Consider the following 72089-nt stretch of genomic DNA (forward strand, 5'->3'; position numbering starts at 1 on the left):
TTCATTGAACAGATCCAGGAGATCCACCAGGCAGTATAGGAACAGCTGGAAAAGAGCCAGGCCAAGTACAAGGCTAGGCATGATAAGCATCAGATGGAGCATAGTTTTCAAGTTGGAGACCAAGTCTGGCTGTATATCAGCAAGGACAGGATGCAAGGTGAAGGTAAGAAGATAAAACCTATCAGGTATGGACCCTTTAGGATACTTGAGAAGATTGGTGAAAATGCTTTTCGCCTTGATCTGCCAGCTTACATGCACATCTACTCAGTCGTGAATGCAGATTGCTTGAGATTGTTTGAACCTTCAATGATTGAGGACCCTGAAGAGCAGAGTCAATTGCCTTCTGTTGATGATCTACTACCGGAATATCTTAATGAGTTGCAGGAAGATACAGTGCTGGACAGAAAGGTAAGGACGACGCGTAGTGGATAGGTGGAATACCTCAGAATTGGGCTTAAAGGTTCGAAGCCGAGCAATGCGAAGTGGATTGAGATTGGACAAGTGAGACATCAATTTCCTCACTTAGTCGATGCTTAAAAGAAAACCAACTTTTGGTGGTCCAAAAGCTTTTCAGTTGGGAGGCCGTGATCCGAATTGGATCCATAAACGACTGTCATAGAACCGTGACTAAAACAGGTCGAACAAATCCTTGAAGAATCCAAAACAGCAATCGAAAACACCCTGAACCAGTGGCCATGGCAGCCGGCGTGGAACGACGAGGACCTCGGTCAAAGCGCGCTGACCGAGGCCCATGGAGACTGCGCAGGAGGTCAAAATAGCCCCTGGGAGCCCCGGAATGGGAAAAGGAGCTGGTTTTCAATGCTGGGCAAACAGGGCCAAAATGGTAGGGCTTAAGCACTCTGTCACATCGGGGAGCCAGAGGACCGCGGGTGGAAAAAGGAAAAAGCGCCAGTATATGATGGTGGGACCCACGGCCTGGAAACCGACGGTTTGATCGAGACGCCCTTGAACTGTAAGAGGTTTTGGAGGAAGCGAAGCGATCACAATCAGCGATCGACGTGTGGCAGCGGAGGAGAGAGAAAAACTGCCGCGATTGCGCGTTATCGGTCGAGCAAGTCAACCGTGCTCGACGTGTGAATGAAATTGGATCTAGAGGAGCCCAGATCGAACGGCTGAGATTGCACCCGATAGACAGAGTGGAATTGACAAGGGATAAAGCCGCGATTTAAGAGGATTTGGAATCCGTTGACCGCCACGGTGGAGAAACCAATGAATCGACAAGCGGGCTACCGTAGTTCCGATGGAGACATGTGGCTACTTCCTGAGTGTTATGCTGACGTCGAACAGGGAATTCCAAGCATACAGGCGACAAGCGAATCGACGCAGGAAGAAGAGGAAATGAACAGGCCGAGGATAGAATGACTAAAGCCATGAACGGAGGCAGTCGAATGGAGGGGGATTGGAGATCAGAAGGGAGATTCAGATCGAAGAGTCTAAGCGACCAAGAGTGAACAATGAACCCTGAGAGGAGGACTGATCACAGAGAGCAGTAAAGCCAAGCAGAGGAGACAAAGGGCCGAGCTGACCACAGGCAGCATCGAGCACCAGAGAGCTTGAAGAATCAAGCCTTCCCACAGACAAATCTGTCCAAATTGAGCATCACAGTTGGCTCTTTCCACTGTAGACCGAGGGTCACAAAGCGGGTAGGAAGAACAAGAGTATGTGTACTCTAATTGGCTTGGGGAATCCAAGAACCACCCTGCCAAGCAAAATCTGCTTCAGGAGAACTCACATTGAGTCCCTGTATTGTAATTTCTCTACTCAAAGACATAATAAAACAAGGCCACCACTGAAGCTGGAGTGGAGACGTAGCCCTGGAGAATAGGGTGAACTCCTTATTAAAAATTGCTTGTGTCTTTGTGTCTGCTTACTACATTTCTCTGCTGTCTTTCCATTTAAAATGTCTGTGTATTGGCAATCTGATCGATCCGTTGTTTCAATAACACAGAACACACACACCAACACATGAGTCTGTAATACCTTCTGTTAAATAAATCTTTATTGAGGTCACTCATAGGGTGATTATCAAATCAGTAGGACTTAGCTGCAGGAAAGGGTGGAACAGTTCGTTGTTACACCCTGAATGTTGTTACATATCGCTGCTACATACTAGGTGCTGTTACAGGTGGCTGTTGTTACAAGTTGATGCTACACATCGGTGTTGCTACAGGTTGCTACTACACATCGGTGTTGTTACAGGTTGCTGCTACACATCGGTGCTATTACAGGTTTCTGTTACACATCGGGTGCTGTTACACCTCACGTGGGTCCGCCGTTACACCAACAATGTTGTCTTCAGTTATGCCGCATCAGCCTGAACCATCATTTTCTCAATACTGTTGCACCGAAGCTGGAAATGTGGGTACTATTCCACATAACAGCTGTCGGCAGTAGATTGTTTATTTTTGAGGCAACAAGACTCAAGCAGTTGTAACTAATGTATATTTATTTAGCAGTAGGTTGTAACTTCTTTATTTTTGGGATCAGCATGAGAATCTTCGATTCTCATGGCTGATCTATTTCCTAATTTTCGGGATGTAATAGTTATAAAAGACTTAGCTTTTTATGTAGCAGATACATACATATAGAAGAGTACTATTACTCTGTTCCTGTAACTCCTGAACTTATTTTAATATCAATTGGCACAGTGATGCTGTTATTGCTTCTCAACTGATCCGTTAATCACTTTTTGTGTCTTCTTGTGCCTTGTTGAGGAGGAAGGGCCCTCCTCTTTGGCAGGGATTACAACGATTAGGTAGTGTACATTTTAGTTCAGTTTATTGATTTATAGTTTCTTGTTGTTACTGCACATATTGTGGATTGCATTTGCTGTTGTTTCTATTTATCTTATGTTGTTACACAGAGTTAAACAACAAAGGAATAGTAACCAGCTGGAATAGATGTTAGCTCTAGGTGTGGCGCGCCTTTATTTCAATAGTTGCGAAGTGTGATTTGATTCTGTAGATGGTTTTTTATATATCTGCATACATGATTGATTCAGTAAATTAGATCAGCGACACCTTTTACAATTTTTCTGCAATTTCTTATGCTTGGCTGAAGTGTATCGGCACAGATAGTGCGAACTCCATTGAAACAACAAGACCTACCCTGGGTTGACAATTAATGTTGCAGTCTGAGTCAATTAAGGTTGATAAAACAACACTAAAAAGTTCATTTAAATTTTTTTAGAGACTCATGTTTCAATGTCTTTAAATAACACAATGATTTGTCACTAGGTGAATAAAACTATGGTAGAGGCAGAATACACACAAAAATACAAGTGAAATCACATTGTAGGAAAACCTTGTAACCCCTTATGGTAACCCTTCGAGTAATATTGCATCATAGTACTTGTATATGGAATCTTACTTCCATGTACCATTGGATAGATAGGAATTCCCCTAGATATACTTGAAACCAACTTTAAATAAACTAATTCTCTGTATTTTGCTAGTACACTAAGAGCACCACTTTAGGAGATCACTCTCCAGTACCTGGGTATTTGAGTAGTATAGCTAAGGGTATAGTTGAGCCGCCTTATTTATTTCCCTGAGATATCGGGCTAAGTCCTATTGTTTTACCTTGTACATATATTAGAGGGTTGTAGTACTTAACACTCCCTTATCCTCAAGAGTCAATCACCTTTGCTAGCAAACTCACAATATGTCAACACACATTATTTTAAGAAATTCCACCAACTATAACTTCACATTTTTTGGTGAAAGGTATCATCAAGTCAAAATCAACATCTTCACTAAAAATATCAATAACCTAGATTGTAGTTTGAGAGATATTAATGATTTACTTTGGTTGTAGGAAGTGGCCCTATGGTTACAAGGATGAGTAGTTCTTGTAACAACACAATTTTTGCTTGTGCTCCAAATCCATACAATAAAATTCAAGTACCATTTCAACCATTAAAAATTTCCTATATATTTTAAAATATCATTCAAATATTTTGGATATAGAAGAAGCTTGGAGCTCTTGAGAATATTTGCTAGTAAAGGTCTTGAGAATATTTGTTGTAACCACATGAGAAATTTGTGGATTTGAATTTATTCTTTGTTATTTCAGTTTCAAGTCAAGTAAATGTATAAAAGAGAGTGCCTTCTCCATTCTATGGAGAAGGACTCTTAGAAAAACGCCCAAATTACGATGGAATAAAATTCGTTTTCCCAAAAAATCTTCATTTAATGTAGATTATAGTTTTTCATTTTTTGTAGTTTTCAATTACATTAATTTAGCTATATTGTATATTAATATTAGAGCTCTATTATATAGATTATGGGCTTACTTTGGAAGGATACAAAGCTAATTAGTGTTAAGAATTGGAAAGAGTGATACAAGACAAGCAAGTGGTGGAAAAGGCCTTAAGCTTTGTATTTCATGGCATTGATCTCGGGATACGAATTTATAATATATCAATTGACCTCTAGATCATCTAGATCTATATCTAAATCTAAATATCACTGACAACTCGTAAGTGGATCATGACAACACCTCATCAAGATAAGGATTACAATCCATAATAATTATTTTCTTAGACTTTGTGATTATCTAGGGACTCATAGTCTAACATCCCCCCCTCAATCATAAGTTTGAATAATTGTACAACACTTGTACCAATAACTTTTCCCATCTTCAATCTAAAACCATTGAATTGAGCTTCGATGAAGGTTTTCTTAAAAACCACCAATATCTGAATATTTGGAAGTGAACAACTGTTACATTTGAACGTTTCCTTTAAAATGATTGTAGATTTTATGTTGAAGAGATAAGTTGCTATGCCAAAATTCCTAATTGTTGATTGAAATTTGACTGATAAGACTTCAAAACTTGAAGCCTAATATCTAATGTTACCCCCTGTTAGTTGCAAGGGTGAGAATTTTTTCAATAGTTCATCATAGAAAGGATCTGGGCATGGGCTTTAGATTCTTTAGGTGGTGGTTTTGTTGGTTGACCACTAACCTTCTTCCATGGAAACTGGTGGTTTATGGTTTACCACTTACCAATCTACTTTGAATAATGCAGTGGTTTCTAGATTACCACTAACCAATATGATTTGAATAATGTGATGGTTTTTGGATGACCAATAATCATCTTCAATTGAATAATATGGTGGTTTTCGATGACCACTAACCAATTTGGCTTCATCAATTTAATTCCCCCCTAATAGGTGTAGGAGAGTTTCTTTTATCACTATGCTCCCCACCTTTAGGTGTGTAGAGTGTTGTCTTTTTTCTAGAACAACTTTTTGAAATCTTTTGCTCTGTTCATTTCTTCATACAACTTTGTATTTACCTCTATTTTGACCAAACTATAGGATTCCGCAACTTCTTTTCTTCTTGATTCTATCTCCAAGGATTTATCCATCTATAATGGATTGTTTTCATAGATTTCTTCTTCTTTCAACATCAAAACAATGACTCTCCATATGACCATTTCTTTGACAATGTAGACATTTTTTATCAATACTCTTAACTTCATCAAGAATCATGTACTCAAAATTTGAATTGGTTTGGAATAATCTGGAATACGAAAGTTATTATCATTTATGTATCAAAATGCATGTTGATTTCTATTGAATGATATTTATTTCCAAGGTCTAACAACCATCTTGGAAATCTCTTGATGTTGTTTTTCTTTTGCAACTTCAAATACATTGTTGATGTTGTTTCTACTGTCCTTTTGTCCTAGAGACATATGTAATTATTAGGTATTTTCTATCACAAGAAGCATCGATCATCTGCATTATTTCATCTATGTTACGTATTCCATCACACATTTGAATAAGATCTTCCATACAACATGTTGCATCTGTCTACTATATTAGTACCTCTCTGCCACAACTTGCACCAATTGTCTAGGCAAATTCATTTGTATCACAAGATGTAATAGCTTTTTGTGTTAGATCTTATGTATCACAAATTGTACCGACCTTCACTGTAGATGTTGCATCAATCATATCATCAATATGATCTTGATTTTCTCTTAATTTAGTCTGATGCAGCAAGTAATTGATCCTTCATATCTACTTCTCTTTGAAGATCTTTTATAGATGCTAGTACGATAGTCATTTGATCAATGATGGTTTTATTTTGTTGCAATTTCCACTCAAGTACTTTAATTTTTGTGTGTAATTCATGGTTACACTCTTGCAAATTTAATTTCATAAGAGACATTTAGTATGTACTTTCCTCATTTACCCATATGTACTTGACACACTTGCTTGATTGTCATGGTTGCTTGTACTCACTCGCTTGATTTTATGCCACCTTAGGGTGTCAAGTACTACCGATCATGCACCATAAAGTGTGATTTTTACAAGGATTTAATTTGATAACTCTCTTGAACTCCTTATTCAATTTTAGGTAGGTCACTTACAAAAGTTCTGCTTGTAATTCCTTTTCTTTGAATAAATTAATGGTTCAAAAGAAATGAATTCTCCTTTAGAACTAATAAGTTAAATACATTGATAAAGGCATCCAATATTTATACCTCGAAAACTTGGCTGGTTTTCTACATAAGCCAAATAAATACAACCTCACTTACAATGACCAATCATTAGCTCCTTCTCTACAGTTAAACTTTGTACACAATTTTGAAAAAAGGGAGATTTATATATGCCAAAAATAAGTTTGTTGAAGTCACTACCTTGTATTGAGATGAGGAATATGTCGACATTTTCCTTTTTTCATTGACACTCGTGTTTGGATGGAAATGACCAATGTTTGGTGACATATATGGCATTAATATTAATATTGCATATCGGTCTTGAATTCAACATGAACATATATCACACATTTTTGGAATGGATTCGACCTTCTACCACTTGATTATTAAATCTATCTACTTTGTGCATTGAAACTACACCACTTGTAAGAATATACTCCTCTAATTGGTTTGAACATTTGCGTTGTTTCTTATCTCAATGCAGGGATTGTGTATACAAGTTTATGAAGTATTGCAAACACAATTTCATTGCTTCCATTGGCTTGTTCTTGGCTACATAACATGTAGTGAGAATTGGTCAAAAGAGAAAACAAGGTCCTACACACATCAATTGCCACATGATTTTTAGCTCTGAAATATGATATTCCTCCACTGAGTTGGTGGTAACTATGAAAAGTATGCTTAAATGCATCGTCAACCACACATGAGATAGATTGTTGCAGGCTAGCCATACTGTTAATCATACATTGATTTTTCTGGAACATGGTTAGGCACATTTTTTGTTGTTGTTGGTTCATTGTATTAATATGGTACTAACTACGTCCATAAACAACATCTACCTACTATTTTGAGGAATTAAGGTAGATAATCACATTGCATAGTCAAACACGTCATAACATGAGATTCGAACTTGGGTGGAGAGGAAGACAACAATTTTCCCCACCACATGACCTAAACCTACTTGACTAATCATAGTTCTATTTGTTGGCAAGGTATCTCCATACTATGACCACATGACATTGTGTCATAGTGAAAATTGGGACATCATTGTTCTTTCAATCATTAAAATGTCATTTGCAAATAAAAAAAAAATATGGTTGTTGAACTGAGCTCTCGTTAGGGAGCTAGAGGGAAGGTCATTGCAGAATCCACATCCAAAGAGCATGTTGGTGAAATCGTAAGGAGAAGTGGTGTATATTGTGTTGGTTCTTTGTCAGATACATTTGAGGCAAAGAAGTCCATTTCAACCCCTCAATATAGCCTTCGACAATATTTGTTACTTTTTCGACGTAAGAAGAGGGAAATAAGATTTGGGAGAATGTTGCAAGAGACTAGAGATACAACTCTAGTTAAAATAGATCTTGAAACGAAAAATTCATGCTATGTTACCCATGCTACAAATACTATTTTTTTTAGTCTAAGACCTTTTGGCAACACAAATTTGATTTTGGCATGAGTTAAGCAACCCATTTGGGAACTCGAGTTCTAATTCCTTTGGAGCACCTCCAGCATTGGGCCAACCAATGTCGATAACACCAATTCACTGAAAGCATCTATGATGTGACTGCCCTTGGTTTGAGTTTCCAACTACAAACAAACCAAATCAAATCGAAAACATGGTCCAAATTGTGAAGTTAATATATGCAAGGAAATTGGAGCCATGAATTCACAACTTTAGAAAATCGTAACAACCCCTAACGCAATGCAACTCGATCTTACAAACACCAACCAATACAACAAGTATAACTACACATTAGTTTATTTGAAGAATACCCAACTTTTAGGTATCAAGCCAAAAAAAACATAATATAAATACAATGAATGGGAAAACCCAAAATGAAGAGTCAAGTCGGTGACACAACCATCAACGTAGACCAACATGCTAGATATTTGTTAATTCCAAGAATGGTTCTTGTGGAAATGTGATTATGCTCTAGATCTGCGAAAGGAGGAATGGACCAAATCCCCAATTCTAGAATGGGGCTATTCCACAGGTCCTTTAACATGTGGTGTTCAATCATTTAACAACACCTTCACCTTTATTCACACTCGGATTTGACTAATAACCAATTCTTTCATGAACACGATGGTCTCTAGCCATCCTCAGAGCCTCAAGTATGCACCACTACTTGATGTATAGGTGAATCAGCTTTTATTACATATACTTTGCATCACATTTTGTTGAAAAAGCACATTGAAGCAATTGTTGTATTAGGTTGAGATTGACATATCTATGTTGTAGTAGATCTAGAATTTCTAATGTGGAGAACACAAATGTTGGGCATTAGGAGATCATGTTGTAGGTTAAATCCATTGGGCGTAGTACTCATGAATGGATGGTTGTTTCTATTTTATATGCTGAAAAAACACATGGATACAAAGAAAATAGTCAACACACATCACTTTATTTAAATTCCTTATATGGCTAGAGATCACTGTCATGCAATGTTGCATTGTTAGTGCAAATAAGATCTGCATGACAAGATTCATATTTGATTTATTAAGATTATTTAGATAACAAAATGAACAATAATCTTCAGAAAACAATAATTCCCCCCTGCAAAAGCAAATTTCTAAAGAATGCAAAAGGTTAAATGTCATTCTATTACAGGTAATGGGCAGAGAAATTATGCATATCTAGAGCTCCCATGGAAAAATTTCGCCAAAGTTGTATTTTCTTACACTTGGATGGATGTTTGCATTAAGCTGGAGGGTTGACTTATTTGGAATTCATAGGAGAAGAAAGGAGTGCATGCTTCTATGAATCCAAGTGTTTCGGGCTAGGGAGTAATACACCTGGGCGAATGAAGCGGACGAGGAAACTAAAAGATAATGAGATCAATCAATACGTGAACTAGAGTTTCATTGACCTAGATGCAAAAAAATCCTAGTTGACAAAGAATATCTCAATGAAAATACTAGTACCTATATCTGGAAAAACATGAACAAGAAACTTCATTAGTGAATCTTCAATAACTTCCATAGAGCACTACCATAGATTTACCAAGCCCCTTAGGACTCAAGGGAATTTGATGAACCTCACTTCGATTTAGAACAAATATTTCACCTTGAAGACTTCTTCATTAGCCATGGCTTCAATACCATGTTAAGAACTGGCAAGAGTAAGGCAAGGCATGTGAGTGGCAGAAAAGTCCTTAAGCCCTTATATTTCACTGTATTGATCCTAGGATGTGAATTTACAATACATCGATTGACCTTCTAGATGTTTTAGATATAAATCTAGATCTATCTAACAACTCATCAATGAATCATGACAACACCTCATCAAGATAAGGATTACAATTCATAATAATTGTCTTCTTAGACTGTAACACCCTCCTCCCACATCTACCCAAGCAACTGGTCAGCCAGGGTAAACATGCGATGAGAGGCCACTATGATAAGATTCAACCTCCTTGGTGACTTTAAGGAAATGGAATCTACGGAACATCACACACAGTCATCCAACATCATCCACATAACCTTCAGAAGACAAGTCAGCCACTCAAACTACTTGTCCCTGGGTCCTACTGCTGTTTGAGAAAACTTAGGGCAGGGTAACACTCCCTAGACATTGCCTAGGCGAGTTAGTTTCAACACTAACGCTCCCTAGAAACTACCTAGGTGCTTTATAATGCTTCCCAAACACTGCCCAGGCGAGTTAGTCTCAGCACTAATGTTAGCATTTTGGGATTTGAGCCACCTTTTTCAGCCTAGAGCCCGGGACACTACCCAGAATGGAATGATCACTTAGAATTGGTAAGGATACAAGGAAATAATGATGTAAAAGAAATAATATGAACAAGGTCATTGATCGATCTGACTTCCGGAGCACCTCTACCTAATGGGCTGATATATCACCACTCCATTCTAGAAAATGAAGAAATCAAGCGGAAAATCTAGGAGTTGTTGTAAAAAGGGCAGATCCAACCAAGTTCCTTGCCTTGTGTTAGCTCGATTGTACTTGTACAGAAGAAGGATGGGAACTGGAGGCTCTACATTGATTATTGAGCACTAAACAAAATCACTATCAGGAATAGGTATCCAATCCCACAGATTGATGAGCTTTTGGACCAACTCAAGGGGGCCAAGTATTTTAGCAAGATCAATCTGAAGTCTGGCTATCACTAAGTTCTAATAGAGCCCATAGATGTAGGGAAGACCACCTTCAAAACCAAGGAAGACCTTTTTGAATGGTTGGTTATTCCCTTCGAGTTGAAAAATTTCCTTGCTACTTTTATGAGGCTAATGGATGATATCTTGTGGCCCTTCACCAATTCATTCATGGTTGTTTATTTGGACGACATCCTCATCTTCAACAATAGTTTGGATGAACAATTGCAACACATTCGACAGGTCCTTCAAACCCTTCGGTAACACAAACTGTGTGCCAAATTGGAGAAATGCACCTTTGGCATGAGCCAGGTCCAATATATGGGTTACATCATAGATGAGCTTGGCATGCATGTGGATCCACCTAAGATCCAAGTGATTCGGGATTGGCCAACCCCGACCACTCTAACAAAGCTTCGCAGCTTTTTGGACCTTGAAAATTTTTATCGGAGGTTCGTTATGGGATTCTCCCATATCACTTGGCCTTTGAGTCAGATTACTGAGGGCAAGGTGAAAGCAAAGTTTTCCTTGTTCGAGTCCCAATAAAAGGCGTTCATTGAGTTAAAGCACCACCTCTACTCTGCATCGATACTCACACTTCCTGACCTGCAATAACCATTTGAAATTGAGACAGATGCCTCTGACTATGCTACTAGTGCAGTCCTCACCCAACACGAGCATTCAATGGCATATCATAGTGAGACACTTTCTGATATAATTCAGAAGTACCCCACCTATGATAAAGAGATTTATTCCATCGTGCAGGCTTGTCGGCAATGGAAGCATTACATTCTGGGGAAGGAGACGGTCATCCACACTGATCACCGACTTCTTCAGTTTATACAGACATAAGGGAAGTTGCAAAATGATTGTCGTTAGAAGTGGTCTACATATATGCAACAACTCTACTTGAACATCAAATACAAAAAGGGCAGCACCAATCGTGTTGCAGACTGCCTCAGCCGACTCCTAGTTGCAACACTGACTACTGTTCTCAACTCTTGTGGCCACAAGACCTCTGGATGGTCACAACTATACAAGAATGATCCAGATTTCGCCTCCACGTACAAGATGCTAGTAGATGGAAATCAAGTTCCTGATTTCCACCTCGAGGATGCATTATTATGCTACTTGGGCCACCTTTGTGTTCCTTTAAGTGAGCATTCCAAGTTGATTTGGAAGGCAAACTATAGTCGGGTCACAAGACACTTCGGTGTGGAGAAAACTGTGGTTGTACTACAAAAGTACTTTTATTGCCCAAAACTCTGACTGGATGTTGGGAAATATATCAGATTCTGCACTGCCTGCACCATTGCCAAGCCAAGCATCAAGAAGCAAGGCCTGTACACTCCTCTGCCTATTCCCAGCCAACTGTTGGAATCCATCTCCATGGACTACATGTCTGGCCTCTCCTCTACCAATCATGGTAATGACTGTGTATTTGCAGTAGTCGACATATTTTCTAAGATGGCTATATTGGTGGCCTGCAAGAAGAGTATCACAGCAGAGGACACTGCCAAACTCTTCTTTGAACGAGTGTGGGTACATTTTGGGATCTCACAGACCATTATATCAGATCAGGATAACAGGTTCCTAAGCACATTCTGGTCAAGCCTCTGAACACTATTTGACACCAAGCTCATCAAGTCGACTACCTTCCATCCCTAGAATGAGGCTAAATAGAGGTTGTCAGTAGGATGATAGTGCACATACTCAGCATGTACAACTCCAAGCATCCATGAACCTAGAATGAGAGTCTCCCCTATGTGAAACAAAGTTATAACAAATCTCTCCATAGCTCGATTGGTTGCAACCCCTTTCAAGTGGGTCTAGGATTTCAACCATTGTGTTCAATTGATGTTACTAGGCATCATGTGACTACACAGACAAAATCCACACATGTATTGTCTAAGTCTGATAAAGCGACCAGATTTATTGAACGCACCCAACACATTCGCCAGCGGGTTCATGACATATTGGAGAGGTCAAACTCCAAGTTCAAGCAACGACATGATCAACATCAGGTGCCACACAAGTTTTAGGTGGGCGACAAAGTTTGGTTGCATTTGCAGAAAGAATGCCTTACCGGAGCCCATCGGAAGCTTAAACCACTCCAATATGGTCCCTAGACCATTACCAAGGTTGTGGGAGACAATTCTTTTGAGCTCACATTCCCCCATTCCTTGGCCTGCACCCAATGTTCTTCAATGTGGACTGCCTTCGATCATTCGTCCAACCATTACTAGACACATCAAACATTGCAGAAAAACTCACACTAACAAAGTTAAACCTAGACTGCCATGAGCAGGCCACAACTGATCGAATTATAAACACACAGATGAAGAACACTCGTCAGCAGAAGATCCAACTATATCGGGTTGTCAAAGTTAGCCAACTCCTGCACCAAGGCAAGTGGCTTTCCAAGGACCAAGTTCAACAGAAGTTTCCCCATCTCATGGAGGCACTCAACACAATGGGGACCATTGCTTCCTAAGGGTTGAGGACTGATCCAGGTGGATGGTGGTGGCCACCCGCCTATTCCACTTGGACCCCTACCGTTGTCTCTTTCAGTTTCCTTAATTGTAAGACAATTTACTATTTTTGGCAGTTTTTCGGGTGTTGAACTTCCGGAGCCGTTTTGAGGCCCCAAACCACATTTTTTTGCGAAAAGCTGGGGCAAACATGAGACAATGATTGATGTTTTCCATTCAAAAGTTGTAGTCCTCGAATAAATATTTCTAACGAGGTATTGTGTGCATCAAACAAAGATCGTATGCCAGAGTTACGACCCGGAAAGTTGATGTACCAATTTACCCAAACGGGGCCCATAGTTTTGGCGCTTCATCCCCTAGGGTTAGGTTTTTAGGTGTTTAGGGTTTTCCATTGTTTCTCAATAATAAATAGGCCTTTGAGCCTCCTTGTAACACAATTCAGAGGCATGTAGCCGCCACATCTCTTCTTAGAGATAAGCCACCATCGCTTGAGTTATTTTATTTCCATTATGTTTGTAAGCATATTTCAGTATTTGATATTAATGAAATGAAATGTTATTTCTACTGCATCTCTGTATTTATGGTTATGTCTGTAATTTGTAGCGTTCCTATTTAAGTTCGAATCATATGTAGTACATCCTTGGGTTGAGAAATTTATTTTATATTCATCATACCTTTAGGTTTCAAGTGTTTTTTCATAACTTTGTTATCCTTATTAGATTTGAAGAATTTAAATTATCTTTATTTGAGCTAAATTATTTAAGAACCTTGATTATGACCGGGAGCATTGGGCTCTATTCTTGGTGAGATGAATTTCCCAAATCTTCTATTCCTTCGGTGTACCTTTACACCTTTAGGTGCAATTGCTAATTATTATATGTTGGTGTGGCATGCTTTCTTTTCTTTGTTTTGTAGTTCTCTTTTCTTTGTGTGTGAAATGACTTTAAACCTAGTTAATAACAAACCATCTAATAGTAAGAAAACTTCACATATTAATAAATATGTATCAAAATTTTTACCCTATTTATAACTATTGTATGCTAAGTGAGAAGACTTATAAATCCCACAAATAAACAATAAAGAAAAATAAAAATAAATAATGAAGATTAAAAATTATTTGCAAAAAAATAATAATGAAGAGATTAGAGATATATAAAAAAGCACATAGAGAAAGAGAGAAGAGATGCATATAGATAAAATGGTTACATAAATAACATTATAGATAAAATAGTTATATAAATATAATGGTTACATGGGAAGGGAAAGAGACTAGATCAATAAATTATCAAAAATGATACCCATTATAAATAATAGAGTTATTGCAAATAAATAAATAAAAAGTTTATAGTATATTGGTATAAAAAACAAATAAGTTATAATATGTTTAAAAAAAACGTCTCCGAAATTTTTGTGAAGGAAAATTAAAATGTTTAAAATTTATTTTAAATTGAATATTCTTATTTATGAGTGTAAAATTATGCTTATTAACAAATGTGATTAGGATAACTAATATGATATTCATTAAAAAAATTATTTTGATTCTTAGCTCTTTTTGAGGTGTGAGGAGCTACAAAAACTTGTTAAATATGTAAGCATTTGATTTGTTGTAACTAATGCAACTATTTATTCACTAAAGTTTTGAAATGGGAAGTTGTTATAGAATAGGTAGGTCTAGAAATATTTTTCATGTCTAATCGAGATGGTCCTCCTCAAAAGATCATTTTGACAATGTGGCTCATTTATGAGATCCCATACAAAGATTGTATGGGTCATCTTTGTAGGCTACTCTACTAATTGCATTCACTCCGATTCATATAATCAATATGGAAATGTAGAGTTGATTAATGTTTTGTGCATATGTATGCACAATTAGATATATGTATATACATAATGAAATAATTGTAGCATATAATTAAACAAAGACAAATATTTATATAGTCTATTACCTTAACATGTTCTTTTAGCAGCCTTTACAGTGGGATTGGTGAAGAAACCATTGTTACAAAATATATTTTTATGTATCACTTTTTGAACCCATTTCACATGTTGGGCCTTTCATCCAAAATTCACATAGTTGTTTGCCATGCTAACTATAATTTTGATGACACATGTGTTGCTCTTAGAGATCACAAAGTTTGGGCCCTTCACTAAAAATCAAAGCAACCAAAACAATTAAAAATTGAGGGAAACAAATAATGGCAGTAGATCTAAACACCCTAAAAAAAAACTTAAGAATTAATGGGTAAAACATTTGATGGTTGATGTGCCTTAAAGTCCATGTACATCGCTGAAAGCCTTGCTCGTCATATACACCAAGAGAAGTATGCAATGCCTTGTACTGGCCAATTTTGAAGGCTTAAGTCTTAGCTATTTTCAGCCCATGAGTTGTAGCTTGTTAAAAAACATAGGTGTCATTTTTTTCTATGTGATTGATCTATTGCTAAAGACATTAACAAAAAATGTTTGAATCCATTAACAAACAAATGGTTCCCATTGATAGAAGATTGGGTGTCATCTATCTTCACAAACCCACTTCCTCCTTCTATAGTCCGCTAAAGAAAACTAAGAAAGAATACAAAGATAAGAACCCATGTACTCATTTGTGTACCACAACCCAATTGATTAAAAACTCACGAAACTCGCGAAAATAATACATAATCATATATTTACAAGTAGATCATAGTTAAGAAGGCTCATTGCAATAAGAATAAGGATTTAAAGCACGAAACAAGGTTTTTCCAGCCCATGAAACAATAAGAGATATATGTTTCGGGTAAAACCCAAGCAAATCTCCTACATTTCCACTTCTCTAGTGGCATTAACACTAATAGCCACCACATTATAGATTATTACACTAGTTAAATCGTCATATAAACCATGCCATCATTAAACACTTGTTAAATACAATCTATAAGATACCATCATTCTAGAAAAAAACCATAACAAACCATTGCAAAACCAAATAATTGATACAATGTGGGGAAGATTAATAAAAATATTGATTTGCATTGCAAAACCAAATAATTGATACAATGTGGGGAAGATTAATAAAAATATTGATTTGATGTTATATGTTCTCATAGAAATATGAGAAGTTTTATGTTTGATAATTCAATTTAGCTTAAGAGTTTTAAGAAAAACATTCTCTTTTTTTTGAATACTACCTAAGCACCCATGAGGGATTTGAACCAGTGACCTATTGCAAGAAGTGCCTTAACAGTACACCCATTCACCATCAATCCAAAGCCCCGTGGGCATTCACTTTTTTAATGTTGATATTATATATATATATATATATATAAATTATTATTATTTAATATTATTAAAGTGTTTGTATAAAGCATTTAAATTTTAACTATCAATTTTATTAATATACACCAATCTTAACCAAGTGTCATCTTAATATTCTCTTGTTAAATTAGAAACATTTATGCTATGGAAATAATAATTTTTAATAAAGTGTATTATTATTATTGTATTAGTAAATTGTCCTCTTAATATTCTCTTGTTAAATTAGAAACATTTATACTATGTAAATAATATTTTTAATAAAATATATTATTATTATTGTATTAGTAAATTGTAAATTTGAGTAAAGTGGATTTTTAATTATTTTTAAAATAGATTTATTTCTCAAATTAGAGAATACAAAATAATGATTAGAGTGAAACAACTCACCATCATATAACTAGTTTTGCAATAGATGCAAGGATGAAGGTAAGTAACTAAAATTAAAATAAGAAAAGATTGAAGAAGAAGGAAATTATTATTATATTAATTAAAATATTTTTATTGACATTTTTTAAGTTTTAATTTATTTTAGGAGAGTATTGATTTTATATTTTTAACCATATTAAATTTATATATGTAAAAATAATAATAATATCAAATTGAAAAGAAAAGAAAAGAAAAGAAAAAAATAAAAATAAAAATTAACTTACCAAAATTGAACTAAGAATAAATTAAAAATAAATTGAAACCTTTAGTGAAGCCAATAAAAATGACGAAATTCCCACTAGGCTCTAAACCACCATTGATATGCTTACACTGTACTTGAAATGTACTCCAATACAATATAATACATTTACAAAATCACATTAAATAGTAAAAAAAAATATTATCAAATAATAGATGAAGCTAGTCCTTGGTTGTGAGGCGGTTAATTTGCAAATATGGTGCTGACAATGTTCCCCGAAATAGGATTGCAATAATCCAAAGAACCCATAAAGGCAAACCCTACCTCCAACTCAATTGATGAGCAGAGGGAAGAATATAAGCTAAGAGATAAACACAACAATGAAGATAAGTCCTTAGGAGGGAGTTGATTACAATGTGGTTTTGAGCAACTTAAATGTTAAAGGGAAAGAGGAATACAAATTTAGGAAAAAATTGCTAGAGTTTTTGTAAGATCTTAAGAAACAAAAGTGAAATCTAAATTAACTAAAATAAAAATATATTGATAAAAGCAAAGCCACAAGGCTGTAGGAAAAAAAAAGTTTTAAGGAAAAGTTAGAGTGCTCAAGTACTTATTCGTGAGCCCAATTGAGCCAAATTGATAGAACCATAGATCTCAAGTAGATCTATAAGCTTTAAGATAAAAATATGCTACTTGATTCATAGGGATAGATGCTTATCTTTTAGATAACTAATTCATGATACATCAAGAGAGGAATTAAAAGGAGGATTTTTTTTTACTTCCAATCATATATTAAGAGAGGAGCTAAAAGAGGAATTCATTTTTTACCTTGTTAATTCTTATTGTGCCATAATATTTGGTTTTGATGATGAATAACGCTAGTTGGTTCGAAAAATGTCGACTAAAAATTTCTCTTATGTAATATCTACCGAAAAACTTAATTCAATGATAAAGGTATTTAAAGACTTCAAATAGAATATGTTTAGTCAATTAAAATGTACTAAATCAAATACAAATATCAAAATTCATCTAAAGTATAAAAAAATGTTCAACTAAAATACCGACCAAAAAATAAATATCACAAAAAAAAATCTTATCTAAATATGAATACCACACCTTCATTATCTAAATTTAAGGAAAATCCCTAACAAAAAAAATGACCAACACCATTACTACGTTTAAAGATGAAGGAACCTTTCATAGTCATCCATATACTACATAAACAACCTAGCAAACAATAAAATTGAAAAATATGATCTCGATTTTTAACATTAAAAACTTTAGACCATTGTAATCGGTGTATTTATAAGTCTGATCTTCATTTCTAACATGTAAAAACTTTTGCCAACTTACGATAGAAGTTTATAAGTCTGATCTTCATTTCTAACATGTAAAAACTTTTGCCAACTTACGATAGAAGTTTATAAATTGATATAGTAAATGAGAATATACGATTTTTTAACCAAATTGAAGTTTATAAATTAAATTAATGTAATAAGTAATAATGTATTTATAAAATAATAATAATTTTTTTTCTAAAATTTTTTGTAAATTTATTTAATTTAAAACAGGAATATGTTAGAAGCATTTTATAACATAAACTTCTTATTTTATAAGTTAAAGAAAAAATGAAAGAAAAAAATGGAAATTTGGAAATTAAATGTGATAATAATTACTTAAGTTCTTTTTCTTGCCTTTCTTTTTCCACCCTCCAAACAATTGGAATCATTTCCAACTGACATCCCATTGTCTTAGGTGAAGAATTTTTATTATTTATAAATCTAGACTTTCAAAAGCATCTGCTTTCTTTATACATGTGCCTCATTTTCCTAATTTAAAAATCTTAACAACTTATACTTGGAAATTTACAAATTAATGTTGTAAGTGAACAAGCATTTATGAAAACTTGGACTCACTTAAAATAAAAGTTTATATATTAATGTTATAGGGTGTATTTATAAAAGATAATGAAAATGAATTTATAAAAAAGTTAGGTTGTAATAGGTGAAGATACATTTATAAATTAATTTAATAATTTTACACACATTTGTAATAAGATAATAAATAAGTAAAATTTAGGGAAAACATGTAGTTTAAAGAATCTATAGCGTAGTTCAAAAAATAATGGAAATTTTAATAACAAAATATGACAATTTTTTTGAAAATTAGAGTTATGACACTTCAGGATTTTGGGCCCCCAGGGGTTTTTGATGGTGCTAAATCCATTTCCACCATAAAAAAATAATTTCAAATGCTCCAACATCTTGATTTTTAAAAAATTATCCAATATTTTAGAAACTTGAGTTTAAATTGTTTAATATACATAATTCTAGTGCCCCACGGTTTTTGAGGGTGTTGAATCTATTTATGCATTCAAAAACCTATTTTAAACAACAAAAAATCTTGAAATTGTATTGTCAAATTTTGGTGAATTTTATGAAAACAGAAACGGATTTGAGAATTTTAAATAAATTGATATGCATTTACAAATTAAACACGCTCCTCAGATAATAAATTGATATGCATTTACAAATTAAACCCGCTCCTTAGATTCTGAAAAGACGAAAAAAAGGCCCGCTTTGATCATTTCTTTCATCGAAAGTTTAGGGAAGCCATGATATTGATAGAAATCCTTGGACTTTGAATATGGATGATGGATGAAAGATCAGTGATCATTAAGTCCCTACCCTTTTTTCCTATTTTTTTGTTGGATCATTAAATTTACTAATGAATATAATAATTAACTAAATTAAATTAAATAATATATATGGGTCAATAACTTTAGTTTTATTTCTTTAATATCTAGACTAAAAATTTATATGATTTGATTTTTAATTTTTACACTTTCTTTTTTATTATTCAAAATTTTTTATTATTATTAGTTTATTTATATTTATATTTTATTTTTATCTAGACCTTGTTTTAAGTTTGACTTGAATTTATTAATTTCATATTTAAATATAAATTATTTATTTCATATTTAAATATAAATTATTTATTTTATATTATTACATATAGCATTTTTTTCCAAATAATTTAATTTTTGAATCTAAATATTTCACTTAATATCTAACCATAACTTATTAATAAATTTAAATTTAATATAATTCTATATAAATATTTGATTATATATAATAAAATATTATTTTATTAGTTCAATTTGATTCCTATTTATTTATTTATTTTTAATTTAGTTTTTATCTAAATATTTGAATTTTTTCAAAACTTAACTTGAGTCAATTTTAACATCTTAAAAATCATATTTCCAGAACTAGCTCTTTTGGTTTCTTAAGGGTCTCTACATTGATTTCTTTATTTAATATGGTGCCATGATCTAATTGTCCATCTTGTCGTGAGGATGAACAACACTAGATAATTCAAAACACAATAAATTATCTCTAGTGTAATTTCCCGAAAAAATTTAAACATATAAGATATAAATCACAAGAAACCTAAATTCAATTATTAAATAATTAATTTTATAGTAAATTTGTTATCCACAAAAATTATAATTATACAAACAAATTGAAAATTTTCAATTATATAAATTTCAATTAATTAATTATTAAAATTAATTATTCATATATTTATTAAAATGATATTTCTCCTTATACACTTAAATTATATTTAATATGATATATATATTTATATAATCGATTATAATTTATCGCTATTTATGATCCTCCAATGCTCACTCATTACTGTTATTACGGCTCTGATACCAATTTCAAGCAGGGGCTCCTGTCACGAGCTTGCTCTTTCTTTGTGTCTCTTCGTATTTCTCTGGTAGCCAACTCCTGATGAACCAGTGGTGAACCTACTTGGATCTTTCACACTCTCACGACCTCAACAACGCGTCCACGCCTTCAAATGGCCTTGGTGTCCCTTCGATCTTTTCGCGAACTTCCTGCGAACTTGGGATGAAAGCACAGAGAAAACTTCTACCACAGCGGACTTTTAAATGCACAGAGGTACTCAATAACAGAATGGCATACTCATTTTATTTCAGAATGGAGAAAATTCTTACAGGATGCTCACAGAGCTTTTATAGAAATGGATTCTATACAGAGATAGACTAATCTCGCATTTACCGGACTTTTCACAGCTCAAAATTAAGCAAGTTACTACCGGAAGCTTCTGGCGAGGTATAGGCTCTGTCTCAGAATCAGACTTAACACCCAAACACTTGACTCTTCTAATGGTTCGGCCACTTTAGGTTCTTATCAGTGCCGAGCACACTGATACGCAGGCTTCTCAAACCAACTAAGGACTTTGAGTGATTTCTCGTGTTGCAAGCAGATCAGACTGGATGTCCGCAGATGCAGAGCAGGAGAACACTCGACTCAAACACACACACAAGACTCTTCAAATGCCGATGCCCAACAAATGAACCTTACCCTTCTTATATAGGATGAGAAGGGGGGACAAACATTACTGTTGGTCGGACAGAAATGACTTAAAGCTTAAAGAATCATTTCTTTTCAGTCTTTATCAGAGCGACTTCCACACAAATATTCGGGTCCTTAAAACAGATCGAATAATTGCTTTCGGGTAACGCATGAGATATAGTCTGTAAAGTAGATTCGGACATTATGGCTATCTACACAGTGGATACTTTTGTACAAAAAGCCCACGGGAAAAGACTAGATAAGAATATTTACACTGTGGAAGCTTTTAAACAGTAAAGCCCACGGGAACTCTGGTCACAATTAAGCCCTTGTGACTGGTACGTAATCAAAATACAGTCAGATCAGGGAATCTGTTTCTTTTATAAAGTAGATCATCACATGCCTTTGTATAAATCCTTCGGACTATCATGGGTTTACCCAGTATGATTTGATGCTGGACTTTGGTTAGGACATACCATTCTAAGTGCTCTCTCATGTATTCCTGGAGGGAATAATTTGTCATGTGAAAAGGATCCCACTCTTGGGCTGTCATTTCTTTGACTGTGTTGTATATGCGATGAAAACATTCCCCGATGTTGTACTCAAAACATCTGTAACAGTATTTTCTTTCATATCCTTCATGATATACTGGGTCCATGGCTGTTCTGTTCACTCCGTAATCTGTCCACCAATTCTGAAACCATTCACATTGTAGATTTTTCTGGGATGCTGCCATTGTACTGAATTTCAACTTTGTGTAATGGGTTTCTTCTCTGTCATCAATATTCATGAAGTCCCACCACAGCTTTTTATAATCTGAAAAATCATAAACTGTGTCAGGGAACATTACTTTGGGATCATTTCTGGGCCATCGAGCACATGGTTGGACTTGGGGTTGGTTGATCCACAAGTCTCTGGTTCGGTAGATGCAATAATAGCTTTCATAGATTCCTGTGTCACGACCTCCATGGTGCCAGATACCTCCAATGTCATGAAAATTTGTTTCCAGGGCCCTTCTTGCTGTTCTAGCATCTGCTTTTGCTTTGTCATACATCATATCATGGATCCATTTTCTGCCTTTTGGGTACACCTTTCTTTCAGGTACATAGTGTTGTAGATCAGTGTGAGGCTGCAAGTTGGCATCAAGGACTTTTGTGTTCCTTAATTGCCATGTGGGTCTCCAGTTGTCCCTGTATGTATCCCAGTCTTGATTATCTGGAATGGTTCTCAAGACTTCTTGTTTTTGGTGCTGGTCCCACTCAGTAATAATCATCATGATATGTGCTGTGTTTTGTTCAAGGTATTCCCTGCTGAGAAAGTCAGGAAGACAATTTTCCTCTCCTTTGATGTGCTCAATGGAAAAATCAAAATTTGCAAAGAGCGCCTGCCATCTGGCAAACTTTGCTTCTTCTGGTTTCTTGATGTCCTTGGATAGGACTTTCTTCATTGCTGATGCATCTATTCTGAGAAGAAAATGTTTGTTTATTAGATATACTGCAAACTTGCTGATGCAATTCCATGCAGCTTTCACTTCTCTTTCAATAACAGAGTAATTCTGTTCTGCTGGATTCCATACTCCTGAGGCAAACTGTACCACTTGTTCTTCCTTGTCAACCTTTTGTTTTAGAATCCCACCCCAGCCTATGTCACTGGCGTCAGATTCAACTATCTTGAATGCCTCATCATCTGCTATATACAGTATAGGCAAAGACTTTACCTTTGCTTTGATTTCTTGCACTGCTCTGGTATGGGCGTCTGACCATTGAGGGGGATTTTTGCCAAGCCGCTTATTGAGAACTTTTCTGTCACTGGCACAGTCTTGATAAAAGCTGCTTACATAATTTAGGCAGCCAAGGAACCTTTGCAGTTGTGTCTTGTCTTTTAAGACATCTGGAAATTTGTCTGCAAAGTCAATGGCATGTTGTTGCAGAGAGATTTGTCCATTGGAAATCTGGTGGCCTAAGAACTTTATAGAAGTCTGAAATACTTCTATTTTCTTTTTGCTAAGCACAAGCCCATTTTTCTTGACCAACTTCATGAAAATATTTACATGTTTGAAGTGATCATCAATATTTTTGGAAAAAATTAAAACATCATCAATATATACAAGTAGCCAATCAAAATATGGCTTGAAAATATCATCCATGACCTTTTGAAACTTTGAAGGAGCATTTTTAAGACCAAAAGGCATGACATTCCATTCATAGTGCCCTGCAGGAATACTAAAAGCAGTTTTGAACTTATCTCCCTCATCAATGGCAACTTGCCAAAATCCTGCTTTTAAATCAAATTTTGAAAATATTTTGGCTCCTGCAATTCTCCTGATCAAATCTCCTTTATGTGGAATGGGATAAGTATCATCGGCCAAAACTGAATTTAGAGGCTTGTAATTTATCACAAGTCTAGGGATACCTCTAATTTGTTCAGCTCTTTTGTTTACATAGAATCCATAGCAATTCCAGGGGCTAGTGGATTCTCTGATCAATCCTCTGTTGAGCAATTGCTGGATTTCTTTTTGGCATAGTTTTCTGTATTCTTGGCTCATAGGGATTGCTCTGCTTTTACAGGGCTTTCCTGTATATCCTTCTTTATAGGGCAACTTAATGGTATGTTGCTTTTTGTGCCAAAAAGCATTTGGTTCTTCTGAACAACATTTTTCTTCTATCTTTTCTTTCAGTTCTTGGATTTTTCTTTTAATTTGAGGTAGTTTCAGCTGTTCTTCTACTCTCAATGTGCTTTTTAGATCTTTAAGATCTAATAGCAAAGATTCTGCTTTGTCTAATTTCTGCATGGCTTGAACCATTGTAGAAACTCTTGGGGTTGAAACATAAGGAAGCTCAATTCTTTTTCTTCTACCTTTAGATGTGGGTACAGAAATAAAATAACCAGCTTTACTTCCTTTCAACCTGGCTGACCCATGAGGTTCTACTGCAGCTAAAAAGACATTCCCTAATATACAATCAACAGGGATGTCTGCTATGGCAAATTTCATGTATACACAGTGGGTATCAAAACATAGTGAAGCTCTAGGAATTTCATATTTGAGTTTCTTATTTCCTAGGCCTACAACTTCTCTTTCAGCAGAGACCCAATATTTTGCCGGAACATTTCTCATTAAGCAAATCATCTGAGTAAGCCTAGGGTCTTCTTCTTCTATTGAATGGATCATGAGAACATGATCTGAATCGGGCTCAGGCTCATGTGGGAAAGGAATATCAGAACATTTAGGATTCGGGCATGAGCTGATAGAAGTGGATGGAGGAGCAACACCAGTGCGAGGATTATGGTGCAGATGAACATTCTGTTCGGCTAGGGTCAGCAGATTTACGACATTTGTACAATCTGGACATTTTACTTCTAAAGAAGAAAAATTAACAAGTTGAGCTAATTCGAAAAGCTGTGGATGTTTACAAGAAGAAAAGGATGATGATGAACAGGCGATATCGACAGTGGAAGGATCTCTGTAGTATTTGGATGTTTTACAAGCAGCGTCTATTCTTCTCCGATCAATAGTTGACCTGCGAGGAAAGGATATGACTGCATTGGAAGCATTTTCAGTTATGTTGGCAGAAGTGATATTTCGGGGAATTTGTGGCCTGGAGTAATTTACAACCCAATGTTCAGGGAATTGCAGATCTTCCCATTTTATCAATAGATGTTCAATCTTTTGGTTCTTTGGGTCAGTTTTGACTACCACACTTGATTTGGAATCTCGACTGGGAGTATGACGGATTGCTGGCCATAAAGTGTTGGTATGTCTGAAACAGGCTTTGGTCTGGATGGCTATATTGTTCCTCTTTCTCTTCATATCAAAACCCGTAGTATGGATTTGCAGCTGTAAGATATCTTTAATGGTTTCATCAAACACATATATGGAAAAGTTTGGGAAACAATCAAAGTATACAGGGCCATCAGACAAAGGGGCTACAATTCCACCGATTATTGAATCTGTATATCTGTTGTGCGTTAGGTCTCTAACAGTAGCAAGCACAAATGTTTTTAATCCTTTATGGACCAAAGGATTGATGCCAACCCGAATGCAACCAAGATGTAGATAATTTGTCTTTAACATTTTTGCTTCTGCTTGTAAGGCCTGCAGATTTAGCAGTGGTATTGTCTGAATACTCTCAGAGTTCTCCTGGACTTGACTAACAGACTCTTTAATGCTAATTCTAGATGCAGCAATTAGATGGAAAGGAGCTAAATCACTATAGACTTCAGAGGGTGTTATATCTGGTAAAGCCCATCTTGCAGAAGGCTGAAATTCCTCATAAGTAAGTTCTGCAGAGTTTAAGGTTCTACTTGAACTATTTTCAAACATTTCTTTAAGAGGATTTTCTTCTGAATGGGAATCATCTTCTTCAAGATCTCGATAAGAAACAGACTTTCTGAATGGCTCCATTCTTACTTTAAAACAATATGGATCTGAGTACCAACCTTTAGAACCAGACGTTACTGGCTCTGATACCAATTTCAAGCAGGGGCTCCTGTCACGAGCTTGCTCTTTCTTTGTGTCTCTTCGTATTTCTCTGGTAGCCAACTCCTGATGAACCAGTGGTGAACCTACTTGGATCTTTCACACTCTCACGACCTCAACAACGCGTCCACGCCTTCAAATGGCCTTGGTGTCCCTTCGATCTTTTCGCAAACTTCCTGCGAACTTGGGATGAAAGCACAGAGAAAACTTCTACCACAGCGGACTTTTAAATGCACAGAGGTACTCAATAACAGAATGGCATACTCATTTTATTTCAGAATGGAGAAAATTCTTACAGGATGCTCACAGAGCTTTTATAGAAATGGATTCTATACAGAGATAGACTAATCTCGCATTTACCGGACTTTTCACAGCTCAAAATTAAGCAAGTTACTACCGGAAGCTTCTGGCGAGGTATAGGCTCTGTCTCAGAATCAGACTTAACACCCAAACACTTGACTCTTCTAATGGTTCGGCCACTTTAGGTTCTTATCAGTGCCGAGCACACTGATACGCAGGCTTCTCAAACCAACTAAGGACTTTGAGTGATTTCTCGTGTTGCAAGCAGATCAGACTGGATGTCCGCAGATGCAGAGCAGGAGAACACTCGACTCAAACACACACACAAGACTCTTCAAATGCCGATGCCCAACAAATGAACCTTACCCTTCTTATATAGGATGAGAAGGGGGGACAAACATTACTGTTGGTCGGACAGAAATGACTTAAAGCTTAAAGAATCATTTCTTTTCAGTCTTTATCAGAGCGACTTCCGCACAAATATTCGGGTCCTTAAAACAGACCGAATAATTGCTTTCGGGTAACGCATGAGATATAGTCTGTAAAGTAGATTCGGACATTATGGCTATCTACACAGTGGATACTTTTGTACAAAAAGCCCACGGGAAAAGACTAGATAAGAATATTTACATTGTGTAAGCTTTTAAACAGTAAAGCCCACGGGAACTCTGGTCACAATTAAGCCCTTGTGACTGGTACGTAATCAAAATACAGTCAGATCAGGGAATCTGTTTCTTTTATAAAGTAGATCATCACATGCCTTTGTATAAATCCTTCGGACTATCATGGGTTTACCCAGTATGATTTGATGCTGGACTTTGGTTAGGACATACCATTCTAAGTGCTCTCTCATGTATTCCTGGAGGGAATAATTTGTCATGTGAAAACGATCCCACTCTTGGGCTGTCATTTCTTTGACTGTGTTGTATATGCGATGAAAACATTCCCCGATGTTGTACTCAAAACATCTGTAACAGTATTTTCTTTCATATCCTTCATGATATACTGGGTCCATGGCTGTTCTGTTCACTCCGTAATCTGTCCACCAATTCTGAAACCATTCACATTGTAGATTTTTCTGGGATGCTGCCATTGTACTGAATTTCAACTTTGTGTAATGGGTTTCTTCTCTGTCATCAATATTCATGAAGTCCCACCACAGCTTTTTATAATCTGAAAAATCATAAACTGTGTCAGGGAACATTACTTTGGGATCATTTCTGGGCCATCGAGCACATGGTTGGACTTGGGGTTGGTTGATCCACAAGTCTCTGGTTCGGTAGATGCAATAATAGCTTTCATAGATTCCTGTGTCACGACCTCCATGGTGCCAGATACCTCCAATGTCATGAAAATTTGTTTCCAGGGCCCTTCTTGCTGTTCTATCATCTGCTTTTGCTTTGTCATACATCATATCATGGATCCATTTTCTGCCTTTTGGGTACACCTTTCTTTCAGGTACATAGTGTTGTAGATCAGTGTGAGGCTGCAAGTTGGCATCAAGGACTTTTGTGTTCCTTAATTGCCATGTGGGTCTCCAGTTGTCCCTGTATGTATCCCAGTCTTGATTATCTGGAATGGTTCTCAAGACTTCTTGTTTTTGGTGCTGGTCCCACTCAGTAATAATCATCATGATATGTGCTGTGTTTTGTTCAAGGTATTCCCTGCTGAGAAAGTCAGGAAGACAATTTTCCTCTCCTTTGATGTGCTCAATGGAAAAATCAAAATTTGCAAAGAGCGCCTGCCATCTGGCAAACTTTGCTTCTTCTGGTTTCTTGATGTCCTTGGATAGGACTTTCTTCATTGCTGATGCATCTGTTCTGAGAAGAAAATGTTTGTTTATTAGATATACTGCAAACTTGCTGATGCAATTCCATGCAGCTTTCACTTCTCTTTCAATAACAGAGTAATTCTGTTCTGCTGGATTCCATACTCCTGAGGCAAACTGTACCACTTGTTCTTCCTTGTCAACCTTTTGTTTTAGAATCCCACCCCAGCCTATGTCACTGGCGTCAGATTCAACTATCTTGAATGCCTCATCATCTGCTATATACAGTATAGGCAAAGACTTTACCTTTGCTTTGATTTCTTGCACTGCTCTGGTATGGGCGTCTGACCATTGAGGGGGATTTTTGCCAAGCCGCTTATTGAGAACTTTTCTGTCACTGGCACAGTCTTGATAAAAGCTGCTTACATAATTTAGGCAGCCAAGGAACCTTTGCAGTTGTGTCTTGTCTTTTAAGACATCTGGAAATTTGTCTGCAAAGTCAATGGCATGTTGTTGCAGAGAGATTTGTCCATTGGAAATCTGGTGGCCCAAGAACTTTATAGAAGTCTGAAATACTTCTATTTTCTTTTTGCTAAGCACAAGCCCATTTTTCTTGACCAACTTCATGAAAATATTTACATGTTTGAAGTGATCATCAATATTTTTGGAAAAAATTAAAACATCATCAATATATACAAGTAGCCAATCAAAATATGGCTTGAAAATATCATCCATGACCTTTTGAAACTTTGAAGGAGCATTTTTAAGACCAATAGGCATGACATTCCATTCATAGTGCCCTGCAGGAATACTAAAAGCAGTTTTGAACTTATCTCCCTCATCAATGGCAACTTGCCAAAATCCTGCTTTTAAATCAAATTTTGAAAATATTTTGGCTCCTGCAATTCTCCTGATCAAATCTCCTTTATGTGGAATGGGATAAGTATCATCGGCCAAAACTGAATTTAGAGGCTTGTAATTTATCACAAGTCTAGGGATACCTCTAATTTGTTCAGCTCTTTTGTTTACATAGAATCCATAGCAATTCCAGGGGCTAGTGGATTCTCTGATCAATCCTCTGTTGAGCAATTGATGGATTTCTTTTTGGCATAGTTTTCTGTATTCTTGGCTCATAGGGATTGCTCTGCTTTTACAGGGCTTTCCTGTATATCCTTCTTTATAGGGCAACTTAATGGTATGTTGCTTTTTGTGCCAAAAAGCATTTGGTTCTTCTGAACAACATTTTTCTTCTATCTTTTCTTTCAGTTCTTGGATTTTTCTTTTAATTTGAGGTAGTTTCAGCTGTTCTTCTACTCTCAATGTGCTTTTTAGATCTTTAAGATCTAATAGCAAAGATTCTGCTTTGTCTAATTTCTGCATGGCTTGAACCATTGTAGAAACTCTTGGGGTTGAAACATAAGGAAGCTCAATTCTTTTTCTTCTACCTTTAGATGTGGGTACAGAAATAAAATAACCAGCTTTACTTCCTTTCAACCTGGCTGACCCATGAGGTTCTACTGCAGCTAAAAAGACATTCCCTAATATACAATCAACAGGGATGTCTGCTATGGCAAATTTCATGTATACACAGTGGGTATCAAAACATAGTGAAGCTCTAGGAATTTCATATTTGAGTTTCTTATTTCCTAGGCCTACAACTTCTCTTTCAGCAGAGACCCAATATTTTGCCGGAACATTTCTCATTAAGCAAATCATCTGAGTAAGCCTAGGGTCTTCTTCTTCTATTGAATGGATCATGAGAACATGATCTGAATCGGGCTCAGGCTCATGTGGGAAAGGAATATCAGAACATTTAGGATTCGGGCATGAGCTGATAGAAGTGGATGGAGGAGCAACACCAGTGCGAGGATTATGGTGCAGATGAACATTCTGTTCGGCTAGGGTCAGCAGATTTACGACATTTGTACAATCTGGACATTTTACTTCTAAAGAAGAAAAATTAACAAGTTGAGCTAATTCGAAAAGCTGTGGATGTTTACAAGAAGAAAAGGATGATGATGAACAGGCGGTATCGACAGTGGAAGGATCTCTGTAGTATTTGGATGTTTTACAAGCAGCATCTATTCTTCTCCGATCAATAGTTGACCTGCGAGGAAAGGATATGACTGCATTGGAAGCATTTTCAGTTATGTTGGCAGAAGTGATATTTCGGGGAATTTGTGGCCTGGAGTAATTTACAACCCAATGTTCAGGGAATTGCAGATCTTCCCATTTTATCAATAGATGTTCAATCTTTTGGTTCTTTGGGTCAGTTTTGACTACCACACTTGATTTGGAATCTCGACTGGGAGTATGACGGATTGCTGGCCATAAAGTGTTGGTATGTCTGAAACAGGCTTTGGTCTGGATGGCTATATTGTTCCTCTTTCTCTTCATATCAAAACCCGTAGTATGGATTTGCAGCTGTAAGATATCTTTAATGGTTTCATCAAACACATATATGGAAAAGTTTGGGAAACAATCAAAGTATACAGGGCCATCAGACAAAGGGGCTACAATTCCACCGATTATTGAATCTGTATATCTGTTGTGCGTTAGGTCTCTAACAGTAGCAAGCACAAATGTTTTTAATCCTTTATGGACCAAAGGATTGATGCCAACCCGAATGCAACCAAGATGTAGATAATTTGTCTTTAACCTTTTTGCTTCTGCTTGTAAGGCCTGCAGATTTAGCAGTGGTATTGTCTGAATACTCTCAGAGTTCTCCTGGACTTGACTAACAGACTCTTTAATGCTAATTCTAGATGCAGCAATTAGATGGAAAGGAGCTAAATCACTATAGACTTCAGAGGGTGTTATATCTGGTAAAGCCCATCTTGCAGAAGGCTGAAATTCCTCATAAGTAAGTTCTGCAGAGTTTAAGGTTCTACTTGAACTATTTTCAAACATTTCTTTAAGAGGATTTTCTTCTGAATGGGAATCATCTTCTTCAAGATCTCAATAAGAAACAGACTTTCTGAATGGCTCCATTCTTACTTTAAAACAATATGGATCTGAGTACCAACCTTTAGAACCAGACGTTACTGGCTCTGATACCAATTTCAAGCAGGGGCTCCTGTCACGAGCTTGCTCTTTCTTTGTGTCTCTTCGTATTTCTCTGGTAGCCAACTCCTGATGAACCAGTGGTGAACCTACTTGGATCTTTCACACTCTCACGACCTCAACAACGCGTCCACGCCTTCAAATGGCCTTGGTGTCCCTTCGATCTTTTCGCGAACTTCCTGCGAACTTGGGATGAAAGCACAGAGAAAACTTCTACCACAGCGGACTTTTAAATGCACAGAGGTACTCAATAACAGAATGGCATACTCATTTTATTTCAGAATGGAGAAAATTCTTACAGGATGCTCACAGAGCTTTTATAGAAATGGATTCTATACAGAGATAGACTAATCTCGCATTTACCGGACTTTTCACAGCTCAAAATTAAGCAAGTTACTACCGGAAGCTTCTGGCGAGGTATAGGCTCTGTCTCAGAATCAGACTTAACACCCAAACACTTGACTCTTCTAATGGTTCGGCCACTTTAGGTTCTTATCAGTGCCGAGCACACTGATACGCAGGCTTCTCAAACCAACTAAGGACTTTGAGTGATTTCTCGTGTTGCAAGCAGATCAGACTGGATGTCCGCAGATGCAGAGCAGGAGAACACTCGACTCAAACACACACACAAGACTCTTCAAATGCCGATGCCCAACAAATGAACCTTACCCTTCTTATATAGGATGAGAAGGGGGGACAAACATTACTGTTGGTCGGATAGAAATGACTTAAAGCTTAAAGAATCATTTCTTTTCAGTCTTTATCAGAGCGACTTCCGCACAAATATTCGGGTCCTTAAAACAGACCGAATAATTGCTTTCGGGTAACGCATGAGATATAGTCTGTAAAGTAGATTCGGACATTATGGCTATCTACACAGTGGATACTTTTGTACAAAAAGCCCACGGGAAAAGACTAGATAAGAATATTTACACTGTGGAAGCTTTTAAACAGTAAAGCCCACGGGAACTCTGGTCACAATTAAGCCCTTGTGACTGGTACGTAATCAAAATACAGTCAGATCAGGGAATCTGTTTCTTTTATAAAGTAGATCATCACATGCCTTTGTATAAATCCTTCGGACTATCATGGGTTTACCCAGTATGATTTGATGCTGGACTTTGGTTAGGACATACCATTCTAAGTGCTCTCTCATGTATTCCTGGAGGGAATAATTTGTCATGTGAAAAGGATCCCACTCTTGGGCTGTCATTTCTTTGACTGTGTTGTATATGCGATGAAAACATTCCCCGATGTTGTACTCAAAACATCTGTAACAGTATTTTCTTTCATATCCTTCATGATATACTGGGTCCATGGCTGTTCTGTTCACTCCGTAATCTGTCCACCAATTCTGAAACCATTCACATTGTAGATTTTTCTGGGATGCTGCCATTGTACTGAATTTCAACTTTGTGTAATGGGTTTCTTCTCTGTCATCAATATTCATGAAGTCCCACCACAGCTTTTTATAATCTGAAAAATCATAAACTGTGTCAGGGAACATTACTTTGGGATCATTTCTGGGCCATCGAGCACATGGTTGGACTTGGGGTTGGTTGATCCACAAGTCTCTGGTTCGGTAGATGCAATAATAGCTTTCATAGATTCCTGTGTCACGACCTCCATGGTGCCAGATACCTCCAATGTCATGAAAATTTGTTTCCAGGGCCCTTCTTGCTGTTCTAGCATCTGCTTTTGCTTTGTCATACATCATATCATGGATCCATTTTCTGCCTTTTGGGTACACCTTTCTTTCAGGTACATAGTGTTGTAGATCAGTGTGAGGCTGCAAGTTGGCATCAAGGACTTTTGTGTTCCTTAATTGCCATGTGGGTCTCCAGTTGTCCCTGTATGTATCCCAGTCTTGATTATCTGGAATGGTTCTCAAGACTTCTTGTTTTTGGTGCTGGTCCCACTCAGTAATAATCATCATGATATGTGCTGTGTTTTGTTCAAGGTATTCCCTGCTGAGAAAGTCAGGAAGACAATTTTCCTCTCCTTTGATGTGCTCAATGGAAAAATCAAAATTTGCAAAGAGCGCCTGCCATCTGGCAAACTTTGCTTCTTCTGGTTTCTTGATGTCCTTGGATAGGACTTTCTTCATTGCTGATGCATCTGTTCTGAGAAGAAAATGTTTGTTTATTAGATATACTGCAAACTTGCTGATGCAATTCCATGCAGCTTTCACTTCTCTTTCAATAACAGAGTAATTCTGTTCTGCTGGATTCCATACTCCTGAGGCAAACTGTACCACTTGTTCTTCCTTGTCAACCTTTTGTTTTAGAATCCCACCCCAGCCTATGTCACTGGCGTCAGATTCAACTATCTTGAATGCCTCATCATCTGCTATATACAGTATAGGCAAAGACTTTACCTTTGCTTTGATTTCTTGCACTGCTCTGGTATGGGCGTCTGACCATTGAGGGGGATTTTTGCCAAGCCGCTTATTGAGAACTTTTCTGTCACTGGCACAGTCTTGATAAAAGCTGCTTACATAATTTAGGCAGCCAAGGAACCTTTGCAGTTGTGTCTTGTCTTTTAAGACATCTGGAAATTTGTCTGCAAAGTCAATGGCATGTTGTTGCAGAGAGATTTGTCCATTGGAAATCTGGTGGCCTAAGAACTTTATAGAAGTCTGAAATACTTCTATTTTCTTTTTGCTAAGCACAAGCCCATTTTTCTTGACCAACTTCATGAAAATATTTACATGTTTGAAGTGATCATCAATATTTTTGGAAAAAATTAAAACATCATCAATATATACAAGTAGCCAATCAAAATATGGCTTGAAAATATCATCCATGACCTTTTGAAACTTTGAAGGAGCATTTTTAAGACCAAAAGGCATGACATTCCATTCATAGTGCCCTGCAGGAATACTAAAAGCAGTTTTGAACTTATCTCCCTCATCAATGGCAACTTGCCAAAATCCTGCTTTTAAATCAAATTTTGAAAATATTTTGGCTCCTGCAATTCTCCTGATCAAATCTCCTTTATGTGGAATGGGATAAGTATCATCGGCCAAAACTGAATTTAGAGGCTTGTAATTTATCACAAGTCTAGGGATACCTCTAATTTGTTCAGCTCTTTTGTTTACATAGAATCCATAGCAATTCCAGGGGCTAGTGGATTCTCTGATCAATCCTCTGTTGAGCAATTGCTGGATTTCTTTTTGGCATAGTTTTCTGTATTCTTGGCTCATAGGGATTGCTCTGCTTTTACAGGGCTTTCCTGTATATCCTTCTTTATAGGGCAACTTAATGGTATGTTGCTTTTTGTGCCAAAAAGCATTTGGTTCTTCTGAACAACATTTTTCTTCTATCTTTTCTTTCAGTTCTTGGATTTTTCTTTTAATTTGAGGTAGTTTCAGCTGTTCTTCTACTCTCAATGTGCTTTTTAGATCTTTAAGATCTAATAGCAAAGATTCTGCTTTGTCTAATTTCTGCATGGCTTGAACCATTGTAGAAACTCTTGGGGTTGAAACATAAGGAAGCTCAATTCTTTTTCTTCTACCTTTAGATGTGGGTACAGAAATAAAATAACCAGCTTTACTTCCTTTCAACCTGGCTGACCCATGAGGTTCTACTGCAGCTAAAAAGACATTCCCTAATATACAATCAACAGGGATGTCTGCTATGGCAAATTTCATGTATACACAGTGGGTATCAAAACATAGTGAAGCTCTAGGAATTTCATATTTGAGTTTCTTATTTCCTAGGCCTACAACTTCTCTTTCAGCAGAGACCCAATATTTTGCCGGAACATTTCTCATTAAGCAAATCATCTGAGTAAGCCTAGGGTCTTCTTCTTCTATTGAATGGATCATGAGAACATGATCTGAATCGGGCTCAGGCTCATGTGGGAAAGGAATATCAGAACATTTAGGATTCGGGCATGAGCTGATAGAAGTGGATGGAGGAGCAACACCAGTGCGAGGATTATGGTGCAGATGAACATTCTGTTCGGCTAGGGTCAGCAGATTTACGACATTTGTACAATCTGGACATTTTACTTCTAAAGAAGAAAAGTTAACAAGCTGAGCTAATTCGAAAAGCTGTGGATGTTTACAAGAAGAAAAGGATGATGATGAACAGGCGGTATCGACAGTGGAAGGATCTCTGTAGTATTTGGATGTTTTACAAGCAGCGTCTATTCTTCTCCGATCAATAGTTGACCTGCGAGGAAAGGATATGACTGCATTGGAAGCATTTTCAGTTATGTTGGCAGAAGTGATATTTCGGGGAATTTGTGGCCTGGAGTAATTTACAACCCAATGTTCAGGGAATTGCAGATCTTCCCATTTTATCAATAGATGTTCAATCTTTTGGTTCTTTGGGTCAGTTTTGACTACCACACTTGATTTGGAATCTCGACTGGGAGTATGACGGATTGCTGGCCATAAAGTGTTGGTATGTCTGAAACAGGCTTTGGTCTGGATGGCTATATTGTTCCTCTTTCTCTTCATATCAAAACCCGTAGTATGGATTTGCAGCTGTAAGATATCTTTAATGGTTTCATCAAACACATATATGGAAAAGTTTGGGAAACAATCAAAGTATACAGGGCCATCAGACAAAGGGGCTACAATTCCACCGATTATTGAATCTGTATATCTGTTGTGCGTTAGGTCTCTAACAGTAGCAAGCACAAATGTTTTTAATCCTTTATGGACCAAAGGATTGATGCCAACCCGAATGCAACCAAGATGTAGATAATTTGTCTTTAACCTTTTTGCTTCTGCTTGTAAGGCCTGCAGATTTAGCAGTGGTATTGTCTGAATACTCTCAGAGTTCTCCTGGACTTGACTAACAGACTCTTTAATGCTAATTCTAGATGCAGCAATTAGATGGAAAGGAGCTAAATCACTATAGACTTCAGAGGGTGTTATATCTGGTAAAGCCCATCTTGCAGAAGGCTGAAATTCCTCATAAGTAAGTTCTGCAGAGTTTAAGGTTCTACTTGAACTATTTTCAAACATTTCTTTAAGAGGATTTTCTTCTGAATGGGAATCATCTTCTTCAAGATCTCGATAAGAAACAGACTTTCTGAATGGCTCCATTCTTACTTAAAACAATATGGATCTGAGTACCAACCTTTAGAACCAGACGTTACTGGCTCTGATACCAATTTCAAGCAGGGGCTCCTGTCACGAGCTTGCTCTTTCTCTGTGTCTCTTCGTATTTCTCTGGTAGCCAACTCCTGATGAACCAGTGGTGAACCTACTTGGATCTTTCACACTCTCACGACCTCAACAACGCGTCCACGCCTTCAAATGGCCTTGGTGTCCCTTCGATCTTTTCGCGAACTTCCTGCGAACTTGGGATGAAAGCACAGAGAAAACTTCTACCACAGCGGACTTTTAAATGCACAGAGGTACTCAATAACAGAATGGCATACTCATTTTATTTCAGAATGGAGAAAATTCTTACAGGATGCTCACAGAGCTTTTATAGAAATGGATTCTATACAGAGATAGACTAATCTCGCATTTACCGGACTTTTCACAGCTCAAAATTAAGCAAGTTACTACCGGAAGCTTCTGGCGAGGTATAGGCTCTGTCTCAGAATCAGACTTAACACCCAAACACTTGACTCTTCTAATGGTTCGGCCACTTTAGGTTCTTATCAGTGCCGAGCACACTGATACGCAGGCTTCTCAAACCAACTAAGGACTTTGAGTGATTTCTCGTGTTGCAAGCAGATCAGACTGGATGTCCGCAGATGCAGAGCAGGAGAACACTCGACTCAAACACACACACAAGACTCTTCAAATGCCGATGCCCAACAAATGAACCTTACCCTTCTTATATAGGATGAGAAGGGGGGACAAACATTACTGTTGGTCGGATAGAAATGACTTAAAGCTTAAAGAATCATTTCTTTTCAGTCTTTATCAGAGCGACTTCCGCACAAATATTCGGGTCCTTAAAACAGACCGAATAATTGCTTTCGGGTAACGCATGAGATATAGTCTGTAAAGTAGATTCGGACATTATGGCTATCTACACAGTGGATACTTTTGTACAAAAAGCCCACGGGAAAAGACTAGATAAGAATATTTACACTGTGGAAGCTTTTAAACAGTAAAGCCCACGGGAACTCTGGTCACAATTAAGCCCTTGTGACTGGTACGTAATCAAAATACAGTCAGATCAGGGAATCTGTTTCTTTTATAAAGTAGATCATCACATGCCTTTGTATAAATCCTTCGGACTATCATGGGTTTACCCAGTATGATTTGATGCTGGACTTTGGTTAGGACATACCATTCTAAGTGCTCTCTCATGTATTCCTGGAGGGAATAATTTGTCATGTGAAAAGGATCCCACTCTTGGGCTGTCATTTCTTTGACTGTGTTGTATATGCGATGAAAACATTCCCCGATGTTGTACTCAAAACATCTGTAACAGTATTTTCTTTCATATCCTTCATGATATACTGGGTCCATGGCTGTTCTGTTCACTCCGTAATCTGTCCACCAATTCTGAAACCATTCACATTGTAGATTTTTCTGGGATGCTGCCATTGTATTGAATTTCAACTTTGTGTAATGGGTTTCTTCTCTGTCATCAATATTCATGAAGTCCCACCACAGCTTTTTATAATCTGAAAAATCATAAACTGTGTCAGGGAACATTACTTTGGGATCATTTCTGGGCCATCGAGCACATGGTTGGACTTGGGGTTGGTTGATCCACAAGTCTCTGGTTCGGTAGATGCAATAATAGCTTTCATAGATTCCTGTGTCACGACCTCCATGGTGCCAGATACCTCCAATGTCATGAAAATTTGTTTCCAGGGCCCTTCTTGCTGTTCTAGCATCTGCTTTTGCTTTGTCATACATCATATCATGGATCCATTTTCTGCCTTTTGGGTACACCTTTCTTTCAGGTACATAGTGTTGTAGATCAGTGTGAGGCTGCAAGTTGGCATCAAGGACTTTTGTGTTCCTTAATTGCCATGTGGGTCTCCAGTTGTCCCTGTATGTATCCCAGTCTTGATTATCTGGAATGGTTCTCAAGACTTCTTGTTTTTGGTGCTGGTCCCACTCAGTAATAATCATCATGATATGTGCTGTGTTTTGTTCAAGGTATTCCCTGCTGAGAAAGTCAGGAAGACAATTTTCCTCTCCTTTGATGTGCTCAATGGAAAAATCAAAATTTGCAAAGAGCGCCTGCCATCTGGCAAACTTTGCTTCTTCTGGTTTCTTGATGTCCTTGGATAGGACTTTCTTCATTGCTGATGCATCTGTTCTGAGAAGAAAATGTTTGTTTATTAGATATACTGCAAACTTGCTGATGCAATTCCATGCAGCTTTCACTTCTCTTTCAATAACAGAGTAATTCTGTTCTGCTGGATTCCATACTCCTGAGGCAAACTGTACCACTTGTTCTTCCTTGTCAACCTTTTGTTTTAGAATCCCACCCCAGCCTATGTCACTGGCGTCAGATTCAACTATCTTGAATGCCTCATCATCTGCTATATACAGTATAGGCAAAGACTTTACCTTTGCTTTGATTTCTTGCACTGCTCTGGTATGGGCGTCTGACCATTGAGGGGGATTTTTGCCAAGCCGCTTATTGAGAACTTTTCTGTCACTGGCACAGTCTTGATAAAAGCTGCTTACATAATTTAGGCAGCCAAGGAACCTTTGCAGTTGTGTCTTGTCTTTTAAGACATCTGGAAATTTGTCTGCAAAGTCAATGGCATGTTGTTGCAGAGAGATTTGTCCATTGGAAATCTGGTGGCCTAAGAACTTTATAGAAGTCTGAAATACTTCTATTTTCTTTTTGCTAAGCACAAGCCCATTTTTCTTGACCAACTTCATGAAAATATTTACATGTTTGAAGTGATCATCAATATTTTTGGAAAAAATTAAAACATCATCAATATATACAAGTAGCCAATCAAAATATGGCTTGAAAATATCATCCATGACCTTTTGAAACTTTGAAGGAGCATTTTTAAGACCAAAAGGCATGACATTCCATTCATAGTGCCCTGCAGGAATACTAAAAGCAGTTTTGAACTTATCTCCCTCATCAATGGCAACTTGCCAAAATCCTGCTTTTAAATCAAATTTTGAAAATATTTTGGCTCCTGCAATTCTCCTGATCAAATCTCCTTTATGTGGAATGGGATAAGTATCATCGGCCAAAACTGAATTTAGAGGCTTGTAATTTATCACAAGTCTAGGGATACCTCTAATTTGTTCAGCTCTTTTGTTTACATAGAATCCATAGCAATTCCAGGGGCTAGTGGATTCTCTGATCAATCCTCTGTTGAGCAATTGCTGGATTTCTTTTTGGCATAGTTTTCTGTATTCTTGGCTCATAGGGATTGCTCTGCTTTTACAGGGCTTTCCTGTATATCCTTCTTTATAGGGCAACTTAATGGTATGTTGCTTTTTGTGCCAAAAAGCATTTGGTTCTTCTGAACAACATTTTTCTTCTATCTTTTCTTTCAGTTCTTGGATTTTTCTTTTAATTTGAGGTAGTTTCAGCTGTTCTTCTACTCTCAATGTGCTTTTTAGATCTTTAAGATCTAATAGCAAAGATTCTGCTTTGTCTAATTTCTGCATGGCTTGAACCATTGTAGAAACTCTTGGGGTTGAAACATAAGGAAGCTCAATTCTTTTTCTTCTACCTTTAGATGTGGGTACAGAAATAAAATAACCAGCTTTACTTCCTTTCAACCTGGCTGACCCATGAGGTTCTACTGCAGCTAAAAAGACATTCCCTAATATACAATCAACAGGGATGTCTGCTATGGCAAATTTCATGTATACACAGTGGGTATCAAAACATAGTGAAGCTCTAGGAATTTCATATTTGAGTTTCTTATTTCCTAGGCCTACAACTTCTCTTTCAGCAGAGACCCAATATTTTGCCGGAACATTTCTCATTAAGCAAATCATCTGAGTAAGCCTAGGGTCTTCTTCTTCTATTGAATGGATCATGAGAACATGATCTGAATCGGGCTCAGGCTCATGTGGGAAAGGAATATCAGAACATTTAGGATTCGGGCATGAGCTGATAGAAGTGGATGGAGGAGCAACACCAGTGCGAGGATTATGGTGCAGATGAACATTCTGTTCGGCTAGGGTCAGCAGATTTACGACATTTGTACAATCTGGACATTTTACTTCTAAAGAAGAAAAATTAACAAGCTGAGCTAATTCGAAAAGCTGTGGATGTTTACAAGAAGAAAAGGATGATGATGAACAGGCGGTATCGACAGTGGAAGGATCTCTGTAGTATTTGGATGTTTTACAAGCAGCGTCTATTCTTCTCCGATCAATAGTTGACCTGCGAGGAAAGGATATGACTGCATTGGAAGCATTTTCAGTTATGTTGGCAGAAGTGATATTTCGGGGAATTTGTGGCCTGGAGTAATTTACAACCCAATGTTCAGGGAATTGCAGATCTTCCCATTTTATCAATAGATGTTCAATCTTTTGGTTCTTTGGGTCAGTTTTGACTACCACACTTGATTTGGAATCTCGACTGGGAGTATGACGGATTGCTGGCCATAAAGTGTTGGTATGTCTGAAACAGGCTTTGGTCTGGATGGCTATATTGTTCCTCTTTCTCTTCATATCAAAACCCGTAGTATGGATTTGCAGCTGTAAGATATCTTTAATGGTTTCATCAAACACATATATGGAAAAGTTTGGGAAACAATCAAAGTATACAGGGCCATCAGACAAAGGGGCTACAATTCCACCGATTATTGAATCTGTATATCTGTTGTGCGTTAGGTCTCTAACAGTAGCAAGCACAAATGTTTTTAATCCTTTATGGACCAAAGGATTGATGCCAACCCGAATGCAACCAAGATGTAGATAATTTGTCTTTAACCTTTTTGCTTCTGCTTGTAAGGCCTGCGGATTTAGCAGTGGTATTGTCTGAATACTCTCAGAGTTCTCCTGGACTTGACTAACAGACTCTTTAATGCTAATTCTAGATGCAGCAATTAGATGGAAAGGAGCTAAATCACTATAGACTTCAGAGGGTGTTATATCTGGTAAAGCCCATCTTGCAGAAGGCTGAAATTCCTCATAAGTAAGTTCTGCAGAGTTTAAGGTTCTACTTGAACTATTTTCAAACATTTCTTTAAGAGGATTTTCTTCTGAATGGGAATCATCTTCTTCAAGATCTCGATAAGAAACAGACTTTCTGAATGGCTCCATTCTTACTTTAAAACAATATGGATCTGAGTACCAACCTTTAAAACCAGACGTTACTGGCTCTGATACCAATTTCAAGCAGGGGCTCCTGTCACGAGCTTGCTCTTTCTTTGTGTCTCTTCGTATTTCTTTGGTAGCCAACTCCTGATGAACCAGTGGTGAACCTACTTGGATCTTTCACACTCTCACGACCTCAACAACGCGTCCACGCCTTCAAATGGCCTTGGTGTCCCTTCGATCTTTTCGCGAACTTCCTGCGAACTTGGGATGAAAGCACAGAGAAAACTTCTACCACAGCGGACTTTTAAATGCACAGAGGTACTCAATAACAGAATGGCATACTCATTTTATTTCAGAATGGAGAAAATTCTTACAGGATGCTCACAGAGCTTTTATAGAAATGGATTCTATACAGAGATAGACTAATCTCGCATTTACCGGACTTTTCACAGCTCAAAATTAAGCAAGTTACTACCGGAAGCTTCTGGCGAGGTATAGGCTCTGTCTCAGAATCAGACTTAACACCCAAACACTTGACTCTTCTAATGGTTCGGCCACTTTAGGTTCTTATCAGTGCCGAGCACACTGATACGCAGGCTTCTCAAACCAACTAAGGACTTTGAGTGATTTCTCGTGTTGCAAGCAGATCAGACTGGATGTCCGCAGATGCAGAGCAGGAGAACACTCGACTCAAACACACACACAAGACTCTTCAAATGCCGATGCCCAACAAATGAACCTTACCCTTCTTATATAGGATGAGAAGGGGGGACAAACATTACTGTTGGTCGGACAGAAATGACTTAAAGCTTAAAGAATCATTTCTTTTCAGTCTTTATCAGAGCGACGTCCGCACAAATATTCGGGTCCTTAAAACAGACCGAATAATTGCTTTCGGGTAACGCATGAGATATAGTCTGTAAAGTAGATTCGGACATTGTGGCTATCTACACAGTGGATACTTTTGTACAAAAAGCCCACGGGAAAAGACTAGATAAGAATATTTACACTGTGGAAGCTTTTAAACAGTAAAGCCCACGGGAACTCTGGTCACAATTAAGCCCTTGTGACTGGTACGTAATCAAAATACAGTCAGATCAGGGAATCTGTTTCTTTTATAAAGTAGATCATCACATGCCTTTGTATAAATCCTTCGGACTATCATGGGTTTACCCAGTATGATTTGATGCTGGACTTTGATTAGGACATACCATTCTAAGTGCTCTCTCATGTATTCCTGAAGGGAATAATTTGTCATACTATATTAAACATTAACTTATTTACTTACATTTATTAATAAATAAACTAACTTTAACTTTCTTCACATTCCATTACAATTTTATTTTAAATCACTATTTTAATTTTACTCGTCATTTTCTTCTTATCTTTTAAAAACTAATATATATATATATATATATTCTCCCTATTTTATCTTTCCCATAATTAAATCAAACCCTATTTTATCCTTCCCATAATTAAATAAAAATAGAAAATGGACATGAAGTTATAGAGTGCGTTGTTTATAGAAGGCACAATTCACCCAAAAATTAACTTTTTCACTGATTTTCCCAGCAAATTTGTGGGCTCGCTAAACTACCCTTTTATGGAACACCGTCCTCAAGGGATCTCATCACGTTGAATAGCTCGCCCTACCTGACCATGGCGTGTTCATGACATCAACCTTTATCTGCATTCATGCAGTACTGACACCCTTTTCTATAATTAGAGTACTCAGGAAATCTCATAATAATAATAATAAGCGACAGGGGTAGTTGCTTGCTCTAAAAGCCCAACCGAATTCTGCCTACTTCTGTCCTGTGTGCATAATTGAACCAAAATTGTTCTCGGCAGTTCGGAATTTTCAAATCTCAAATCTCGGGAGGGTTTGCTGCGCTTTGATCGTTCGAGATGGGGGAATCTGAGGAGAGTTTGGGTGCAGGTTCGAATCTCAAGTCAGCTGCTGTGTTGGAGCAGGCAAAGAAACACCTTGCCACAGACGCTGCCCAAGACCTCAAGAAGAAGATCGGCCTTGTCTATCAGCTCAAAATTTCACCCAAGGTCAGTTGAAAATAATTTCTTCTAATTTTTGTTGGGTTTATTGATGCTCAGATCTTCAATGTTTAACTTGCAGTTTCTAGAAGGTGGTTTTGTGCTTTTTCCTGTCATGGTTTCTATAAATTAATGCTTTTTAATCGCTATTATGATTATTAGTATTTCAATTTGCTTAGCTCTCAGCGCTGTATTAGTCATTCATCGCTGTTATAGGGGAAAACTTCTATAAGAAAATTGATTGGTTTACTAGTGGGGAGAAATAATGTCTCAGAAAAATATGGAAAATAAGAAGATGATTTTTTTTTTTTATTTTAGGTTTTCTTTTTTATGTGATTCCAGAGCTAGGGTGTGCTTGACTATGTCGAATCAGCGTGTTGGATGAACTGGTTTCTATCGATCTGATAGTATATACGTTTTCTCCATTTTTTTACTTTTCTTTTTTCCTAGCATTTATCTATTTTCAGTATGTTTAGGTGTTTTGAGTTTTTTCATTGAGCCGGGGGTTGTTGGTGTTGGTTTATTTTCAAGGTTTAGATGGAAGTATCTATGGCTTTTCATTCTGTAGCCATGAATATAAACATTTTTTATTCATTATCACTGCGCTGCTCGTGTGATTCATGGGTGTGTTAAGAGGTCTGATTTAATGGCCCTAAAATTAGATGGTGCACAGAGTAACCTTGTGTCAGGTTGGGTCAATTTCTACTGGTCTTTTTTTTCTTTGAAATATATATTTCATTGTATCTTGACTTGTATTAAATTTTGTAAAGTGGAACTTTATTAGTTGATGGATGGGCTCTATTTTGCCAGATATCGGATCGGACCAGGAAACCCCATTCTCCCGTTTTGCCCCCTTTCCCATCACTATTCCCATTGACACTATACACTGTGATGGGAGGTGGGTTTATTTTTTTAATTCCCCGAAACCATCTTGCCTTGTGTCGTGTTCCATTTCCTGTTTCCCATTTTTGGTAACAAAGGCTGGGATTAGGTAGGTGATTTATGTTTCGTTATTCAAGCATGTTTAGCATAAATTCTCGTGAACGTGTGATCTGGAATTGTCACGACATGGGTTTGAAACATGCCCCTTTTACCTATTCTCTGTTCATGTTGTAGTGCAGGTGTGCATCAGTAGGTTAGATCTTTCTATTTAGCCTTTGCAGCTGTCTGCCCCATGCAAATCTTTTTATTGATGGAACTTAGTCTTACTTTTGTATGCGTGGGGAAGTTATACTATACCTCTATCACATAAGTTAGTTTTTGTGTTTCAATGCTGCACATGGCATGCATTTGGCGATAAAAGATACCAAAAGTTCTTAAGGGGAATTTAACCACAACGCATCGAGATGAACCACTGCACATCAAAGACTTTGTGAAGATGGCAGAAGTTGTGGCTTTATATTTATAATTGTGACACAAAACCTGCTGTTCAAATCTAAGAATAACATAAAACTAAAAGTTAAAACTGATCACCTTTTCATCTCTCTATATATGGAGATGCCAATGTGAATCCTCCTTTGGTTTAGGGCAGTCAGAAAATCTCTGTGCCTTTTTTCGTTTGTAGCTGTTTCTGTTAATTCATTTGTTTTGGGTTTGCCAGAAGCTCTGCCAATATTTTCTGGTTTTGGAGCAGTTGCTGTGAATCCTCAAATGTTTTGCTAGTATGATACTGTTGATTAGTTTTTAAGTTTGTACAACGGTTGAAAAATGGCAACACATGTTGCAAGTGTGAAGTTCATTTCTTAGAATCTAGGCTTTTGCAGCTAGACATATTGTCATTGGTGTTTTTGATTAGAACTGCGTAATTCGTTTGTCTGCCCAAGGCATTTCGGGTGAATACTTCACCGCCCATTAGTGGAGCAAAATGAAAGATAGAGCATATATTGCAAATGGCAGGGGAGGAGGACGTTTAAATAAGACGATGAGAGAAAGTCTCACCAGTTCTTGAATTCTTATCCATTTTCTATATTCTCCTTCCCTGCCATTTGTGACATATGCTCTCTATTTAAATTGTTTTTTCCCTTTTTTTTTTTTCTTTTGTTAACTATCCATATCTACAGGTAAAAAGTTCTTGAGTTCTTGAATTCTCCGGATCTTTTTTATACACCCTCCTCCCTGCCATTTGCAACTTATGCTCTCTGTCTTTCATTTTGCTCCCCTGACGATTGGTGAATTGTTTACCGAAAACATGTTGGGAATACAAAAACATTACACAGTTTTAACCAAAAATACCAATTACATTCAAGTTGAAATTCAGAGGGAAGGGGATGTAAAGTCATATATGCCCCCAGTTGCTTGCTGGAATTATACTGTTGCTTAGTTTTCATTGTTCAAGCTCAAAAACAACAAAATGAGCAAACTGAGTAACACATGTGACAAGCATCAATTTGATTTTCAGAAACAGGGGAATGTAATGTCTTATATGACCCTAATGTTTACGTTGACAAGAACCCTTTAATGCCAAGGTTTTCGTTAAAGACTTAAATGCTGTCCTTCGTTGTTAGGATCACTCATATTGCCATTTTCTGCTTTTGTCCTTGTTTGGATCTATCGTGCAAAGTTGACTTTCTTATTGAATGTGTACAGAGTCCAGAGTCCAGGCCATCTATTATTTTTAAATTTTTATGTATAAGATTTGCTCGTGGTATGAATGTTCAAATTTTTTGCATGCTCAATAAAACTAATGACAACTTCAATTGGGGGAGAAGCTGTAGAAGGTGTCATCCGTCCTATTTACTGGTCATGTCACAAGCTTATGGATAGAACTGTTTTAGTTGGGTTCAGACCATTTAAATCCAAATATCCATGATTTTTGAGATATTGACTGTCTTAATTGACTGTGCAATCAGAAAATTGGAATAAATGAGGAGGTGTTCGTTGTGGACCTCAAGAATGGCAAAGTCACTAAAGGTATGGGCGATATCCTACTTATGCTGTTTATTGTATTCGTTTGTTGGTGGGCTTTGAAATGGTTTACGTTGCTCCATTAGGGAATTCTATTTGAAATTTAAGTCTGACTTTTATATGCAATTAACCATGTAATTCAAATTTATATTTTGTAGGACCATATGAAGGAAAGCCAGATGCAACATTTTCCTTTGTGGACAATGATTTCCTTGCTGTGGTTACAGGCAAGATGAACCCCCAGATTGCGTTTATGAGGTAGGAGTTTTAAACAATTCTGACTTTTTGTAAGCTGTGCCCTTTATAGATTTAAAAGCATAACATATAATTTTCCAATTCATTGAGAGCAGTGCACAATATTGTATTCCTCTTTTACTAAACTTCAGTCCAGTTCTTGTTAGCTGAAAATAAACATTCAATGCAGTTGTGAACTTTTCTGTGTTTAATGGAACTGTTACGAGGAGCTGCAAGATCCAGTGATTTTTTTTTCTTCTTAACAATGATAAGGATTTTGCTTCTCATTGTGTGCAGGGGTAAGATGAAAATCAAGGGAAGTATGAGTGCTGCACAAAAGTTTACTCCTGAAATTTTCCCGAAGCCCTCAAAGTTATGAATGGCGTGCTTCTTTTTTAGCACCAACTTTCTTCCAATTGTTGAGGTGGAAGATGCATATCTTTATTTTTTAACGTATTTAGTCCCACATCTTGTGGATGCTTATTTTTATTACTTCTACTGTGAATCTTATAATGGGTTGAAAATGTCACCCAGACACTATTAACGTGCCTATAATGTGAAAATGTGGATGAAAGATATTAAGAATGAAATTCAATAAATTTAAATGGTTACACTGTTATCTTGTTAAGGGTTGAGTAGATTATAGAAGATAAGAGAATTTTGTCTTTGTGATTTTAAATAACCTCTTCTGAATTGCATCGAATTTCAATGCAATGGTGACGTCACAGTAAAAGGACCTTTGACCATCCCTAGTATTTATCTTGTTCTCATTTTAAGCTTTTGTTTCAGGGATGTCCAATGCCTAGAAATGCAAAACGAATGCGAGTTTGTTCTGAGTTTACGTTTCTAAGTACGGTCACCGACTATGCTAGAGACCTAAACAATATATGGATGTCTATATTGCTGCTGTGCGATGGACAAATCTGTGATCCAAGTAACATGACACATCATACGATGACCCCCCGGTGTCACGTATTTCTTGTGCTGGACACGACATGTAGGTGAAACGTGTCCAACATGAGTTTGACTTGGGTCTTGTTCATAGGACATGAGTTTGACTGTCAAACACGAGCCCAACTGGTGTCCCAAAATTTGGACACATGTCTAGTGAAAAACATATCTTAAAATCGATTTTTTGCCTAATTATCATGCAATTCAGTTATAGGTTTGGAGGTCTAGAAGGTTTTGGAGTGCAGCTAAGGGCAATTAAGCAATGTTAGAAGGGATTCCAAGTGTTGGGAACTGGATTTGTCCAGGCCCTGTTAATGCTATGCTAAAAGTGACATTCTCTTTTATCTTTCATTTTCATTCTTTTACTTAAATTTTTAACATTACCATTAATTGACTCTTGACTCAGGATGTTGAGTGGTTCCCACCTCTTCGAATTTCATATGGAGAAAGTAGAATTTTAGATCCTACTCAAAATCCAGCAGACTTGACAGTTTTCAGGATTTCAAGATTAAGGGGATTGCAATTTTTCCATTGGAGTTTGTCACGTATGAGGGTGATGAACTAGCATTCAATTAAGAGGACCAAGCCCTCTATGTACCTCAATGTTGGTGGTATTGATTGTTGAACTTCTCTGTCATGACCCTAGTAACAATGTACCTATCACTCAAACAAAATCTTGATTTGACTTGTTAAGCTTTTTCTATCTTATTTTAATGGTTAGTCGGTAATATTGATAACGAAGATTCAGTTATAGGTAATGATTTTGTTAATATGTAATTATTTGTTGTAGCATGATATGTTTTTGGACTATAAAGGCCTTTTTATAGCTTTTTGTTGATGTATATTTGGTTAAAAAATGGATTGAACTTGGTGCTCTTTTGGTTATATGTATTAGTTTTATGATTGAATTTGTATCATCATCGTGTAAATACTTTATAGTTCTTTTTGTAATTGACTAATTTGTTATATTTTTTAATATATACTATATAACGTGTCTTCCGTGTCATGTTCAGGAGTGTCACGTGTTAGATACTTGTATTTTTGTGTCCTTAGTGTCCGATGTCCTTATATCATGTGACTGTGATCCTTTATTGGTGCTGATTGTAGGAGTTTAACCCACAACCTACCATTTACAAAGCACTTGCTCTTCTATTTGAGCTAAACCAGCTTAAAGATAGACTTTTTTTTTCAAACAAGAGACTGATAACATCTATTGATTTATGGTTAGAGAACGTAAGGTTCTAACCACCAACCTCCTCCTGCTGGGAAGGCATATACCTTCCTATTGAGCTAGCACCTTCTATTATCAAGAGTAATATCTATCACTCTTGGGTTCCTTCAAATCAAAAAGCCGAACAGGCTTTGGTTTACCCTTGGGGTTTGGTTTGGAGGAAATATTAGAGAAATATCTTTTGCTTGATCATAAAAACAGCCAGCTTGAATATGAAATGTCGAATGTTTTAGCCCAATTTTACATGCCTAGTGTAATCACAAGATTCACAACAAATCCGTCTTATCAAGGAATTATTATCCATTACGAAACTACATGAAAATGATGTATTTTCATACAAATGTCTGTAACTGAAATAAAATGGCTGTTTGTTTTAATGGAAATAATTCATCCATTTTAAGTTTATTGCAGTTAGCATGGTTGTTTTCGCAACTAGAAATCGCTTCATAATCTACTTGCATGTCGACACATTTATATTCATATAATGCTTAAAGTCTTCTTGAATGTCTTAAGACTATGGAGCCTGCCTCTATTCACCGGAGTGTTATCAATATCTTGTCTTTTTGCAATGCTTGCCCTCACACATGTTGCATAAATCTGCATCCATGTTTCTAGAAGCACGGAACTTGGAAAGTAATAAAAAATAGACAGTGCGGACTCCAAAGCAGTGCTGAACCAACAGAAAAAAGGGCGTCGTCATACTTTTTAACAAAAGTTTAGTAATGGGTATATTTCTTATGAAAATTGTTCTTGCCCAGTATTTACCTTGGACGAGTTCATCAACTGTCATCAAATGAGGTTAAGAAGATTTTGTAGTTCTTATTATCTAAAAGGGGTTTTTTAATCAAATCTTCTAATGAAGGAGATGTACTTTGAATATTCTATTCATTACTCTATGCGAGCATGTATTAATATATTTGCATGCTTTGATTTTCTGCATCTTTAACTCAGACTTGGGTGTAATTGCCTGAGTATATACTGAGTCGAATATTAGTTTGTTAGGGATTTGGATATACAAAGTAAAATGCCAAATTTTCCAATTTAGAGGTTTGTATATGTGGTCAATTATTTGTTTGTCAGGGATTGTATGTATAAAGTTCATCGTTATTTCGTCCCATTTGCAAAACAATGTTTGTATTATCTACTTATAAGAACAACATAAACTTTAGATACCCCATGAGAGCACATGGAATGGAAAAGTCGAAGCAGACCGAAACATACAGATAATTCCAATGTGTCATGGAGAAATTGAACCACACCGAAACATCCATAGAATTATACATAGAACTGTAGAAATTTCATGGGCTATAGGAATTAAGTACACCTAGTTGAAATTAGAAATTTCATGGGCTATAGGAATTAAGTACACCTAGTTGAAATTCAACTAATTAGGTAGGTTTTTCAAACAGTTATTTTTTAATCATGAGAGCACGTGTCATGGAGAAATTGAACCACACCGAAACGAAGAACTGTAGAAATTTCATTTCATGGGTTATAGGAATTTAGTACACCCAGTTGAAATTCAACTAATAAGCTAGGTTCTTCAAATAGTTATTTTTGATCATGAAGTAGTTATTTTTCAGTCATTTTAGCCATGATGTAAGTTGTGAGTAATTATCCACAAACTCTCAATGCTGCAGAACATTTGGAGGTTGGATCTTGAAGATGCTTCCAACAGTTTGAATAAGTTTGTCGTCAAAGACTCAAAACACGTGCATATGTTCATAGATGTTTTAATAAAACCTTCATATTTAGTTAAACATTTTAATTTAATTATTATTATTATTAATTTAAATTTAAATGTAAATGGATAATCTCCATTTATTTAATTTTACTTTTCAATTTTATTTTATTACTGTGTAGTCGAAAGCGTGGATTGCATCCATCACCAAGAAAATGCAGTCCATCGCTGCAAATTTCCTTTGGGGCGGGCGATCCTACCAAACAAAATTTCACCTTGCAAGAATGGATCTTATCACAAAATCGAAGAAGCAGGGGGGTTGGGGCCTCTTAAACATGAGGCTCTTTGGGAAAGCGCTCATATGCAAATCACTTCACAGGGGTATTTTCGGGAACAGCCCGTGGTCCGCTCTCATTAAGCAAAGGTATCAAAAAGGCAGGAACATGGAATACTGGCTCAGAAGGTCATCTCTCGGCATCAGGCACGGCTCCCCTATCTGGTGCAGTTTCAGAAAGATCCAACCGTTCTTCTTGAAGAATCTTAAATGGACTTTTTTCTCAGGCTCATCTGTTCTCATTGGTATCGACCCTACCTTATACAACCTAGAATCTTTGATTCCCCCGGCCCTCCTTACCTTCTTCCACTCTAGGGGAATTTTCACCTGGTCCAAACTAATAGATTCATGGTCCTCTCTAGAGCCCATCTGGAAAACTGATCAACAACTTCGCATCCCTCCTCCTCTCCGCTCTCTATGGTCCTCTTCCACTCTCTCCTTCTCTCGCCGGGGGATCCTTCAACTTGGCACAAAGGATGAATTAATCTGGTCCCCAAATTCCTCGATCCATCCCATCACTGTCCGTTGCCTCTACTCTGCCCTCTCTTCTGCTCTCCCTCCCCCCCCCGTTATCTTCCCTGTCAAGCTTTGGAAAGCCCCTTGTCCTCTCAAATCTATCCTTTTTGCTTGGCTCCTTTTCTACAACAAGAACCTCTCATGGGAAGTTCTCCAAAAGAAAGGGTGGCACGGCCCTGGTAGATGCCAACTCTGCCTAGCTGAAGTGGAAACGAACATCCATATGTTCTTTCAATGTGCTGCCTCCTCGGCGATCTGGACCGAGCTTTCCTTGATTTATGGATATCCTCTCAGCTTGTTTTCCTCTGTTCTGGATGCTTTCTTCTGGTGGTCCTCACAACGCCCCACCTGGCTCGCCTTATTCACTCTTACATGTTGGCACATCTGGAAGTGGAGATGCCGTCGTATCTTTCAGGATTGCAACTTGCCGCTTGATTCCATCATCTCCTTGATCGTGGGCTCTCTGCCACAGGACTAATGCTACTGTTCTTTGCACTTGTCATCACTGGCTCTTTTCTGCTATATGTCCTTTGTGCCCGGCGTCTATATATCTCGCCGGCCTCGCTCATTTTATTTGTCTTTTGTGCACTGTATCTATGTATCTTGCAGGCCATATGTTTATTCGCCATCTTTCGTGCATTCCTGGACACCCTTTTTTGCAGACATGCAGACATGCAGAACTTCTCATTTGGGGATCTCCTCTTCCCCCATGCACGTCGATTATGAACATTTTCACAAAAGCTTTTTCTCTCATATGTATTACTGACAATTATATGATCTTAATATAATCTATTCAGCTTTTCTCTCTGAAAAAAAAGAAAGCGTGGATTGCATATAACAGTATCCATTGTGTATTTTGTTTTGTCAAATGATATTTCTAATTTTTTTCGAAGGATGGAAAATATTTTTTTAGATTTTTTTATTGTTTTTTTAAATGTTAATCAATAGAAATAATTTTATTTCTAGTCTCTCTAATGGTATATGGGAAATTTTCTACTCATGAAGTGTAGATTGATTGGTTTGTGTGGGGATTAGTCCTCACCAAGTCACATGTACAAATCTTATGGGGAGGGGTTAAGGATGAGAGTCATTTTTGGAGGAATTAAAAGCATTTGGTTTGTGTGGGGATTAGTCCTTACCAAGTTACATGTACAAATCTTATGGGGAAGGGTTGAGGATGAGAGTCACTTTTGGAGGAATTAAAAGCATCCCATTGGTGGACAGATCCTTGTGTCATCCAACATTGGGGCTGGGTCCATTAACTTATCAATATCTATATTTATTTGTAAAATATGATGGGAAAAAGAATTGCTTGGGTTGGGTACATTAACCTATCAATATTTATATTTATTTGTAAAATATGATGGGAAAAGGAATCCTTATTTTGGAATGAGACCCAGATATTTGGGTATTAGTAAATGAACCATAATATAGCCTTGATGATGTAAATTTTGAAAAGTTTGATGGTGGACCTGTAAATTTCAAAATTTTGTTGCTGCCTCACTTTTATGAAGCCATATTGCTATTTCAAAGAGTCTTTAGTGGTAATGTTAAACTACTTCTATGATCCAAAGCTGCAATTTCATAGAGTTCTCATGAGCATTGCAACAAACTTAAAATCTATGCAAACACCACTATTGGGGAAGCTCAAGCATGTAGATACAATGAAGAGATAATTTCAGCAGTCCTTAGTGTAAGGTATTTTTTAATGTACATGTTTGAAAATTACTTCAATTACAGTGGAATACAACAACAAAAATAGGATCTGAAAGTGTCATGAAGTTGACTAAAACTACTAGCATTCAACATCATTGTTCTAATAAATCAACATACCAAATCAATGATGATATCTGCTCAATACATGAGAAAAATCAAAATCTTTTGACATCACAAAATTATGATATTAATTATAGACTTCATATTATCATGGTGATGAAATACAATACTTGGTTGCATCCCATGCTGGTAAAAAAGTCTGATCCATGTAAGGACTTCTAAATACAACCAAACCTTGGCTAAAAATTCCACTAAAACAATGATGAAACTTGCTCAGTATGAGAAAAGTCAGATTTGAAAATTAGAATTTCTACGATCACAGAATTATGATATCATCATATACATTATATTATCACAACAATGAAGATGAAAATAAAGTGCAGTACTTGGTGCATCCCAAGTTGATACAAGAGGTTCTTTTAGCTTATCCTAAATAAAGACTTTCCCATATATGCCAAATCCTAACTAAAGCATCCACTAGTCATTGCAAACTTTAACCAACAACACAAAAGTCAAACAATGCACTTCTTAAGCACTAAGAGCCAATACCTGGAGCTTTCGAACAAGGTAGCATCAAATCAATTTTCATACTCCAACATCTCCCATTTGTAGCATAGAAGTTATTGAGATTTACACACTTTAAGTTGACATGTTATTATATTGAACCTCGGGATTCGATAAATTAATAAATCATAGCACATGTATCCCACAAGCACCTGGCCTTGTTACAAAATTAATACATGATCTTCTAAGATTCTCCAAACTACTAGTGGTACAACATCAATCAATCTTTAAAACAAAATAATTGTTTTCAACAAAGATCACTGTCCCCTATATATTTAGTATGGTGAGGGACCAACAATAAAACATAGACCAAGTCCACAAGTAACCCTAGGTTAAGCCAAGAAACAAAGCATTTGATAGAGTGCTCCTCAAGGCAAGGTGTCCATGCCAAACTAAGTTTATCCAACCCTCAAAGTGGTGCATCCTCCAAGCTAGGTGTCCACATGTCAAGTGCTCCTTGAAGATGGTGTTCCTTCTAATCAATGGCATCTCAATTAAGCCTTCCTCCTCAATTACGTGCTCAACCTATAAGTGCATGATGCCCTCCTCTAAAATGATTATCCTACATTGCCAAGTGTCCATCCCCTTGAACAAGTGTGCCTTTATGAAAGATGTCCAATACATTACATGTGTCAGCGACCACATCAAAAAGTGTGCCTCTCCAACATTGATACTAAGGCTAGCATACACTCAATCTAAGCTCTTCAAATGTAAGTCAAATTTGAACATAAGGATGAGGAGACCACACACCCTTCCTGATGTGCTCCTAATTAGGTGAAAAATCTTTTGTAGCAACCAAATGCTAACACTCCTTTGCTAGGGAAGTGTTCTCTGCAACACTAATGTTCACCCTTTGTGTCTGAAAGATTACTCTCTTCGATCATGGCATCATGCCATAATTGTTTGCAAAAGTAGAAGGATTATCAATATAAATTCAATGTAGCACGGTTGACAATTCTTTTAGGATGAAAACTTGTAGTTTTAGGCAATCCTACATGCTTTTGTACAACTTGTAATGTCTGAAAACATCCTTGAAGGTGGTGGAAGGTAAAGAGGCATCATTCCCTAAGCTCTCTTTTGCCAAATCTAAAACTAATCAGTGTATAAAGACACTTGAGCCTCTTTTCCCACAACATGGGTGTTATCTCTTATGATGACTCTCCAAGTATCAAACTCTACTAGATAATGCCGATCTATTATGCAAGAAATTGAAAGGAGGTTCCTTGTCAATCTACAAACAAACAAACCATCATTCAAGTCATGAATATAATCTAAAGGTATTCAAAAAGCGCTGGAGACTAATCATCATAGGATAAGTGACCTCATCATCATATTCCATGCATATTCTTCCCTTTTGCGTTTGAAACCTATTGAAAATCTCCTTGTCACTACTTATATGTCTTGTAGTAACACCACTCACATACCATTCAACATTGTACACTATGTTGGTTGAAATATAAGAGACCGTGGAGAAGGCGATCTCAAGCATGGACTCTTTACTTGTCCAAATCTATTTATTGCTTGGACTCTAACTTGTCTAGTCTATATATAGTGTTTGTACTCCCTGGTAATTTGTTTATGTTGCTACTTGAACTTTTATTTTTTCTTATTTAGACATTTGTTTGACATAGTATTATTTCCATCCACTCTTGAAACATTTCACATATGACTTAAATCTTTGTATCTTGATTAAAAGTACTAAAACTATTTTTTCTCTTCATAAGTATTTCTTTTTTCTGTTTGTCTCCCTTTTCATCCTCTTAATGAGGCAACCATCTTCTATGTGAAATTTCTTCTTGAATTTATTTCATAGAATAGGTGTTTAACTTATTTAAGCAAACTCATCTCAAAGTTTCTTAAAGATGAACAACTTTTATTTATTAATTTTTTTGTTTACCATCTCCACGAGTGGGATAATGTTGAATGGAACAATTGTTGGACTAATTGCTGCATTTTTGAGAATCTATCACCTGCCACTATGGGAAAATGAGTCTAACTACCCACTCAAGGTATGGTAAGGATTTGGAAGTTGACTAATGCCTACTCTGGGAAAATGAAACTAACTACCCACTCAAGGTAATGGTAAGGATTTGGAAGTTGACTAATGCCTCCTCGTTTTGGTGTAAAGGCAAACCTCAACAAGAATGATCTACTCACTAATGAGATAATGTTGAATGGAAGAATAATTTTCCCACTAGTGGAATATTGTCATCAAGATTATGTAAGACTTGATGGAGCTTAGATGCCCCTTCGGATAGTTTATTTCCCTACATGTGGCTCCCATGATTAACCTCTACCAATGCAATTTGAACATTAGACTTGATATCTCATGGATAAGGTGATTGACTTTTAAAAAATACAGCTACATTATTTTTTTCATAATATCAAAAACTAATATTAACCTTTATTCCAAATTAATAAAATATTATATCACTGTGTAACAAAATTTCTCTAAAATCTAAAATCATGTTTCATTATGACTTGCAAGTAATAATCAATTGATTTTATAGATATATAACTGACGGGACCACAAAACTTATGAGGATCAAACCTCCCCACCTAACCGCATATATAGTCTTGGTCGGGATTGGATCACAAAACTTATGAGGATCAAACCTCCCCACCTAACCCTTGGACCACATCCTTAATATAACCTTTTCATGGCCAAGAAAGTGGACATTATCCATGTTTCATGGACAATTTTTTGTTTTCTCCTGCACAGTTGAGTAGTCGAGCAGTCCAGCCTTGATGGAAATAGATTGCTCAAGTTTCTCTCTCTTGACAGCAGAACTGCAAGAAGAGATATTAGCGTTGATGTCATTTAAATTTGTCTGTGTATGTTGCAGGGTGTGCAGACAATAAAATGTCCTATTTTCATCCATTTTTATCCAAAAGACAAAATGTGCGGAGGAATTGTCTGGACGGCTAAAAGTCGCTGGAATTTGGGCAAAAAAATTTCAGAAAATTTTGTAGATGTAATGTTTAAATAATGTTTTTGATGGTGGAAATGGATTCAACACCATCAATAACTTTTAAAGCACCAGCAATTATGAAATTTAACAGCTTCTACTTATATTTACAAAAATCCTGCCATATTTTTTCAAATATGACCAGAATCCCAATAACTTTTAAAGGAAAAAACAATCTCGTTAGATTCCGACAAATGTAAATACAGTAAATCACTACATATTACTTTACCATTCCACTGTCAATGACATCATGACATCATGCCTATCCATTGAACTTCCATTAAAGTGAAGTTCAGTGACTAAATAGGAGAAATGAAAGAGATATGGTCAGAAATCTCGAAAACACTCCAGCGTCTCACTCTGACCAAGGAGAAGAAACTGATATGGTAAGGAATCTTGAGAACACTCCACCGTTTCACTCTGCCCACGAAGGTTGCCGATGTATAAAAGTTTTAAACACAGACTTTCATGGTCGACCAGAATCAGAGCCGGAAGAAGACTTCAAAGAAGGATTGCACCACCTGGAGGCTGAGCAAAAACCGATCTCGTGAGCAAAAACCGTGAAGTGCTGGTCGAGTTTTATGAGTCGTGGTGTGATGGCCAGTGCTTGGTTGCTTCGTTCTGCAGTATGTCAGTGCTGTTAATTTAATTGGAATATTTTAGAATTGGATTGGATTAATTGTTATTCGCCAGTCCAGTTTTATGGATAGTCAATATTTAGTTTTGCAATATATGGGTAGTGATGCAGCGATTGCCAAGGTTTAGTTTTACAATATATCAGTCTTATGATTAAGTTGAGTTAAGAAGTAGTTCAGCCTAAAATAATTGAATTTAATTATGATTAAGTTGAGTTAAGAAATAGTTTAGCTTAAAATAATTGAATTTAATTGGATAATTGATGTTGAGAATATTTTAAAATCAGATGTAATTAATTATAATTTAACAGTTCTAAAATTCATATCATTTTTATTGGTTCAATATTAAAATATTTCTAAAATTGACCATCAAAATAAAGATGGCGGAATAAAACAAGTTGACAAAATTGACAATCAGTATAAAGAAGATGACACAAAAAGTTTAAGGTTTCCTAGCATCTTGTTTTTCATCCGAGTAGACAAGAAGGCCATTGGTGAAAGAATAACAGAAACAATTGTTGGTTGGATCTAACAAAACATTGGACCTATCGTACCCAATCTCACCACCAAATAGGATGAATAAACTTATAGATTCAGCATCCACAGCCATTGTGCCTCCAAAGTACTTTGGAGGACAAGGGTAAGAAATATCAAGATAGAAAATTAAAAAGAACAAATTGGAATAACATTTTGCAACAATTATTTTAATGTGATATTTTGAGTTGTTTATGATAGTAGTTGAAAAAAGAAGATAACATATTCATAAGTAATGCTGGTGATCTGAAAAATGAATATAACATATTCACAAGTAATGTTGGTGATCTTGTTTGATTAACATTACATGAATGGGTGGAATGGTGATGCTTATTTTATGTGGGTGATTTTTGTTTGATTAACCATCAAATGTGACATTGTTGGGAAGAATGATGATGTTTGGTTGATGAACATGGCATTAAGAAGATGAATGTTGTATGTGGTAGGGAGTTGTTAAAATTTTGTTTTTAATTTATTTGATTGGTTTATTAAAATGATGTAAAGTGAATAGTTAATGAATGTAAAATTTAATTTTCACATGTTCTATAAATGTTTACATTTGAAATAATTTGCATTTTTTTTAAATATTATAATTTTTTTTTATTATTTTTTATAAGAGGATTATTTTAGACTTTATATATAAGTTGAAAATATGATAAGAAGTAGTTTTTATTCTTTTTCTTTCAAAATTTATATATATTTTTATTATTTTCTTTAAAAGTGTTATTTTAGATCTCAAAATTTCTCCAATGATAGTGAGGATTTTTTTCACTTATGATAGACATAGGTTGAAAATGTGATAAAAAGTAGATTTATTTCTTTCCCATTTTAAAATTTATTACTATTTTATTATTTTTATTTAATAGATCTATTTTAGATGGTCATGAGGGATTTTTTCACATATTATGGACATAAGTCGAAAGCATGATAAGAAGTACTTTTCTTTCTTTCTTTTTGAAAATTTACAACTCTTTTATTAATTTTTTTAAGAGGCCCATGTTAGATCTCAAAATTATCTAATAGTTGTGAGGTCTTTTTCATATATGATGATTTAGAAGGTTGTTTGGTCCTAAATAATGAAATCAAGTATGGAGAAGAGGAAGTTACAAATGACACATTTCTAAGATGAAAAACTATATGAAAGCAATCAAAATTATTTATCTGCATCAAAGATACTAGATGTATGTAGGGAAATGCATTCCGGTTTAGAAAATATTAATGCTATCATAAAAGAACCTTGAGAATGTGATAACTCAAATAATCAACTAGAGTAACTTGATGGAAAATGATGGAATATTACAAAATGTAGAGCAAAGGAGTGGACTAGGTAATTCAAGACAATATGTTGTAGATAATAGTTTGACTATGTTGGAGGAAAGAAGTGAACAAAATGTATTTGTTAGTATGAATAGAAACGAAAGCTTGACGTTGAATTGCTATAGGGTTATGTGTCGTCTCCAACCATTGTCAAATACTTTGCTAATGTCATAGATACTCATGGTCAAACTTTGGGGCATGACATCATTAATATATTTGGATTGAAGGATTGAGAAGAAGATGGGATTCGTCAAACATAAAAGGAAGAAAGTCCAAATAAGATTTATAACTAGCAATCATGAGGGTGGTTCACATGGATTACTTAAAGAAATGTCTAGAGAATAAAGCTCTAAAAAGAAGAAGAAAAAAAGAGCATATTCAAGGAAAAAGAAATGTCTAGAGAATAAAGCTCTAAAAAGAAGAAGAAAAAAAGAGCATATTCAAGGAAGGTGATCCTAATAGTGACAATAAATAATGCAACTTGCTTGATGAGTTTGGGAGGGATTAGGAACTGACTTGACGAGATGCTGCAACTCATTGTGGCAGAGAATCATAAGAAAAGAAAGACGCAATGAAACATTTTGCGAATATATTATTAGATAAAGAAAATGAAATCAATCATTAGAAAAAATAATAGTCAATCCTTACTTACAAAAGTAAAAAGAAATAAAAATGTAAGTTAAGTGGAGGAACCTATTGGAAGATGAAGCTATTTGGGAGTTTGGATTGACTCGACACTCATCCTTCCTAATGCTTTGAGGTTGGATCATTTTAAGAGGCGATGCCTTGCACTATACTTAGATTAAGATACAGGCTAATGTTGGCATTTAATTTAAGATAGTTAGCTGTTATATCCTTTTGTAACAAGTTGATCTTTATGAAGAGAAACCCTCGTGAAGAGTCATGAATCTTAATTCTATATGTATTAATCTTATGTGTTGGAGATCAGATGCACAGCAAACATAAAAACATATACACAGCCATAAAAAATCATGCACAGACAACACAGGAATTAACGTGGTTCACCCAACCAATCTGGGCTACATCCACACAACTAAGGCATCGGCAATATTATTAATAAAAAAAACAGGAGATTACATAAACCAAACTCTCACACACCTCACAGCAAACAATCCGAATGGTTGCCTGTTATATAGCAAAGAGAATCTAACCACCTCATTAACTCACTCACATCAAATATAGGAGGCATTAATCATCTCCCAACAACCTGGAGCTAATCTAGGAACTGAATTTCTATTGTTGTCACCTACAGAGATTTTTGCCTATTTTACTCCAAACAGAAAATCTCAACAATCTCCACCTTGACAACAATTAGCCTGATGCCCTGTTATTATTATTTTATCTTTTCTGCAAGCCAAGAGAAGCCAAACACCAGCGTAGCTTCTCTAACAAAACTGGTTTCGTGAACATGTCTGCACAGTTTTCCTTTGTATGCACCTTTTCAAGAGAGACTCCCCTTTCAGTGATAACCTGTCTTACAAAATGGTACTTGATCGGTATATGCTTTGATTTACTATGATAGGCCGGATTCTTAGCCAAATGTATTGCACTTTGACTATCACAAAGTAACCTGATGTTGTCCTGTAACCTACCAAACTCACCAAGCAAACCTTTCAACCATACCGCCTCTTTGCAAGCATGTGAAGCAGCAATGTATTCTGCTTCAGTAGTGGATAAAGCAACAATGTTTTGTAGCTTTGACATCCAGCTAATAGCTCCACCTGCAAGAGTAAAGACATACCCTGAAGTTGACCTTCTCTTATCCAAATCACCTGCAAAATCAGAATCAACATACCCGCAAACAGATTCACTACCCTTATTGTAAGTGATACAATAACTACTTGTGCCTCTCAAATACCGAAGCACCCATTTCACTGCTGACCAGTGTTCTTTACCCGGATTTGCCATGTACCTGCTGACAACCCCAACTGCATGTGAAATATCTGGTCGAGTACAAACCATCGCATACATTAAACACCCTACTACATTGGCATATGGAATTCGAGACATATAATCCTTTTCTTCATCTGTATTAGGACATAAACTCGAAGAAAGCTTAAAATGGGAAGCTAAAGGGACTGACACAGGCTTCACATTATTCATACCAAACCTCAAAAGTATTTTCTCAACATACTTCTGTTGTGATAGCCACAGCTTACCATTACTCCTGTCTCTGAAAATCTCCATGCCCAAAATCTGTCTTGCTGCTCCTAGATCTTTCATATCAAATGTCCTTGCCATCTGAGCCTTCAACCTGTTGATTTCTTCTATGCTTTTGCTTGCTAAAAGCATATCGTCAACATACAATACCAAGATAATGAATATGCCATTATTCAACTGTTTAAAATAAACACAATGATCATATTCACTTCTAACATATTTCTGACTCAACATGAAAGAATCAAACTTCTTATACCACTGCCGAGGCGACTGCTTCAGGCCATATAATGACTTCTTGAGCCTGCAGACAAATTTCTCATTGCGATGCTGAACAAACCCTTCCGGTTGTTCCATATATATTTTCTCATCTAAGTCTCCATGTAGAAATGCAGTCTTAACATCTAATTGTTGCAACTCTAAATCAAGCAAAGCCACTAATGCTAACACAATTCTAATTGAAACAATTTTAACCACAGGTGAAAATATCTCATGAAAGTCTATGCCAGCTTTCTGAGAAAATCCTTTTGCAACCAGTCTCGCTTTGTACCTGTCTTCCGTATCATTCACACCCCGTTTCAGCTTGAAAACCCATTTACACCCCACAGTTTTCCTGCCTTTCGGAAGCTCAACCAGATCCCATGTGCCGTTCTTGCTTAAGGCCATCATTTCGTCCTTCATGGCTGCTTTCCACTTGTCACTATTTGAACCTTCTACAGCTTCCTGATAACACAAAGGTTCATCATCATTAGCGGTCAAAACAACTGAAGTAACATGATCATCATACCTTCTCGGAGGGCGTTTGATCCTTGTAGACCTCCTTAAGAATGTTTCTGGTGCTTCCACAATTGGCTGTCTATCATCTGTAGGAACTTCTTCATGATCGCCATCTGAGACCTGTTCATGACCTCCATCTGAACCCTGTTCATAATCTGATTCTGAAACCTGTTCATGACTAGAATCTGAACTATGGTCGTTATGACTATCATTAGAAACGCTGTCAAACTGAATGTGCTGGAAATCAAATACATCATCCTGTTTCAATCTACTATCTACATCTAACTGTACAAGAGAGGATTCATTAAACTTTACATCTTTGTTGATGATGATTTTGCGGGTAGTAGGATCAAACAATCTATATCCCTTTGTTCCATCACCATACCCAACAAAGACATACCTTTTTGACTTTGGATCTAATTTAGTTCGTTGATGTTTAGGCACTAGAGCATATGCATCACAACCAAACACTCTGAGTTTAGAATAGTCACAAGGGTGTCCTTTCCATACCTCTTGCGGAATCTTGCAGCCTATCGCCGTTGATGGAGATCGGTTTATCACATAACAAGCTGTTGCCACTGCTTCAGTCCACAACTCCTTTTTCAACCCGGCGTTACTCAGCATACACCTTGCTCTCTCTAGAAGAGTCCTGTTCATGCGTTCATCAACTCCATTCTGCTAAGGAGTATAAACCGTGGTCTTATGTCTCTCGATCCTTGCATCCTTGCAATAGCTGTCAAACTCCTTGGAGGTAAACTCACCACCATTGTCAGTTCTTAAACATTTTATAGTTCTACCAGTGCTGTTTTCTACCAATGCTCTAAACTGCTTGAAAACTGTAAAAACATCAGACTTCCTTTTCAACATGTAGACCCACACTTTCCTAGAAAAGTCATCAATAAACGATACAAAATATGACGAGCCACCATATGACGCTGTAGGGGCTGGACCCCAAACATCTGAATGGATATAATCAAGTATTCCTTTACTAGTATGTTTGCCTGTTTTAAATTTTTGTTTACTTTGTTTTCCAAACAAGCAATGTTTACAGAAATCTAACTTTCCAGATCTTAGATTAGGAAGTAACTTGCGGTCAGCCAAAATTTTCAACCCTCATTCGCTCATATGGCCCAACCTTTGATGCCATAGGCGAATGGAACTACTGTCCTGTTCAGACACCGACACATGATCTGACCCAGTTCTACCTTCTAATTGAAAAAGATTTCCTACCTTCTTAGCCTTCATCACTAGTAAAATACCTTTATAGATTTTCATAACTCCACCTTGAATTACAGTTTTATATCCATTCGTATCTAGTGCTCCTAATGAAATTAGATTTTTTCTTAGATCTGGTACATGTCTCACATCAATTAACAATTTGGTTGTGCCATCTAACATTTGCGGTTGTATACTTCCTATTCCAACAATACTGCAAGTGACATCATTACCCATGTACACGACTCCATCATCAACTGATCTATATGTCTTAAACCAATCTTTATGAATACACATGTGGTTAGATGCCCCGGAATCTAACAACCAATGTTAATCATGTTTTGAAACATTAACAGATAATACCTCATCACTCATACCTGAACCAGATACTGAACCTGTATCTGTGGTGTTGGCTTCCTTCTTTTTTGTCGAAGAGCCTTCTTTAGCAGCCTGCTTTCGCTTCCAGCAATCCTTTTTCAGATGTTCAGCCTTGCCACAATGCCAACACTTCACCTTTGTCTTCTTTCCTTTGGACTTCGAACGAGAGTCGCTATGCTTTCCCCCGGAGTGTCTCTCTCTTGAGCGACCTCTGGCCATCATTACCTCTGACGTAGAGGTGTCTGCATTCGACCTCTTCCTCGTCTCCTCAGACAACAAGGCTCCAACAACATCGTCAAACTCAAGAATGTCTGCTGTACTAAAACTTATGGAAGTAACAAAGTGATCCCAGGATTCGGGCAATGAACACAATAGAGTTATTGCATTATCCTCAGAATCAAATTTCACATCTAGACTGTCTAATTGCACCAGTAAGGTATTGAAAACATTCAGGTGATCAGTAATCGAGGTACCTTCTTTCATCCGCAAACCGTAAAGCTGCCGTTTCAGGAGAATCCGATTTGTCAAGGATTTCGTCATATACAGCTTCTCCAACTTCGTCCACAAACCAGCTGCAGTCTTCTCTGACACGATGTTAAATAAAACATCATCAGCCAAACACAACCGAATTCCGCTCAAGGCTCTTCCATCCAATTCATTCCACTCATCATCTGTCACGGGGGAAGGCAGTTTGGACCTGCCCAACAATGCCTTTGCCACGCCCCACGCAGGTTATAGATATTCCTCCATAAAAAAGGTGTAAACCGTGCCGCGCAGCTCCTCCAGCAACGTGCCACGCCGATTTCAGGTCCAACCACTCCTCCGCTGCACTAAGATGCCGTTGTTTGCAATTCAATTATGTGCCAACAACACCTTGGAATTGATATGTATTGCCATGACAAAGTTTGTCCACGCAGACGCTGGTAATTCTCGACGCAGGTCCACGCTGATCTGGTGTGCACCACGCTGTATCAATGCTTCACGCAGGTTAAAAAGCGACCTCCACGCACCAACGCTGTCATATACTTCCACGCAAGCTCAGCAATCACCAACAAACAGTCAATCTAACTGCGCCGCTCCTCCAACTTGCTCTGATACCAATTGTTGGAGATCAGATGCACAACAAACATAAAAACATATACACAGCCATAAAAAATCATGCACAGGCAACACAGGAATTAACGTGGTTCACCCAACCAATCTGGGCTACGTCCACACAACTAAGGCATCGGCAATATTATTAATCAAAAAAACAGGAGATTACATAAACCAAACTCTCACACACCTCACAACAAACAATCCGAATGGTTGCCTGTTATATAGCAAAGAGAATCTAACCACCTCATTAACTCACTCACATCAAATATAGGAGGCATTAATCATCTCCCAACAACCTGGAGCTAATCTAGGAACTGAATTTCTATTGTTGTCACCTACAGAGATTTTTGCCTATTTTACTCCAAATAGAAAATCTCAACATTATGGTCATGATCCATTGTAAATATGAATTTGAATTGATTTCACACTCACACAATTGATTCTTTACAAACTTGTCTAATTTCCATATATAACATCTACACTCAGTGGTAATTAGTTTATGTGGTTCTTTGCCTTCTTTTTTTTCTAGACATTTGTTGGCATGATTTCCTTTATGTTGGAACTTGAAATATTTCACATGACTTAAATCCTTCTTATCTTAGTTCAAATAAATTAATTCATGTTTCTCTTTCTTGAGCATTCCTTTGTTGCCTCCCTTACACATCCTCCTAATGAGGAAAAATATTTTAATTTGATCTACTTCATTGAAATAGTTTGGTTTTGTTTCTTCTTATACAACATAATCTCTAAGCTTTACAAAGGTGGGCAAATTATCATGAGCATAGATATCCCAGAGAAAGAGTTCCCATGATGCTATAAACCATTTGGTGTAACAGACACCAACTCTCCATCTTCAACTTTCACCCTTATGGCAAGAAATTGACCTCCCAACTTTGTGATCTTCATCATGGAACTTGCCACAATGTTTGTGTTAGTCATGAAAATCACATAGACGTTATTTCTTAACATATTTAATAAGAAAGTTCACACTATTGTACAAAGCTATCAGACCATCATACATCTCTTTAATCATATTCTTTATAATGTGAGGGATAAAAAAGTGTTTCATTGCATCAAGAATGATTCACTTTTCATTGGCCACCTCATTCTTGTAATCAACCAATTGAATAAGATTGGTAGGGACATTAAACTAATTTTCAACAAACACACAAAGCTCGACCTCCTTAATTAGAATTTGCAGTGTATACTTCTAAGGAGCAAAGTTGGAAGCATATTCTACCTGTTACACTCTCCAAGATTGAGACATCACCCTTGCAAATCTTGAAGATCACCTCAATCAACATGTCAAGGAACAAGAAAAGTAAATTAGAACTTATCCCCAGTGAAAAATGCAACTCCAATCTCTAGAGAAAATAAGGCAACAAACCCAACTCCTTGTCATTGAAATATTGAACTTCCTCTTTCATAAGAAGGGAATTTCAAAATAACAAGCTTCAATACCATATAGAAATTTATAAAATCTCCCCATTTGAAATTTCCACATCATTTTTATGAGGCTATTGATTTATTTCATAAGAGTTTTTAGTGTTTGCACTGAAGTTATTTTTTTCCAAACCCTTACAAAAACTTCAAATTTGTGGAACATTACTTCTAGAAAAACTCAAGAATATAGACACCATAAAAAATTCAAGAAAATATCATTTTGACAATGCTTAGGGAAAGACCTATCCCAATATATAGATCTGAAAATTATTTCTATTATAGTAGAAATACAACAACAAAAAATTGGATTTGAATGTTTCTTTAAGCATGCTAAAATTATATAAATGATTTAGTGTTGTTGTCCTAATAACCAACATTCTAAAAATAATGATGAAACTTTCTCAATACAAGATAAAAATTAGATCTACAAGTACGAGGCCTTAGTGTATCCCAAACTAGTAGAACACGTACTTTAAGTGCATCCCAAGCAATGACATGTCAATTTACCCCAAGGCCTAGCTATGGCATCAACAATCACTTTGGACTCTAAAAGACAATACAAAATGCAAGCAAGGTAGAACACCAAGCTCTACAAACCAATCCTTGGAGCTTTCAAACAAGATAACATCATAACAACTTTCAAACCCCAAAATCTCCCATTAGCACCACATATGCTATCAAGGATATTTAGGCACTTTTATCCACAAGCTACAATATTGAACACTTGCATCTCACAAGTGAATGAAACTAACAATATCATCCCACAAACACTAATCCTTGTTACAAAAGTAATACATTCAATCTTCCAATATTATCCATATAGTTAGTGTCTTACCAACTATTAATCTTTAAGATATAAAGTACTTATTTTTAACAAAAGAACTTTCATTCCTTTGTATAAAGTAAGGTGATGGATGCAATGGAGAACATGGATGTAAACAATGTTTGAGGAATATTTTTGATTATATATAAACTTATTTTCTATTAATAGAAAATAACTGGTTTTTTCTCTCTTGAAAAGAAAGTAAGGTGATGAAGGCCTACAATAAATCATGGACTAAGTGCACAAGTAACTGTATCTTAAATAAATAAAAAAAAACCTCAGGTGGAGTGCTCCTGAAGGCAAGGTGTCTAGATGTCACATTAGGGTTTTTCCAACCTGAAAGGTGGTATACCCTCCAAACTAAGTATCCACATGTCAAATGCTTCTCCACCGAGATGATTCCCTCTCCAATCAATGGTTCCTCAAATAAAGCATCCCCTCTCAAGTTGTGTGTACTATGGTTACATTCTCTTAGGACCAAATGCCCAACTCCCAAGTGGCTAGTGACCTCCTCCAAAGTTGTTGCGCCATATGTGCTAAAAATCCATCCTTAATAAGTACACCAGAATGTGAAATATGCCATGTACCAACGATCACATCAAGATGTGTGTCTCTCTAGCATTGATTCCAAGTCAAGCATACACTCAATCTAAGCTTAACAAATTATAAGTAAAAAGTAAAGAACGGGGCTACGAGACTACAATCCCTTCCCATGCCATGAAGCATTCTCTTAGCTAATTGAAAACACTTTTGGAGTAATCAAAAGCTGATAGGGAGGACTATTAACATTTCTATGCCTCATTACTTTAAGAAAAGTTAATCCTTATTCACTTAGATCAAGAATTGCGTATAGAGAAGAAAGTGGATGTCTTTGTGAAAGATTGGAATCGAAAAAGCAGCGCCCAAAGGGGCCCTACGTGGGTTTGGTCAAAGTCTACTGTAAGAGCCTATTGATCACTTGTCAGCGACCTTTCTTTAAGAGAGTAAAAAGCAGCTCTTTAAAATCTCAGTAAGAATACGAAATTTTCGATGCTTAACACAGGCTAGTCAAATACTGTTTTTCCGGGTACAACAGGTCGGTAGTCACAGGCCCTCGTGGAAGGAAGAAAGATCGCTAAGAGACTCCGAACCACGATTCATAAATCATCGACGGATCTTAGGAAATGGAATGAGACGGGAGGGCCTATCTAACCTGGCCTTATAACGTGAAGTCCGAAGCCTGCCGTACAAGGATCAACCCGTATCGGAAAAGCCTTAGAATGGGGTGAGGGAGGGATTCCTCACTTCTCCAATCATTAATTTATATTTTTGTTTGAATAAAGCCCTAGATTTTGCCTATGAATTTTCCTTTAACTCTTCTTCTTTAGATTGGTTCTTGAGCTAATATATTTATTCCTTCTATTTACTTTCAAAGTGTTCACGTCCAAAATTGAAGTGCTCAACCAGAGACGCTTCTCAATCTATACTTCAAATGATAACTTGAGGCAAGTTGGAACTAAATGGCATGTTTCAAGGTAGACCTTATATTCAAGGTGTGTTCAAAATTAGGCATTTTGGCACTTTTGTGATCTCCAACACTAGGATATATTATTTAGTACTTCTTTGATCAAATATATCTTTGACCATAATTTAGTGCAAGTGATAATTTTGATCAAAGTTAACTTGTTTTCCAAGTGAGTTTTTAATTGCTCTCATGACCTCTCATTTCCAAGATAAATATTTTAAAGTCTCATATAGTAAGTAATAGAAGTTATGAGTGCATTCACTAGGTAAAAAATGAAAAGGTTAAGCTTTATAAAGAGGAAAGATCAACCCCAATACAAGGGTCCTTGTTGCAAGACATCGCCAACTTTAGGGTTTAAGAAATAGATAATGAAAAAACTTGAGCACAAGAAATCACATTACTTCTTAAGATGCACATGTTTAAACCACTAAATGTTGTTGAACAAGTAGATCAATGAACTTTATATATTCCTCACGATCATTTGTAGCTATATATATTGAAGTTTACAATCGAAATTTATTTGACCTTGAACATAGTAGGCTTCTTATTTATGTGGGAGGGTTTTAATCACTTCCATATGTTATCCACCTCTTGCAAGGGAACCTCGTATTTTTGATAATACCAAAATATGTGTTTTGGGGGTTTTAGGATGGTCACAAAGGTGCTAAAAAATAATTCCACTCCCAAATGACTTGGTCATTAGTAGCCAACCAAACGTCCATGCACTAAAGAAGACACAAAAATTGATCCACAACCCACTACGCATTGTGTAGTGAGGGGTACAACAATAACTTGAGAGATTGTAGAGTTATAAAGCAACAATGAATATGAAAAAAATTAATTAAGCTATCATATTACATATATATTCTCAACTAAAACATAAATATATAAGGATTTTCCATTAATGAAGAAATGGGAAATAAAATAAGATAGTACAACCAACTTAAGATTTCTGAGTTTGAGAAATCACTTCATGTGCCAAATTTTGAAGAAATATGATGAGTCTTACGTGCTAGATAACTAAAATATCTAAGAGATATATAAAACATAAATACCATGATTTATAAAAAAACATGGAGACCTGGTTATAAAAATGGTTATGCTTCTACAATAATGTTATGTCATTATTTCCATTCATGTGATTTGACAATCATGGTTGTGGGCATGCACATGGAACACAGATGGCTATGCATATTCACTTAAGTGTGCACTTGCCGACGATAAGAAGTGGACACACAAGTTGGTGAAATATGCACATATAATGTGGAACTAAGCATGCATGGTGGAAACTTTGTGCAAATTGTTATAGAGGTATTATAGTCACATGCAAGTGTTTCCCATTGACTAGGCTTGTTAAAAGTGAAAATGGGAGTGCACCTAGGCAGTGTCCCTTGGGCCCTTTGACCTTGTGGAGGGTACCAGGATTTCCATTCATGTTCTATCGCACATAGATAAACACATAACATTTTGTGCTTATTCTTAGATCATTTTCCCCTTCTTCAAAAGTGATGGTCTCCACTACATCACTCATCAAATGAGGAATTTGTGTATAGAGCTACCATAATGTGTACCACTTAGCTCACTCTACAAGCCATTAAATATCAAAACTATATCCATTGAAAGTCAACCTTAGCAATCAAGATCAACCAAAATCTACCAATAGTTAACCATTGAGGACCCATATCAACTATAGTAAACCATAATCAACCATAGGTAGGCAACATAACCCAACTCAATTATAGTTGACTAATAGTGAACCATTAAGTATCAAAATCCATTATAGTGAACTAAAGCTAACCATAATCAACAATGCAAAACTAAAGTCACCTTTGACAATCAACCACCTTTTCCTTCTCTAATATGGTCCACCATTTCAACCATAGTTAATTAAGTTATCCAAGTTAATGTACATAGTCAAACATGACAAAACAGACTCAACATGGTTTATTATAATTAACAATATACAAAGGTTCCATAGTTAACCATGGTCTACGTGGTCTACTATAGTTGCTGATAATCAAACATTATCGACCATAGTTAAACCATAGTCAACATGGTCAACCATACTCAAACCATAGTTGGTTAACAAAGATACACCATAATGAAAAGATGCATGTGAGTGCATGACGCGCTGGTGGGGGCGGTAGGCTTTCGCACCCCCCAGCCAGGATCGATTCCTGCCGATGCCGCGCGCTGCTGCTGCAGCATTTGAATCAATGATGATGTATGTGTTCCGATGTTGACGTATTCTGCACGTATTCTGCTCGCTTCGGCGATATATGATGTATTGTGATTGTTCAGCGGGGATTCGCTCCCCCACTGAAAAAAAATAATGAAAAGGGTAAACTATAGTAATTAATTGTTATCAACCATAATCAACATGGTTAATCATAGTCTGCCATAACCAATTATAATTAACAAGGTTAACCATAGTTAGCAATACTCAACCATAATCAACCATAGTCAACAAGGCTAACTATGGTCAATAAGGTAAACCATAATCAACCAAAGTCAATTAGGTTGATGAGATCAAACATGTTAAACAAGCCAAACATGGTTAATCAAAGTCAACCAATCAACTATAGACGTTAAGGTTAGACATAGTTAGCTATAACCAAATTCACTATAAATACGGTCAACATTGTTATATGACGGTCATCTATGGTTAATGATAGTCATCCATAACCTACCACAATGAACCATGGTAAGCATGGTCAACTATAGTAAATTGTGCTCAATTATTTTCATGCACAAGGAAACATGCATAACTGATATAAATTGAATCAACATACAATTTTTCATTTATCTTAGCACTTTTTGGTTGGAAAAATTGACAAATTAGCTTGCAGGACCCATTTTAATGGTAGGTCCTAGTTTGGAAAATAGGGTATGGAGCTGTCCACAACCATTTTTAGGCATCAAACTATTTTTTTGGGATTACAATGGTGGAAGCATGCATCCATACCCTTGATGCTAATTTTCACATTGAGACCTTTCCAACAATTTAGAAATCACCTCAATTATGGCTCGTACACAAAAGTTATGGCTCCTACAAGTTGAGCTACCTTACATACCACCACGACATGAGTGGATGCGACATCAACCCCCATTATTCACACATGTGGGGCTAGACACATGTGGGCTTTTAAGACGATTCTAGAAGGTCCAAAACCTTATCGCTAATTGAGGGTTGATGAAGTTAATGACATAACCCTAGAAGTGTTAGGCCTCCATTTTGTTTGGTTTTACATCACATTTTGCTTTGAATCCCTCATGCCTTTACTTAGTTCCTAGGGTTACTGTCATCATTTTGTGCATTATAAATTAAATATTCACTATTTAGCACATTTCCCCTGTTTCAACAAGATTTAACATTAAAATCATTATTAATGATTATTTGTGTGCATGCAGGTCTAAAAATGTATGTGCCAATAGTGATTGCTAAGTGCATGGAAACTGGCCTTGATCCTGCACTCACATTCCTGCACCAAGTATGTGAACTGCTTCATCATCCAAGCTTGCCACAAAGGAAACTGTTAGCTAGCACTACGAGCATATTTTTGAGACTATTTTGGAGTGATTTGATAGTTAAAGGCGTGCTTATCATTCACTGATCTGTTCTTGCACCAATTTGGGGCTTTGATAGACTGGCACACTTTCGGGGAAAAATAAGACAATTTTTGTCCAAAATGATGATTTAACACCTCCACATGATTTATAATACACCTAGGTCATACAAATCAATTTTTTGAAAATAATTACTAATTCAGCCCTAAATTCAGATAGTTTTCAAAC

General features: G+C 36.6%; 1 protein-coding gene across 1 annotated transcript; it reads left to right on the forward strand.

Moving 5' to 3' along the window:
- The first annotated feature begins 42843 nt into the window (after window positions 1-42843).
- On the forward strand, window positions 42844-46989 carry LOC149223816 (sterol carrier protein 2-like). The gene is made up of 4 exons (XM_089385932.1): window positions 42844-43241; window positions 46082-46142; window positions 46295-46394; window positions 46668-46989. The coding sequence occupies exons 1-4, from the start codon at window positions 43092-43094 to the stop codon at window positions 46747-46749; spliced, it is 393 nt and encodes a 130-aa protein (XP_089242058.1). The 5' UTR covers window positions 42844-43091; the 3' UTR covers window positions 46750-46989.
- The last annotated feature ends 25100 nt before the right edge of the window (window positions 46990-72089 follow it).

The sequence above is a fragment of the Pinus tabuliformis genome, chromosome Q, assembly GCF_031772625.1.
Source record: "Pinus tabuliformis cultivar Carrire ecotype Pingquan chromosome Q, CPIR1, whole genome shotgun sequence".
Lineage (NCBI taxonomy): Eukaryota > Viridiplantae > Streptophyta > Pinopsida > Pinales > Pinaceae > Pinus > Pinus tabuliformis.

Coding starts and splice junctions, on each gene's coding strand:
- LOC149223816 (XM_089385932.1), top strand. CDS start 43,092: ATGGGGGAATCTGAGGAGAGTTTGGGTGCAGGTTCGAATCTCAAGTCA. Junction 43,242..46,081: donor AGCTCAAAATTTCACCCAAG/GTCAGTTGAAAA, acceptor CTGTGCAATCAG/AAAATTGGAATAAATGAGGA. Junction 46,143..46,294: donor GAATGGCAAAGTCACTAAAG/GTATGGGCGATA, acceptor TATATTTTGTAG/GACCATATGAAGGAAAGCCA.